The following is a 71223-nucleotide window of genomic DNA, read 5'->3' as shown; positions in this document are numbered from 1 at the left end:
GTTGGGTTTAGGGTTAGGGTAGGTTTAGTGTTAAGATTAGGGTTTAGGGTTAAGGTTGGGGTTAGAGTTAAGGTTAGGGTTAAGGGTTAGGGGTAAGGGTTCGGGTTTAGGGTTAGGGTTAAGGTTTGGGTTAGGGTTAGGGTTTAGGCTTAGAGTTTAAGGTTAGGGGTTAGGGTTCGGGGTTAGGGTTAAGGTTAAGGTTAGGGTTAACGTTAGGGTTAGGGTTTAGGGTTAGGGGTTAGGGTTAAGGGTTAGGGTTAGGGTTTAGGGTTAAGGTTGTCTCAAGGATCCCACTAAGCATCTACCAGACCAGAAGTGATGACGAGGTCTGTGTCTTGGCTGTTGATACTGATGATGATGATGATGATGATGTAATGATGATGATGATGATGTAATGATGGTGGTGATGATGATGATGATGATGATGTCTGCTAGGATGTGGTGCGTATCTCAAGCTTGGAATCATGTCTTTATTTTCATTGATTTTAAAATAAATAACGCTTGTTTATTTATGAGTTTATTTGGAGAAAAACAACTTGATTGTTCCCCTGCCTACCGACTCACTTCTTTAAACCTTTCATCTGAAGTCTGATATTAAAACGTTGATCTGAAGTCTGATATTAAAACGTTGATCTGAAGTCTGATATTAAAACGGGGGGAGGGAGAGAGAGAGCGAGAGAGAGGGGAGCCTTGGGATAGAGAGAGAGAAAGGGGAGAGAGGAGAGAGGAGCAGGGGGAGAGAGAGAGGGGGGGGAGAGAGAGAGAGAGTGTGGTCCTCTGTGGCTCAGTTGGTAGAGCATGACGCTAACAACGCTTAGGTTGTGGGTTTGATTCCTGCTGGGACCATCTATACTGAAAAATGTATGCACTCACTGCAATGTAAGTTGCTTTGGATAAAAGTGTCAGCTAAAAGGCATGTATTATGAGAGAGGGGAGAGAGAGGGGGGAGTAATTAGTTGAGCAGGTGACGATTGCTGAGTCCAGATAAAGCAAGAGACCTCTGACATCACTTCATATGACATCACTTCCTGTTTGTCTGTGTTTGTCCTGGGGAATGTAACCCTGCTAACCCTAACCCTTGTCCTGGGGAATGTAACCCTTATCACAGCCTTCTGTTGAGATCAAGAAATGTAATTAACTGCATCTTTTTTCTGATCATATTGCTGTTAGGATTGCTGTAGTGGGGTCACCCTCTGGTGATGCTCAATTAGCTTTTTCAGTACCAGCAGCACTGCTAGCATGAGGAGACCCACCAGCACACATAACACAGCTAACAGGGCTATGACTGCTGAAGAGTCCTGCCGGGTCAGGGGTCTGGGAGTCGGCCCAGGCAAGGAGCCAGTCCTGCTTGTAGGAAGCAGGGAACCTGTTGCCTCTACAGATGTTGAGTTTCCAGGAGGGTAACGACCTGTAGAGTTGTCCAAGCACCTTGGCCCCTCAATGGGTAAAGAAGTGGTGAGTGTTTCTGGGGTTGCGGTGACAGGTAGGGTTGAATTTATAGACAAGCACTCTTCATAGCTTAGAACCTCTAAAGTGTGGTGGTCAGACAGGGTGCGAGACCCAGCGAGGTCTTGATGAGGATACGGCGGTTGAGGTTGCTTCTGATTGGTGAATGTTCCCATGGACATTTGCTTTGATGAACTGGACAGACCTCCAAAAACCCTGATTTTAATAGAAGAGTGTTGAAAACCCGGCGTTGTGGATTCCACTATATTCTTCATTGTGGAGGTGTCTGACTCCGTCCCTGGCCTGGTGGTGTCCGACTCCGTCCCTGGCCTGGTGGTGTCCGACTCCGTCCCTGGCCTGGTGGTGTCCGACTCCGTCCCTGGCCTGGTGGTGAAGCCAATGCGAGGAGCTTTATTGTTTGGCCTCAGGGCCCGGGGACAGATAGCCATAACTGACAGGTGAAGGAGCAGACGGTGAGCAAGATGTATTGGTTCAGCACACACCAGGTCTGTAGCCATCTTCAGCCTTCCACTCAGTAGCCAGCGGTACAAGTACAGGATGTCACACTCACACACCCACAGGTTGTTTGCCAGCTCCACAGAGTGGAGGCGTGCCAGGCTATCAAAGGCGCTCTCTGGCACTGAGCGCAGGCAGTTGCTGTTAATCTTCAGAACCTGCAGATTGACCAGTGCAGCCAGCGAGGGGAGGTCCAGAGCAGAGATACAGTTAGCAGACAGGTCTAGGTGGGTCATGGAGGGTGGCAGGTTCAGTGGAAGGCTCGTTAGCCGATTCCCCTTCAGAGTGAGAACCTGCAGCCTGCCCAGACCCAGCAGCGCTCCTGGCTGGATGGCTCTGATGCGGTTGTCCTCCAGGTCTAGGCGAGTAAGGTTCCCCAGCTGCCACAGGGCTCCAGAGGTGATGTAGGTGATACGGTTCTCCTGCAGCTGCAGGGCCTCCAGGCTGGGAGGCAGGCCTCTGGGGAAGTGAGCCAGCTGGTTGTGGCTGAGGCTGAGCTCCTGCAGGCCAGAGAACGGCCGGAGAAGGTGGTCTACATTGCAGAGCAGGTTCCGGGCCACAGAGAGAGCAGAGGTGCTGAGAGGGACGGAGCGGGGCAGGGACCTCAGGCCCAGGGACTCACAGAGGACCAGCAGCCCTGGGCGAGGACAGCAGCAGCCAGGGGGACAGGGAGATGTCACACAGCAGGCCAAGGGAGACACACACACAACCAGTAAGAGACCATAAAGGCACCCAGGCATGGCTCACTGTGGGGGGTTGGGGAGGGGAGAGAGGACGAGGCAATATGAGACACAGAGACTTGCACCAGCTGTATCCCACACGCTAATGTTAGTTCAAGAGGAAAGCTACAGCATGCACTGCGTTTTGTAACATTTTGTAGACTACTGTTTGTGTGTGTGTGTGTGTGTGTGTGTGTGTGTGTGTGACAGTTATTTACAGGTTCATGTGTAGAGGACTTTGCTTATTAAAGGAAGTAGGAGGAGTTAAAGACTATGCAGTTTCCTAGTCATTCTAATCAGATGAATGCGTTTGAAGGTTGGATGATTAAATGAGACCTACAGTATTTGATATACATAAGGCCAAGTCATTTAAGAAATAAGTTGAAATTAAAGGCACAACCCATATGAGATATTACAATTGCCAAAAATACTTCTGGAAATAAATCTGGAACTATTTGGCGTACATTTGATACACAACCTGTGACAAGTACTTACCATAGTCCCGAGGTCCTGTTTTATCCCCTCCTCCCAAGAGTCTGTCAGCCCAATGCAATTTGGTCTTTACATCCACCTTGTCTGTAACTCTCCCCAGAATCCTCCGTCTTTTGGAATTCCAAGCAGCTGCCCGTCAAACTTTAATGACACCCTTTAGGTGCTCTATTACCTGTTTTGTATCCTCTTCATCATCCAAATTAATTGAGTGTTCCAATCATTTGTTAACGGCAGAGAGCATAACCAGACGCACAGCCTTTGCAATAGAAAAACAGTAATTAAGGAATTTCATGAGCAGATGTCCCTCAACTGCTGTAGTCCCCTCTGAGGTTATCGAGAATAATGCGACACCCTTTGGTTGACTCTGAGAGGCAAGAGTAGATGATGCCAGCGATATCCAGAGTTAGATCAATGGGTGGTCCTGTCGTGTGTACCTCCCTCTCTCCAGGTGGGAGAGTGAGAGTGGAGGGGTAGTAGAGTGGAGGGGTAGTATATTCCAGAATTATTTAGCACCTCAATGACAAAGGAGCTGGGAACCCGACCTCGGCGGAGGCTCTGTCAGGGCTCACGTTTCAGGTGCAACAAGGCAGCACCTGCTTTAGGGCTTGTCTTCCCTCATCTTTGATGTTTGCTCTTTGGTAAATTGACGCTGTCAATAACTGGCCCTCTGCCAGGATCAGACTTTCATTTTCATTTTGAAAACAAATTTGTATCTGAGTCATTAATTCATTCCCTCGCCATGAAAAATATAAATGGGATCTTATATGGTTAGTATACAATTATAAACAATGAAGATGATGATACATTATAACTGCTATATATCTCTATCTGATATATACTATATAATATATACATACATATATATATATATATATATATATATATATATATATATATATATATATATATATATATATATATATATATATATATATATATATACATATATATATATATATATATATATATATACTATTTAATATATTCACAAGTAATACACATCCTTTTTAGCTTACAATACTCAAAACGGTCAAAGGGGGGCAGCAGTTGTAAGACGTCCTTTAGGCAATGTCTGACATTTGAACAGAGGGGAACCTTTTGCTCTGTACACCATTTATCTTCATGTGAGAAAAGAAAACCACAATGTTGAACTGTGCATATGGGAACAAATCAGTGTGGGCTTCAAATATAATCATGCCGGTTTAGAACAAAGCATTTCATGTAGTTGGCTTGATGGCTGATGAAATATTGAGTGAGTCTTGTAAGGTAGCCAGGGGCCAAGATAAAGGCACTCTCTCACCATACCCAGGCTCTGGCTGTCTTTGTGTTTGGGCATGACATTACATGGTAGTGCCAACCTCCTTTCCTTTGCCTATTACAAACATGGGCAGGTGACTGACTTCCAAATTTCCTCTGTTAGTGTGTGTGTGGTTCCCCACTGAAATGTAATACGACATATATGACCCTAAAAATACAACTGTGGACGCATCTGTCAATGCAGACATTGTAGCACAGCAGAGTTCATGTCACTGTAATTTTCATTTAGCTTGTTAGAAATTTGAGAACAGACATTACAAACCAGACATTTGCAGCTTTTCTTCAAACATAGTGTAGCCTACTCATGTTATTTCAAAGTAGAAATAGCTAAAAATTATGGCCTACAATGTTATACTTCATATACATTAATGTAGTGTACATGAAATGTTACTAAGGCTGGGGGGACAATCTCATTCAATTGAAATGTCAAGAAAAACAGATCCATCAACAAACCCCTTTTATTGAACTTGAACAAAAAGAAAACAAGATATATCATGTAAACAAAACTTCCACAAAGTTCAGCACCATAGAGTCACTGTAAAATGATTCTCAATGGGATTTAGGGAAAGTAAAGAAAGTTTAGAGTAAAGACTTCAGAGTAAAGTGAGTACCAGTATTCCAACACGGGTATGCTGTTGCCTTTGTATCTACAGACATGTACCCTCAATCACACACATTGTTAGAAAATAGATTACAAAAGAGGTAACATTAAAATCATCAAAAAGCATCTCTACTGTCTATTCCTGATAAAGCATTAGAAAATTCTGTTCAGTACTGATCGATGAAACTCCCAGTGTGACATATATTAAAATGCTATTCCAAATGAAGAGAATAAAACCATCAAACCATTATTAAAGTTAACCATGAGGAAAATGCTTTGTTTTTTCCACATCTTAACATTAATATAACAACATGCAAACACACGATAATAACCTGACTGTTTTTGACTTGTCTTCATATAACTCCCTGACAACTGTCAATAATTGTTGATAATATTATAATATCAATAATATCAAATATCTCATATTTCACAATTAACATATTATTACATTTGTTTAGAACAAAGTATAGGACAAATCAAAGATCAAATATTTCAAAAATTAGGGGCAGTGAGGGATGAAACTCTTTTTGTTCTCAAGGCCTTATTGTAAGCTGAGGCCTCTTATTGAGAACCAATGGTAAGCTGAAGGCCTCTTATTGAGAACCAATGGTAAGCTGAAGGCCTCTTATTGAGAACCAATGGTAAGCTGAAGGCCTCTTATTGAGAACCAATGGTAAGCTGAAGGCCTCTTATTGAGAACCAATGGTAAGCTGAAGGCCTCTTATTGAGAACCAATGGTAAGCTGAAGGCCCCCACAGAGTCCTATTCCACTGACAGCAGTGAACATACTCAGGAGGAGTTTCCTTTGAGAAAGAAATAGAGCCTGTCTCCTTTTTTGCTAGTTTACATGGTTGGAGCCCCAACCTGTATCTATTGGTGTGCCTTCCTCAGGTGACAGGTGCAGACCATGGACTGGTTGGAGTTGGAGCTTTGCTGCACCTCCTCTTTCTGCCTTGGTTCTTTTTGCTGGGGCTCTTCTCTCCTCGTCACCTCCTCCTCTGCCTCCCTCACCTTTTGGACCTCCTGATGTTTTGGCTTGAGATCCTTGCCCTCCTTTTCCCCCACCAGAGCTTTGGAGGGAGTGCGCAGATTCTTGGGGGTCTCGGCCTGGAGCCTCTTGACATGATCAACCACACAGGGCCGATCCTGGAGGTCACTGGAGGGTTTGACTCCACTGGACTTGTTGTCTGTGTACTTCCTGGGTGGGTTAGCAGGGGCTTTGTAGGCCTCCAGCTTGCGCTTATGGCTCATAGCAGAGGCACAGCAGATGATGAAGACCATGACGATGAGGAGGGAGGTGACCACGATTATGATCAGCAAGTTCTCCTGCAGGAAGTCCACCACCCGGCTGAGGACAAAGTCCTTGAGACGGATCATGGTAGTGGTGATGGTGTTAGTGAGGCTGGGGACCCGGGTGGTGGACGTGACCTGGACAGGGGCCCTAGTGGAGAAGACAGCAGGGAACAGGAGTTCCAGCTCACCCTCACCACTACCATCCATCGACATGTTAAAGACAAGGGGTGAGGCGAAGCACCCACGGCCCCAGAGTACCACCAGGGACACACATGCCAGGTGAACAGCCAAGGGGAGCCTCATCGTTCCTGCAGAGTCCTGTAATGACAAGATACTTTTAATACATCTCTCAAAACAACTTTTATTCAAAATTGCTAATTAAGAATAGTGTATTAAAAAGATGACAGTTGTATAAAAACACAAAAACATTTATCAGTGGTATGATAGTAAGAATTGATACGTGGTTTTGCTGTAGTTGCTGTTGTTTATCTAGAGCCATTAGAACACATTGACAATCCCAGGTGTTGCTAAAGCTCCAAATAAATTCATGTCCACACTACAGAGCAGTAAATCCACAATATTTCTCCCATTGCACATCTTGTATTAAATCTATTTTAACAGTTGCTAGTCACTACTTATTTGGGGTGGAGGCAGGCAGTTTGGTAGAGTTTTTAATTTGTATAGTGGAGGGAGGCCACCCATTACCACACCAAAGAGAGGAGGAAGCTATATATGCCCAAGGGAGCGGAGAGCAGGGAGGCGTGGGAGACTTGTGGCTGTGGCCTCTATATTTACACTGGGCGGCAGCAGGCTAACAACAGGCTGCCCTCCTCTGATGGGTTATTTCTGCACAGACTCTAGGGAAGCCTGCACTCAAGGTCCTGGTTCACTTTTGCTCTTCAAAGTATAAAGTATCATCCAGTACAGTTACAGCTCAAACGTACACATTTCTACACAAATACCTCACACCTGTCTTTCTCTCACTCTTCATCCATCTCTGTCTCATGAAATAGAAAATAAAACTCTTAAAAAGAGTGGAGTCAAGATCTTGCTTTTGCAGAGTGTAGAATTGCACCTAACAGTGCTGAGCTCAGTATGTAACCCTTTACCATCATTCCTTCTGTAATTATACAGTGTTTACTGCTTACTGCTGGTTGAGGACGGCTTCTAATCAGCCTGTTGTTAGAATCAACCTCTGCTTCCTGCTCTCTCAGCTTTACAGTAAATCTTGTGACCATGTCTGCTTGTGTGGTCATGCATGTACTGTATGTAATATAAACTATAGTCATGCTGAAATACATGGTTAAGCTTGATCTCCACCCTGAATATGCACTCATGGTGGCTACAAACGCATGTGCCCTCTGACTCCACCATGGTATTAACTAGCCATAATTACATCTTCAGGAATAGTCTCCTTGTTGGTAATTTCTATAGTCTCCATGCTATCCCTAAACCTAACCCGAAAGACCCTCTTGGGGGATCATCCATGTCCTTCATCTTTCTTCACAAACATCTCAAGTGGCCACTGCACGACTACCACTGGGATATTTTTCCTTAATGTAACTTTTTACACATCATCATGTTCTCTTAATACGTTCTATAATTCCATTTTCAGTGTGGTTTTATCTCTTTTCCTTTGACATAAAAAAAAACTAAGAAGTAGATTTTTTTTATCTTCATCCTGTTGTCTACTGTCATCACTTCTTCAAAGGAAGAGAAAACACGGAATATTTAGATAAAATGCGTCTAAAAAGGAAATATCTCCTCATCAGGACTATATGTCTCAATCTGAAGTTCACAATTTTTTTTTATCTGTGCTGACAACATTGGCAATCAATCTCCCACCCAGAAAATGTATATTGAACATACTCTCATTTAGAAATATATCAATACAGTGATATATTTCTATTCACCAGTCCATTTTACTGGACATTCACATTTCCACTCTGGATTACATTTTACGAAAATTGAAAACCTTTGTACTTACAGTGTGAGTCTGGCTCGAGTGTCTCCTCTGAAGTAAATAGGTCAGGAATTCTTAAGCACAGAACGAGAGAGAGAGAGATGAGGCAGAGGGTTGAGCAGAGGAACAAGCTGTGGTAGAAAGAGAGAGGGAGCAACCAAGCTGCTGCCCTCTCATGTGAGTGATGCTCAAAGTTCTTACTCCAGTTAGAAAAAAGCCTGCTGATGTCATCCCTCTCCACTCCCATCTCCACCTACCTCCCATCCTCCTTTCAGCAGAGGAGCCATAATGGATGCTCACACAGTATTCAGTACACAGTATTCTCAGTAGACTTTGATATAGGCCACTGTAGGCTAAGGGGCAGTTACCGTAGCTATATACAGCTGCTCTGAACATTTACTTTACCTGCTTCTAATCCTAGTGGTATAATCCTAGTGCATGGCATTTACGTATAGGGGAGATGGGGCTGTAATGACTGTAATGAGTTCAGTGTTACAAATTGAGATGGGAGATCAAAGTATTCACAATCATCAGTTTGAGGCAAAGAAGATAAAGTTTCAATCCCTTTAAGGTGTCCTATAAGATACAGCAGACATGGCCTCCTCTCTGTACATCACCCTACGGTGAAGGTTAGTGGGTATTTCTGTTCTCCATCTACAGGGCGAGTCCCCTGGATTCTCTTTCTCCCACTCTTTCTCTCTAATTTAGTTCTCCAGATTACAGCCTGTCTCCATATGGCTTACAAGACCAAACTAACAGGGAGAGGATCCGCATTTCATCATATCCCACATGTACAAACTGAACATAGAAACTTTACGGTCTGATACAAACATGTGTCTCAGAACTCACTGGTTGCAGGGCTTCTGTTCTGCCTATGGCTGTTTGGAGAAACTACTCATGCCTCAACTTTCCCATGATATCATTTGATATGATAGGTTGACAACTTAGCTGCTCTGATTGGTCATCTTAAGAACAAGCTGTGTATCACAGAGCAAATGATAAGAGACAGGAGACAATATTTCATAATCATTATATAGTGCTTGGGGATTTTTATTTAAGATGGAGAAAAAGAGAGAGAGGGAATTCATTCAGTGTGAATATGCGTGTCTGTTGTTGCAGTCACATATGGTCATATAGTTGAGTGTTGTGATCAAACTTTAGACAGAGTGACTGCCCCACCTATTTACCTTACAGAGTCTTTTTGTGTTCTTTAAAGTGAAGCGTTACCAGTCTCTATCAAGGTCTGGAATTAAGCTGCTGAGGGTGAGGGTGTCCCCCTCACTGTCTTCTGCACTGAGCAGGACAGCTGCATTACTCCTGGGTTGTCTGCTGGACGTCCTCTGGTCTCTGCCTTCACTGGTACTGGTGTTCAGGCCTGAGATGCTCACCATCTCTGTGCCCTGCAGCCTTTGAGCCCTATGTCTGTGTCTGTACCTGCTGCCCCTCAGCTTGATGTAGAGGACGACAGTATTGGCAATGAACACAATCACCATGGCAGCTAGCACAGCGATGACGATCAGGCACTGACCCACTAGGCCCGTCTTCACAGGCATCAAAGTTGGGCATGTCTCCTGGTTTGGGATATTGGCACTTCTCTCCGGCATAGGGGTTGATTTTGTTGTTCCATCTGGAATTGGTCCTCCTGATGTCCTGGCCCCTGTGGAGGGGTTTGGGGCGGTGGTGGTGGGGGATGAAGAGGGGAGGGGGAATGGGGAGGTGGGTGGATGCAGAGCTGAAGCTGTGGGTGTCTGTGTATGTCTCACAGTGGTGTGGGAGAGCTCAAGCTTAATGATGCGTCTTAAGGTGTTTGCATCAGCAGCTTCTGACACAGCACCCATGGATGTCTGATGGAGAAGATTTGAGCCGTCAGTAACAGCCTCTGGGCCATTAGAGATCATTCCTCTGGATTTCCCCAAAGCAAGCGCTGTGTAGAGAGACGTTTCAGAACTCACAGGTTGCTTTTTGAATCTAAAGGTCTCAACTGTCATTAGTTCCTGAGTGGGCGCAGCCACCGTGATGGAGACTTCTGCAGAGTCGTTTTCTAGCAGATTTAGTTCTTTGGGTGCATGGCTTAGTAGAGGTCCTGAGACAACCATGTTTGACAGAGTCAGCAGTAAGACAAGAGGCAGTTTCCTGAGCCTAGAAGTAAACATAATGGCAAACCTGAAAAGGCAAAAGAAGCTTAATAAGCTTTTGATGTGGGAAGATCATTGTGACTGAGGACATATCACACGTTCTAAGACTTAGATGCACAGTATGACTGTTCCCACTGCTGATACTGAATATGCTTCCTGTTCACACACCCTCGGCTCTGTATGAGGATACTGTAAGTATATGTGCTTGTGCTATGGGATCCTTAAGCTATGTTGTGCATTTTTCTAATGGTTTTGATGGGAAGGGAAGTGTAAGGATGGAATACATTTACTGTAATATTGTAGATTGAAGAAGAGAATAAATGACCGACACACCATACCAACAGTCAGGTACATAATACACACATACACAATATGTATTGCCTTGCTTATTCAAAACAGCAATAAAATGTTTCCCCACTAACATGACATTGATGTTATTGCGATGAACAGCGTTTAGAGAGATGAGTAGCTGATTGACACAGATGATAGTCACAACCACATGTGAATCTCCCTTATCAAAGATGATGCATCCTTCCTAACATTTTCTGTCAGAAATGCTTTATCAAATTACATGTTTTTACAAATCAATAAACATCGATCTTTGCAGTTCAGCCTAACTCCAACGCTGTGCCACTTACCCACCATGCAGGAGTTCTGCTTTCAGGGCAACGCTGGTTGGATGGCTCAACAAGCCGGTTTATCATTGAGCAAGAAGTGAGACATGGCCTGGTGTGTGAGGAACACAGGAAGCATGCTACTTTTCACAGAAGTGAAGCTGACAAAAAAAAATACTGACGCAAGTCTCAAACTGACTGAGGGACAGAGAATAGTGTCTTCCGTGGGTTTCAGACTGCTGCCTGTACATTATGACGGAGCTACTGAGAAAGAAAGAGAAGAGATGCAGCTTCCACTGCTAAATCAGCAAACAGAACACACAAACATTTTTCATTTCTTTATTCATTTAACTGATAATAATGACTTTGATACTTGAAGCAGGAAGAATGAACAAAAATGCTGAACAGACCTCCACAAGAGGCTGAATCCTAGTTTGTTTTCTTCTGGATGTCATTTCTTTCTTTTTGCAATGATAATACCTGTGATAGAATGGAGGTTCTGTTCTGTCATGACACATTATGGCAAGGACAGGGAACAAAGACAATAGGATACATTTAAAACCCACCATACCCAACACCCTCCTCAGCCAAATAAACAAAACAACAAAAACAAAAAACAGGATGAAAAATAAAATAAAAAACAAAACAAAAAAAACAAACAAAAATAAATCATATGGTCAAGTTATTTACAAAGCTTTCAATTTCGAGGCCTTTATTTCAAACATCACATACATCGATCTCTCATCTCCTGCACATTTCACCAACCTACAGTGTCCCTTTGAATTGCTATTCACTAATATTCCACACATTATAGCTCTTGTTGCCTTGAGAGGTCAGAGGAGGCCAAGCAGTAGCACTCTGATGTACACAGACAGGGCAGTATATGACACTATTGTCCCAAGACCATCTCCCTTGTCAGATCCTGATCACATCTCTATAACACACCAAAACACTTTTACCCCCAAAACTAGTGATTGAATGTTAGGTCAAGAGAGGTCAAGACAGATCCATTGATGACAAGGTACATTTTGTAAGTACTTTCTTTTTCCAACACCCCACAGTCAAGTTCAACTCGGAAAGCCCATCCAATCTCTCATCCAATCTCTCTCCTGCTAAATAACTCACACCATTCTCAATCACACTTTAATCATCTTTAAACACTTATGTGCACACCTCTATGGCACCTCTATGGCACTTCCTGGTCTCTTCAGTGGTAACTAACAATAAAGGCTAACAACAGACTGACCAATACCCCAACCAACCCACCCTTCAACTGACCAATACCCCAACCAACCCACCCTTCAACTGACCAATACCCCAACCAACCCACCCTTCAACTGAACAATACCCCAACCCACCCTTCCTCTGGAAAACAGGCATCATAAAAACAGCATGACAACAAAAATATCATAGCAGTTGGCAACTCCATCAAAACCACCAAATATTTGGACAATCCAAACCTTCTTGTTCCTCTAATCCTTAGCTACACTGTTATGAAAATATGACTCAGGGTATTTATGAGATAACCATTTAAAATTCTGACAGAAGTACATTTGAGGGATATAAGCTGAGGAAGGAAGCACAGATGGAAACATCCAGAACATAAATAACCATCCAGTTCAGTTCTGTTCCGGGCCTTGATCTCCATCACAGCCTGCTGTCAACTCATTTTATAGCCAACATCCTTCTCACCTTTCCTGCCTGTGAAAACAAAACAACGAAAAAATACTACAGATGCATCTTCTACGACTCCAACAAGGCCAAAGACATACGAGGCACATATTCACACCTCCTCTAAGCCTTCCTCAATGATACATGCATCTAGGAGCAACTTGTGGGCTGTTACCAGGGTTACCAGGGTCAGCAGTGTCAGTTTGATGTTGTTTTCCACACCTCTGTCACTCCCCTCCAGGTTGACTGGATGGATCAGTGCCAGTGAGGTGGTGAACAGACTGACCAGAGACCAAGTCTACCACACTGACCCTGAATAAAGCGTAGTTCAACACTCAGATCTGCGACAGCACAAACTCCCCCGGGCCACAACACGGCAGACACACTGCTAAGCCTGTGGAAATGTTGACTAGCAACATAACCTACAGTTCTATTGGTTCTTCAATGCATACCACACAGGCAAACACATATAGTATCTATGTCAGCACTGAACACTATGGACCACAGTGCAGAGCTTACATAGTATCTGTGTCACATGGTGGAGAGGGACACACGGACAATGTTGTAGCCATGGCTATGTCTTTCTTGCACAGATTATGTTTTTTTATAAGACCTGAAATCTCACCGTCACTTAAATGATTCAAAAGGATTTTTGGAATGGGGCATGTGCACTGTAAACAATTTCATACAAGGAACCAGTTTAGGAAGAAATCTAAGGCTAGGAGAAGTACAATCATGTGCAGCATGACATCAAAGCTGTCATTTTCAACTGTAAAGCTAAGGGGAATCCACAATATTCTTTCTTTTCCTGTGACATTTGAATGGAATTTCTGGAAGTTGTTTGAGTGGTGTACTCCAAGAAGTAAAAGATGCATACATAAGTTCTGGCTGTATTAGTACTGTATTAAACAATATGAAAAGACTGTATTGTTTGCTGATTCCTTATCAAACAAGCATGAGTGTTAAAAAGACTGGGATAGAAAACCATATAGAATGTTCACCAAATGTAGAGTGGCAACTGACTGAGTTAAATTCATATCGCATGCACTAAATGTTTTCACGGTCAGGAGAAGTTAGCAAGTGTAGACACAGAGTGAGTGGTCCCCTTCTAATGTGGTCCACTAATGGAGGAAAGAGGTCAGCGCTCAGCGGTCAAAGGCCGCTTGCAAGGCAACCTATCAGAAAACTTACAGCAAGAATGATGTCATCACCTTTATACCTCTGAGCTTTTAGATATCAAACACCACAGCAGTCCAAAATAACTATGGCTGCCATGATGGGTTAACTAACCCTAACCCTAACCCATGATGGGTTAACTAACCCTAACCCTAACCCATGATGGGTTAACTAACCCTAACCCTAACCCATGATGGGTTAACTAACCCTAACCCTAACCCATGATGCCTCCTAATCACTGAGTGTTTGATAGCAGAATGAGCTTGTTCTCCTTGATTGATGTATTTTACAGTAATTGATCGTTGAAATCTTTCCCCCTTGCATTACCAGCCTATTGCATTGTCCCTTATAGTTTGCATTTTGAATTTTCCCAGGAAAAAGAAAGAAAAAAAAAGAAAAAAAAAAAATACTGTCAAGGAGGTGTGTAAACAAAACTCCTTTACAATTTGGCAACATAAGAAGTTGGGTTAGGGGGAGATGAAATACTGATACCTACATATAAAACATTTGGGTATACCACCTAAATAGGAACTGTTGACATTAGAATTTTCTTGGTCACAATTTTAAAAGAAAAAGGAATATGTAAGACGTTTTCATACAACAAACAGACAAAACTGCCACTTATTAAAAGGAATGGATTTTTTCTTTCTCAATAAAAAGCTAGAATATTTACTGCAAGAGTTTGCCATATTTCTCTTATTCCATCTGTGTTAACTGAGGGTTAGGGGCAGGCGAAGAAAAAAGTTCATCTCGGAATGTTGCTTGGGATTGTTACTAGGGAGGCTTTAGGCGGAACACTGTCATCAAGATTGGCAGTGACTGGTCCCACCCACCTCCCATCCAATGGATCGTCCTGAATTGTGGCAGGGTGGGGTGGGGGCGGGGGGGGTCTTAGATGGCGATCTTGGACATTTGCTCCTCAAGTTTGGTGATTCGCTTCTCCTGACTGCTGACCAGGTCCTTGAGGGATTTGATTTCTTTCAAGATCTCATCCAGCTTGGCTTCGCTTTTCTGAGGGAGACAAAAGGCAGAGGCAAGCCATACAGTAAGACACCATTTCTGGAGATACTGGTGTCAATTCTAGCACACTATAAACATTTGCATTAAATACAGCACTGCTTCAATCTCTTTCTCTTGCCCTGCAGGCTGTGGCCCTGTGCCATGAGGTATCTGGGCCTGCCCTGGCCTCTGTGGTACCCTGGGGGTTAAAATGGCGCGCCTGCAGGCTGCATGGGAGAAGCCCAGCCAGCCATGATTACAGGCTAGGGCTGCAGATGGAATCGGAGGCCTGGGCTGGGTCCCAAGCGGGCGGCTGTGTTGTGGGCGAGGTGGGTTAGGACGCCCAGCGGCAGGGCGCCCAGAGCAGAGGCAGACCCTCAGTTTGTGGGCCAGAGGGGGGTGAGAGGGGGGGGGCAACATCTAGAAACCATCTTAAGTTAGTAAGCCGTTCCCCTTCTAAAACACACCCAGCCAGCATAACAAACCATCCATATTCCAAGGACTCAACTGCAATGTTCTGAAGCTACAGGCCATTAATGACTGAGTTTTAGTGGTGTAAGGGGTGGCCGTGGTGATGATCACTGGCCCTGGGAAAGCACTGTAATCACATCCATGTCGCAACATAGTGTTTGTTTTGTGAACCAGTATGGTTTCAACAGACTAGTAGGACATTACTTATACACACATTATACATCAGAGTATGTAGGTGTCTCATGAATGGTGCTGGAGTGTGAAAGAAGTAAAGACAGAATGTGTACGTGCTCCGATATAATACAAGACAGTACTACTCACTATGGAGGGAGTGGGCGAGACAGACTTGTTGGCTGGGCCCGTGTTCTCCGTGTTCTTGCTCAGTTTGTTGTCCAGAATGTTCTTCTTGACCACCTTGAGGTCACGATTCTTTCCAGGAACATAGCCGTTTTTGAGGGAGATGAGGATGGGTTCGCCGTTCTTCCCTTCAAACCAGTCCTCCGCCTCAATGGCGCAGTCTGGTCCAGATGTGTCTGGGTACAGGTCGTCCTGGAACAGGTCAGACTGGAAGGAGGAGGGCACAGAGTGGGCTGTTAGCGAACACTAAAGGCAACACGTACACAACTTACCCCTGCAAGGCAGAGATGATGTTCATAGAAAAGATATCATGCTGAAGCTTCAAGGTATTTACAGTAGCAAGTGTTATTGAACAAATAGTTTGCCCGTCTCTCTATCAGAATGAAGAGACTCACCTTTCTGGGCACAGTCATGATGATAGGCTCACACTTCCTTTCATGCAGTTTATAAAATCTGTCAACATACAAGCAACATATCATTCACATTAGAAAAAAATTTAAGAAGTCCTTTTCACAACTGCAGCTAAGCACAGTGCAAGTCAACAGCCTGCTGCATGACATGTTTTGGTTTGGCTGGGCCTACAGTAAACTTAGCCCTGAAGTCCCATCCACCTCACTTGTGGTTCAATGCTGCCCCCTGGTGGACATGGTTAACCAATATCTTCACATCAGTAGTCCCTGATTCCTCTGAGAGCCTCCATATAAAACACTGTTCTTTACTCATGGTCCTCCTAACTACTCTGCTCAGCACCTCCTAACTACTCTGCTCAGCACCTACTTGGTTTTGTCCAGAGACTGATGAAAGCCTCAGATTGTACAGATCGGTTTCTCTACCAGTGAGAATCTGACTCATCAGATCTGAAAGCTCAACCCTCAATCAAAACACAAAACACATTGTGTTTCCAGTGCTACGTACCTGGCGATCTCACACTTGTTGACATCCAGGCCCCTCTTGGGCATGTAGCCCATGCCCCGCTGAGGCTCCTTGGTGGTGAACGTGTTGAGGTAGTGGACGAACGGTGCCTCGTCTGTGATCTCAAAGTATCGGATGCTGCTGTCTCCCTACAGAGAGAGAGAGAGAGAGAGAGAGACAGACAGAGAGGGCCCCAAACGTTTGTCAGAATTCAAAGAGACATTTTTTATATCTACGGCTTGTTGATAAAGATACATTGCACCATTGTGAAGAGTAATCTTCAGAGAAAAATCTGAAGTCACAAGCATGGCTGATCAAATGAAAGCATTGGTAATGTGCACCAGCAGTCCACTCACCTTCCCACACAGGTAAACCACACTGGTGTCTGGGTCGTAGAAGGGCAGGAGGACTCCGTTGCTGGTGTCCATCTCGTGCACAGAGATCGCCTCATCCATGCTTTGCTGAAAATGACATCAACATACAGTTAGGTCCATATATATTTGGACTCTGACACAATTTTTGTTATTTTAGCTGTTTACCAAAACATATTCAAGTAACAGTTATATATATTATATATATATATATATATATATATATATATATATATATAACTGTTTATATATATACTGTCAGCTTTAATTTGAGGGTATTCACATCCAAGTTGGAGGAAGGGTTTAGGAATTACAGCTCTTTTATATGTAGGGTTAGGAGTTCTCAATGCAAGTGAAACAGGCCATCCTTAGGCTGAAAAAACAAAGAAATCCATCAGAGAGATAGCGGCAACATTAGGAGTGGCCAAATCAACAGTTTGATACATTCTGAGAAAAAAAGAACGCACTGGTGAGCTGGGCAACACAAAAAGGCCAGTGGTGGATGATCGCAGGATCCTTCACATGGTAAAGAAAAACCCCTTCACAACATCCAGCCAAGTGAAGAACACTCTGATCCATGTCTACCATACAGAGAAGAAGTCTGCTCAGATTCAGCCAAATTCTGCAAAGTAGATTGGACGGCGCTTCACAGTACAGATGGACAATGACCCAAAACATACTGCGAAAGCAATCCAGGAGTTTTTTAAGGCAAAGAAGTGGAATATTCTGCAATGGCTGAGTCAATCACCTGATCTCAACCCGATTGAGCATTTCACCTGCTGAAGACAAAACTAAAAGGCAGAAAGACCCACGAATAAACAACAACTGAAGACAGCTGCAGTAAAGGCCTGGCAAAGCATCACAAAGGAGGAAACCCAGCATGTAAGTCGGTCATCTATTCAGGGCAACACTGTGGGAAGTATGGAGTGACTATGGGGTATGGTATACATGGACAGAGCCACCCACCGGGTTCCAGAGGGCCAGCTGTCTCTCACTCATGCGACTGAAACCTGTTGTGAAGACGTTCCCATCGGCCATGAAGATGGCCCTCATGGGCCGCGCCCCCTCGTGGGCCTTCTCCTTCTCCTGTGACAGAGAGTTAAAAGGTCAACAACACAATATATCCTAAACCCTCATCTACCAATCCATCCTTATCTTCACATCAGTAGTCCCTGTTTCCTCTGAGTGTCTCCTCTCTCTGTTCTTTACTCATGGTCATAAGTAACTTAACGGTTTTGGAATTAAATGTGCCCTGTGAGTGGTGCTCACCCCCACTATCTCATCCTTGCGGGGGTCGATGACACGGATGGTCTTGTCTTTGCAGGCGGTGCAGATGAGGCTGCCGTTGCGGTTCCAGCAGGCGCTGAAGATGACGTCAGGGTGCATGTCCTCCAGCTGGATCATGGCCTCGCCACTGCCCACGTTCCAGATGATGATCAGGTTGTCACAGCCTGAGAGGAGAGGGGGGGGGGCTGTCAACATGAACCAGAATATACTAGAGAGAGAGAGAGAGATAGAGAGAGAGATAGAGATAGAGATAGAGATAGAGAGAAATGTCATGGCATATTGGCATAAGGAGAGCAGGGAGGACACTACTCACCCGCGCTGAGGAGGACATTGCGCGCCGTGGGGTGCCATGTGATGATGCCCACCCGTTTGGAGTGGCCCTCCAGGACCACGACAGGCTCCGCCAGGGCGGTGACCAACCCATTCTCAGGAATCTGCCACACCTGCAGAGAGAGGACATGGCTGGGGTCACTATAGGACCATACTGAGGTCAAGAGTGAAGCAGCTCTGCCGTACATCAACCTTCTCTACAGGGCGTAGGAGGCGGCTAAAATCCTTTGGTTTTATTATTTGTGACTTGCTCCATAATTTTCAGTCGCTTGTACCCCTAAACAAATTTGTATCTCAATTTCTAATAATAAGTGACAAAGAGATGGTTACAGTCTGAGTATTACTGAGCACTGATTTGGAGAAATCCATTTTAATTTTTTAGGTAAACAATATTGCATCCCATTGGTGGCACCCGATACTCACACCTCAGCTCAAATGAAGACAGGTATTTTTTGTCTGACATTAAGCAAATCACATAGTGTGTTCACAGTTCAGCTAATAAGTTTGTCAGCTTGTCAGCTCTACGTAACTACGAGTTGCTTTATCTACGTAATTTGTAATTTTCCTAAATTGTAAGTTAAGACTTGTCTGTATCATTTTCTCAAAAGTCACTAGAAATTCGCATTTAAAAGCAGTTTTTCCCAAAATGACCAGTGACTTAATAAAAGTGCTGCAGCAAAATAATGCTACTTGTATTGAGGGGGACAATTATGCCTGCTTCTTACATTAGGGGGACCCCTATGCCCCTTGTGCCCCATGTCCACCCTGTCATCTACACACTTGCTTATCTAATGTTCCAAAAGCCCCTTCAGATCAGTGAGCCAGACCACTCAGTAGATCACATTTACAACAAAGAGGCTCAAGGGGGCAGCAGAGACCTAAAGTTGATAAACCAGATAAACCAATCAGCATTCAGGGTTTGATGCCATATACTGGCTCTTAGTGACCCATACACGCTAGCTATTCTGAACACTGGGTTAGGGTTAGGGTTAGGGTTAGGGTTAGGGTTAGGGTTAGTAACCCTAACCCTAACCCATTGGACAATCAGAACAATGACCTGTTTCTTCCCTGTGAGCTCAGTAAAGCCTGCATGACAGTTTGGAGGTCTATGGTTAAGATATCACACCACTACTACTGGACCAGTTATACTGTAAGAACTCCAACTCTGGAACAGGCCACTATGGATATAGTCTCTCAAGAGCAAAAACACAGTTCATCAGGACACTTAATCTAAGGCAAACACTACTTCAGAGAACCTATTCAGGGCGTATTTTCACTGGAAATATCAAATCTTGTGGAAAGAGAGGAACCTTTGACGATTCAATTTCTGTAAATACACTTGGAACACTGTATCTATTCTACTTTTTTAATCTTCAGAGAGCTGGATGGGGCAGTGAACGCCTACAGGTGGGGAAGTGATAGAGCCATACCTACGGGTGCAGCACACTCAGATCACTGCCTCTCACAGGCCAAATAAGGACATATGGAGAAGAGTATAGCGCCAGCCTCTAACAAGTCAGTGACCTCAGCCCTATAAAACAGCTAAATCATTCCCCAGAACTGATTCCTACGACACGTCTCTGAGTCTAATCTAATCCAGAGGGTGAGCCCTGCGCCCATCCCAGCGCTATCACAGACTGGCCTTTCTCAAAGAAAGCATGTCATCTCCTGTCAGTAAGCTAAAGCATTAGTAGGAGGGTGTGTGTGTGTGTCTTCTATATAGATCTACAAACAAGGCCTGAATAAACACTGGAGAGAGTGAGAGTGTGTGTGTGCGTGTGCGTGTGCGTGTGTGTGTGTGTGTGTGTGTGTGTTTAGAAGGAAAGTGACGAGTGTAACCTTACCATAACTGTGCAGTCCTCTGAGCCGCTGGCGATGACATGGTCATTGTGTGGGCACCAGTCTATGTCCAGCACCGGACCTGTGTGGCCACACACTGTGGGGTAGGCTTTGTCAATGCGGCCCGTCTGTGGAGACACACACAAACACACAGTAATGAGATTAGTCACAGCCTCGTCCTGCTCAGCCACCGAGGTGTCTGACCCACCGCGAGCTGAAGGAACCACCTGACCTGGGATGACCTGGGAAATGAGTCACATGACAACACAACCCAAGGTGACTAGACCAACCAGAGTAATGTCCAAAACAAACCAGGAATAGAACACACACACACACACACAATGAAGAATAACATTTATACCCTCGCCTTAGTTTCCCGTCATTCAATCCTTGAGTACAAAACATAGTCACACCACTGTGGGTTAGGGTTAGAAAACAGAGTTACACCACTGTGGGTTAGGGTTAGAAAACAGAGTTACACCACTGTGGCGTGGGCTGATAAGAGTGTGGGGATATAGGAGGAATTTTCAACCTCCACAAAAGAGGAGGAGAATGAGACATCTGGAGAAGAAGGAGAGAGTACATCTAATGTGAGGTAGGAAGACCACCGCTCAATCATACAGCAAACACAAAACTGACACATTTAAAACTAAATCAGTATTAAATCCAAATCAGTATTTTCAGATTATATAGTCCATTAAATCATTAGCCTAAGAGCACAGAGGGGAGCGTAGTCACACTCCCAGGCGCTGAGACGGAGATTCACCAGTCAAGCTTGATCATATTGCTATTAATACACCATTTTTATACTAGAGCTAAGCCCTGTTGAATATGTAAATGAAGGAGTGTTTCTAGTCATGACATCATCATAGACGCATGCCAACAGATGCTTAGTTTTCTACAACATCCCTTTACTCTAAATGAAACCCTGAGCTAACCTAAAAACTGAGCCCTTTATATAACTTCCTTATACAACCCATGGGCCAGATGACCAGAAATAACTTCCCCAGTCTCCCTCCACACACAAGGCACGCAAACATGTCATGTGAACGTCAACATACGCACGCACACACGCACACGTCATACAAACGTGAACACGAACACGAACACGAACACGAACACACACACACACACACACACACACACACACACACACACACACACACACACACACACACACACACACACACACACACACACACACACACACAAAGGAGACACACACACAAAGGAGACACACACACAAAGGAGACACACAAAGGGAAGGCCAGCTGACTTCCTTATTCCAGGCTGGTCTGGGGGGCTTTTTGACCTCTGACCCTGAGTGAGTGGAGAATCACATGCTCTCTAGTGTGGTGTGTGGGTAATGTGAGGTGGGGGACACACCCTCTTTATCCCTGCTGTCAATTCTAAGGACCACTGCAGGGCCAGGCTGACCGATGATGTCACTGAGACAGATCCCTGTTCCAGCCCTATTTAAAGCATAATGGCTTCCCTCATGAAAATCACTCACTGCCCACAGCCATTCTAGCATTAGCCTGGCACAGTGACAACAATGCTGTCAGAGGGGCTAAATATAAGAGCTACATATTAAATCATGGGCGAGTGGAGTGGTTGTTGTTGTTGTTTTGGTCTCTGTAGGATATAGCGACCTGTAGCGATTACAACAGTTGTGCTGGACTTCACATGTAAGACTGATCACTCCAGTAATAAGTAAAGGAGAGCTTCCACAGACAAATTCAAGAATAAAGAAACACCTGAAGATAAAGCAGAACAGTACATGAAAACAGGCATAGGAGTTAAAATGACCCTGAGTGTGTCTGTGTATAAACGGCAGACAGTGGACTGGGCACTGGGACTCAGACAGCCAGGATATGAGTCAGTATGTTGTCTGAGGTCTCCATCTTTCATCATCACTTCCTTGCCTGTGTGCCCACTGGAGAAAACAAAGACTGGCCACTGCAGCTCTGCTTACAATGTCACAATACACGCCATATTTCTGTTGTTTATATTACTAAGCAACATGACTCAGATTTTGCAAGGAGTAGATTCCCTGAGACAGTTGGTTAGAGTAAGAGGTCTGTATTCCTCCATAAACAACCCAGATATCATTTGAGGCTCAAACATAAGGAAACCAGAGATGGTTGCAGGGACAGTCAACCAGTCCATGTAGTCATTGGTTTACAACCCACAACCCAGCAGCTGACAAAATCACCTGACTGACACAGACTTGGGCTATGACACATACTCAGACTCCAAGCTCTGTGATCAAAGTCCAGTGTATGTGAGTGCACCATACATGTGTGTACGTGAGCGTGCGTAAAACTAAATCACAAGACTTAGTTCAAGCCTCACCCTGTTCAGAGAACACACCCGGAAACATCAGGCTTAATCAGAATCTGCCCTGGGCCTGTGAGTCAGGGATAGGCTCCTCTGCATACTGTGGCTACTGGCTAGAATATGATCAGAGGAAGAACAGGGACAGAGAGAGAATTCAGTAATGGAATGAGAGAGAGCTTGGTGTAGCTCCAAGCACACTGGCCCATATTGCAGCAATGGTCTGAGAGTGATTCACAATCTCCCTCAGTCAGGAGGGGGTGTTCCATTAGCATGAGGAGCAGGATGTGGAACGGAAAGGCCAGAATTCAGTGTGGACATAGAGGGATGTAGATCAGCAAAGGACCAGGTGTGACAGGAACAGAAGCAACATAAAGAGATCATACAGAAAACAAGGAAAAAGCTGATGCCTTGTTACATAATATCTGTGATCTTAGCTTTTAACAGTGGACTACACCCTCTAGCCTTGTGCTTGCTACCAGTTCCTCTGCTCAGCACTGTATGACAACATACAGTTAATGTTGTTTATCAGCAAGGGTGGTTGGTTATGTATTCAATGTGCGTTCTATAAAGAAAATCAGTTAGCAGAGCTTAGCAGAGGTTTTCCCTGATTTCATGCTGGTTGTAACATTTCAAGCTGCAGGTTCGCGGTCGGCTTCATGGTTTATTTCCAGAGACAATAAGGGTGTGGAGGGACAGCAGATACCTGGGTGTGTGTATCTGTGCTCAGTGTGTTCTCAAACAAACTGATGTGTGTGTATCTGTGCTCAGTGTGTTCTCCAACAAACACTGATGTGTGTGTATCTGTGCTCAGTGTGTTCTCAAACAAACACTGCAGTACTAACCCAATAAGTAAGCTTTTACACACTCAGAGAGACACAGAGAGCAGTGTTGCTTCCTGTCTCTGTGGGATTTCCCGTTGCCATCAGTGCTCTCCTCTGTGCTGCCTGGTTCACAGAGCCCAGACAGATTAGGACCATGTGCACCGTCAAGACCTGGACCCAGGCAGGACCTCAGGACTCTACTGGAAAGACTCACATTCCTCACCACACTTCACATAGAAACACACTCACAGATCCCAGATTTCACACATGTTCAGAACTGTTTTGTCAACACTTTTATGTTGCCATTTACCAAAAACCCCATAATGCCCCACATGCTTGTGTTGTGGAGAGGAGGCGGGAGGCAGCAGCAGCGAGGGTGGTGGGCCAGGTCCCCCGTGCTGAGCTGCAGCCCAGGACAGCCATGCCTGGGGCTTCTAGGCCTGTTCGCACAGAGTTCACAGGGCTGCCGGCCAATCCACCCCAGAGGCCAGACGTTCCACACATTCCACACCTCGGCCCCGGGCAGCCCTGGTACGGCTGTGACTAATGAGAGTGAGGGTCTGCTGCCGGGTGTCAAAGCCAACCCTCTTTGAGGTGTTAATGGTGTTTGTGTCTGCTATACACAATTAGGAATTCCAGGGTCCGAAAGAAGTACACCAGAGGATCTTGCTTCTGCCTGAGTAAATATTATTTGATAGCGTGATTATCTACATAAGACAGGAATGCTTAGGGCATAGTGACGTAACTGTGATGGTTAGCTCTGCCAATAAACAGAGATCAGAAAAAAAACATCTCAAGGCATGCTGCTGTTGATCATAATGCAGTACATATTGCACATGTATGAACCCTACACTTTTGAACTAAGACTGTCCAATACACAATCAGGCTTGAAGCTGCACTGCTATAAATGGATCTGGTGTCTTGGTTAAGAGAACATCCTCTGGGGTGGCTGTGTCTCAACCTCTCTATAATAAGCACACTAAGCAACTTTATCAGAGAGACAAACACAGGTGGAGAGAGAGCAGGGTGGACTGACTGGCTTGTGGCAACCTGCCTCTGACATCTGCTGATCCCCCAAAGATGGTGAGAGCCTCAGGGAAGTATCAAAGCTAAGGTCTTTGTTCTTCTTATACTGTCATAATATTTACCTGCATATCATTTAGTAACTAAAGGAACAATGTGGGTACTGGGAGAGAAGACCAGGTGAGACCAGGTGAGACCAGGTGAGACCAGGTGAGACCAGGTGAGACCAGGTGAGACCAGGTGAGACCAGGTGAGACCAGGTGAGGGGATGACAGATAAAAGTGAATAACTTGTGATCCTGAATAGTCGTCTAGTTGGAGACCAGAGCATTGGAGCATGCGGGACAACAGAGTAACTTGGCACAGTCCTTTACAGGCCTGTAGAGTAACATCACAGAACACGTTCAGAACACAGGAACACAAAGAGTTCAAAAGCAGCAGAGCAAGAAATGGCAGACCAGTGATCATCTCCACGGCAACCAACCCAAGGGGAGCATGGTTGGACAGACAGGAGACGGGGTAGGAGTGATCATCTCCACGGCAACCAACCCAAGGGGAGCATGGTTGGACAGACAGGAGACGGGGTAGGAGTGAACATCATGTCGACTAGGAGGTGGGAGTTGAGACATTTGACAGCAAAACACTGACATGAGAAGCTAAATGAACAGCAGGCTAAATGTGAAACTGTCTTTAGGATAATCTATGAAGTCTTCAGTGCACTACTGTACAAATAACCAGGATATCCATAATGACGTTGAATACATACAGTACAGTAGTCTATTCCACTAAGAAGAATGTCGAAGCGAAATGTACAGACCTGTTGCATAGCAACAAGCGAAGATGCACAAAATCAGAATGAATCACAAAGCAAGAGACAAGTGAGCCCTCAAAGCCAAATGTGTCACTGATTTTACACATAAAATACACGCTTCTTTTGCTGCATTGAAACATGAGATACTCGCACATATACGAGTAGCGAGGGGGTCTTCAATGCGCTGCATGGAAATGTCGACTTTTCCACTTCTTCACCCTTTGAGTGTCCAGCTGAGGCAGCAGCCGAGAAAGACCTCAGGCTTCAGGATCTAGAGAACGAGACGGGAAGTACGTAGGCACCGATATTTGAACAGATCACATGTACAGTCAGAGCCCCACCATGGAGGGGCATGACTGCAGGTCCGTCTGAGGAGCATGGCAGTTTAACAAAGCCCACCAGGGATTCTCTGGTGAGAAGCCACACCTACTTTGTCAAACATAATTTGAGTTTTCCACTTCACCCTATGAAATTCACTGACAGGCACAATTACTTGCCATTAAAAAAATATGTTTTCAAAGTCAGCAACAAATAATGAAAAACAGCATCAAGCTAATTTAGTCAGAAAATCAATAGTCTATCAATAGTAGCCATACCTCCAAATCACAGTGTTTTCACGCCTCCTTTGGAGGTCTGGAATAGAATAAGAATTTTAGATTAGCCTATCTGGCTTGGATTAATCTGGACGGAGCGATGGGAGAATATGCCCGAAATTTCATTGGATGTTACATTCCAAGAACACTCCCCCATGAGAGTGGCTGCTTGTTGCTATGTGCGTCGTCTTTTCCGACCGGGTAGGACTACTTCAGAGAGCTGTTCCCTATGCTAGCTTGCAACATTTAAGAAAATAGACGAAAACCTGAAGGAAAAACTGGAACAGGAATTCTATTTTGTTTGGAGCTCCGCCCAAGCAAGGTATGTGATGGGTTTGACGTGTTGCGAGGAATCACTCATTTCGAATGGGTTTCAACCCCTTTGTAGCTACTTTCCGAACAAGGAAAATCAAAGTCCCAAATAAAAGGGAAGGAACTGAACGCTGCATTAAGGGACTAGAAAGATAACACGTCTCATCCAGGCCCCTCACCCCCTCAGCCAATCACTGTGTACCGGCACTGCTAGCAGCCAATGGCGAGGCAGGGAGGAAATGGTCCTGGAAAGCTGTCAGGCGGGGAGCAGTGAATGACCATATATGGTAAAATCTGCAGTCAGCAGGACTCAGCGGCAGCAGTGGTAACGGCAGTAGCAGAGGCAGCGTCGGGCTACTGGAATACAGATTGAGAGTGTGGGGGAAGACCCCTTCTAATACTCTAATACTTCTCCTGTGTGTGTGGTTTTTTTCTTCTTTTCTATTACCGAAGGTTGAGCACTGGATGAATGGAGGATTGAATTGGGTCCAAACAAAGCATGGACAAATCTGATCTTCCTCTCTGCAAGGATTGTTTGAGGCACTGGCCTAGAACACGCCTTCCTTATTACTGTAGGTGCTCTTGCTGTACTTTTATTCCTAAAGAGCACCACAGGACAGGAGAGAGATCAAGAATCTGAATACAGTAACTCATACACTCAGCCCTTCAAACACTAGCCAATACATGCACATCATATGGAAAATAAAGATACAGAGGTGACTGAACAGGCCAGATGTCAGCAATTTCACACTTGACTGAATTAATGAGGGATTTTAAGGGAAAATAAATGTGTGGTTCATTGAGACGTTTTCCCGTCTCCTCTCTGGATCAGACTGAGAGGAATCAACAGGAATGTCTCACTGCAGTTTCTACAGCATTCAGGCTCCCACTGCTTCCTTCATATGGAAATGAGGGAATAAATTATGGAGTGTCCAGCAAAGACAGAGAAAGGAGGAGATTGGAAGCATGAGGGTTGGAGATGACATGTGTTTAGTAAGACACCTGACGTCCTCTACACACATCCCCCTCTGTCCTGACAGGACGGAGCAACAATACGCCGTTGGCCGCTGTGCTGAGTCATCCTGGCCCGCCACAGAAACCACCTCCTCCCACACACACACACACACACACACACACACGCCGGCCAGGGCCTGCAAGCTGACCAATGCCACAGGCCCCAACCCAGGTCACATGCCAAGACCTAACCTCTGTCCATACCAGACTCTCCCAGTCCACAAGCTCAAACAAAGCCTCACATGTCCCAGCAGTGCCAACAATCAAGATAAGATTGTTAAGACACAATCTCAAGATAACCCGACAGACAGACAGACAGACAGACAAGGATTCAAAGCCTGACCCAAAACTGAACCCTTCTTTTCTGGAGGGTTAGTTCTAAACTGTTTACCTCTGAATGATTCCACCCAAACAATGGATAACAATATCAGAGCACAGCACAATATGAATGAGAGCCATATTTTGGGGGGTTGGGCCCAAGGATCAGCACCCTCCAGGCCTTCACCTCCCCCAGTGCTGTGGGGACAAAGGGCCAGGATGGGAGTGAGCGTGGGACAAAGGCCCAGAGCAGCTGGCTGCCCACTGGGGTGGGACCAGCACAGCCTAGGCAGATGGCTGGATGCACCCTCACATGGCGTGCGTGCGTGCGTGTGTGTGTGTGTGTGTGTTACCCAGCAGGAAAGTAGGCAAGGGAGATATCCAGCCACAGATTAATCCAAGTGCCTTACTACGAGCCTGATGGGAATACACTTCTAAATCTGGTGGTTTGGGAGTCACAGAGAGCCCAGCACACTGCTGGTGTTGTTTTATGACACGTACAACACACTCAGCAGCCTGTGCAAACGGAATCATTTGGACTCACTAACATACAATCAAACTAATCTGTAATCAAGAAGCCTTCTCAAAATCCTTAGTACACTGCAAAGCCATTTTTTTTTAAAAGACTGCAGTTGCATAGAGCAACCCTGAAACACTGATAGAGCACCTGAAACACTGATAGTGCACCTGAAACACTGATAGTGCACCTGAAACACTGATAGTGCACCTGAAACACTGATAGTGCACCTGAAACACTGATAGTCAGTCTTGCATTTCTGTTTGCAGAGTAATAACATGCCTATAGTGATGTGTGCTCTCAGTTTACACAGAGGAGACAAACAGGTGGACCTGCCTTTTCTCTCAGAGATTACAGAGTGGTTTCATTTAGACATTACATGACAAACAAAAGCAAAAAGCCAAATCTTTCACAACACGAATGGCCATTTCCAACGATACTAACTTTTACTTGGCGTTATTTGAATACATAGCCTACTGAGAGGCAGAGAAATCACACACCATTTCTAGGCGATTAGTCCATGCTACCAACAAGTGTGTAGGCAGATCTGAAAACAAGGGAGCTTTTTTATACCAGGCTTGCGGAAATTGCCCTTTGCTCTGCACATAAAGACATCACTCTCCGTCCACTTTTAATACAGCAGTGAAGGCAGACTTTGTTCTGTGAACACACCCTTACTGTACCACGCCAAGCAGAGAGCAGATCACTCACAAGAGTCTGAAGCTGCTATACTGTAGCTCACACCACCACCGAGGTCTGGCGGGGGGGCAGGCTGTGCTGAAGGAAGAGCAGAGAGGGGTAAGCTGTGTGATGACATACCAGAGGATCTGGTCCCCAGTGCCTGAGACAGACTCGGATGACACATACCGGCCTGCTCTAATTACAGGCCCAGGTTGGACCTGTCAACACCACAGTACCACTCACGTTACCAGGCCCTGACTGACCCTGGGCCTCGGCTGCCTATAGGAGCCAAACAGCAACACCAACACTGACTGACCACCATAGCTATGAGTTTCAATGAGACCTTCCCTGCGCTTTAATTAAACTAATTATGAGAGGGAGTTGGTGTGTGTGTGTGTGTGGGGGGGGGGGGGGGGGGGGGCAGTATGCATCCAACTAGCTTGTTTATAGCCAAACACTCTCAAAGCTGAGGGCAAAATAAAGTGGTCTGAGGACTTTAGGCCCATATATGGAGGTGAGCAGCACTGAGCCGCTTCCCCTGAGGGCTGAGGTTTGGTTTGTATACATGCACTCTGAGGAGTGAGGCAGACTGAGGGTGAGGGGACGGGTTAGAACCACACCCCCTGAGTGTTCACCATCCTCCTTGTAGTGAAATCTGAAATGCAAATAGATGTTTATTTTATGCTAAACATTTTCACTGAAAATGCCTGCTGCTACATTACATTTGACCTTTAAGTCATTTAACAGACGCTTTTAACCAATGCGACTTACAATAAGTACATTTGTCTAAGTGAATCAAATAGACAACAGTCATTGTAAGTAAAAACCTAAAAATGACAGATTTGAAACAAGCCATCTGAACCTCCCCACTGCAACCTGACCAGAGGATTTGCATTGATGCTGTTCCTCAGACGTCATCACTGTCTCAATCTGCTCATATCAAATATCTAACGCAGGTTTGGCTTTTTTCCTAAAAAAACATCATAATATGATCACAATCACACACGTCACCCCGCTGAGGATGTTCTCCAGAGCCAGGAGACAGAGAACAGAAGGGCAGTGCTACAGTGTTCAATGCCACTGTCTCACCTGGAGGGAAGACAAATGACATTATGGAGAATGAACTATAAATCTTGTAGGACAGCGAGGGAAATTTCAGGTCCTATCATTAAAGGGGCGATCTGGGGTAAAACAATTTTAAAATGTATTATATCTAGCCATTTATTCTTGAAGAACATAACTTATAAATGTTATAAAAACAGCTTAGTTGTTTAAATAAAAAAAATAAAAAAAGAATCTTGTCAGTCCTTGCATCCATCACTCTGTCTATGGAGTTGAGCTCCGTCCCTCAGCTGGGGACCAAAACAAAGCTCCGTCCCTCAGCTGTGGACCAAAACAAAGCTCCGCCCCTCAGCTCCGCCCCTCAGCTGTGGACCAAAACAAAGCTCCGCCCCTCAGCTGTGGACCAAAACAAAGCTCCGCCCCTCAGCTGTGGACCAAAACAAAGCTCCGCCCCTCAGCTGTGGACCAAAACAAAGCTCCGCCCCTCAGCTGTGGACCAAAACAAAGCTCCGCCCCTCAGCTGTGGACCAAAACAAAGCTCCGCCCCTCAGCTGTGGACCAAAACAAAGCTCCGCCCCTCAGCTGTGGACCAAAACAAAGCTCCGTCCCTCAGCTGTGGACCAAAACAAGGGGCGGGTGACCTCATTGTTGTTGTTTGAATCCCAGATTGCCCCTTTAAAATGAACTGTCCCTGAGTACACAGGGCTTCTGTTCAGTAGAGAGACAGAGAAAAGGTGAAGCAGCCTTTGATAGCACTTATAATGACCAGTACTCAGAACTGAGAGATGTGAAAAGGCAGACTACAGTTCACAGGACTCTGAGTGGACTCCATTAAAAGCTCACCACCACCACGGCTCCCCAGCTCTCAGACAGACACCCCAGCCCCTCCATACCTCCATACCTCCCCTAACAGCACGTACTGTAGCAAGCTGCTGTGTCTCCCACATCTGGGCCAGTCAGTCTGCCGTCTCCACTGACCACCAGTGTGTGCTGTGCTGCTGAGCTAACCAGGCTGTCAAAATCCATCTCAATCTCATCCGCTCAGCCAGGCCACCATAGACCACAGTCACACAACTAGAAATCCCCCTCTCCTCAACCACACTTTGAAAAATGGCCCTATGATCTTATGACAGGGAATGTGCTTACTGCTAGTGAATGCAGCCTCTCAAACACACAAAACAGTTTGCATTCAACACAAACTGTGGGTTGGGATTTGTATGTGGCCAATGTGTGATGAGTGGGTCTATCTGAGCAGTAAATTGTGCAGTGTGTCTGATGTGCCTGGTGGTTCCCTGCAGACAGGGTGTGCTGGAACACACTAGGGGAGGAGGAGGGCCTGGCCCAGGCTAAAGCCACGCAGACAAACTGCCACTCTGTCACGTCCCCAGGGGGATGGAGGAGTAGTTCCCCTTGAGGGCCTACTGTAAGTCCCTGTGAAGAGGGCCTACTGTAAGTCCCTGTGAAGAGGGCCTACTGTAAGTCCCTGTGAAGAGGGCCTACTGTAAGTCCCTGTGAAGAGGGCCTACTGTAAGTCCCTGTGAAGAGGGCCTTCTGTAAGTGGGCCAAAACTACACTGATAGACCTATACTAAGAGTGGGTCTAAGTAGACAAAACTAAGCTAAAAGTGATACGGCAGCAAGTAGACCCTCCTCAGAGTGAGAGGGAAAGGGTCAGCATGAAGGATTTCTAACTCCAGTCACAGATCTGACAGATCCACACAGCTGCACCAACAGCACCACAGATGAACCACTCACCTTGTGAAGAGGAAGAACCAGGAAGGCTCCGCCCCCGCTGGCCTCAATGATTATGGCGACGAATTTGGGGTTGACGGCGCAGAAAGAGCTGTCCCATGTGACCCGCGACACCCGGATGTCATCATAGCACTGGTCATTCTTCACCGCCTGGCCAAAGACGTGACGGAACTTACTCGCTCTCACAACTCGCCTGAACATATCTGGACATGGAGGAAGAGAGAAGAAGTGATGAAGAACACAACTCTGAGGGAAAGAAACAGACAGATCATCGACAAACAAAACCAAGGATTTAAGGAGCCGATCGTATCTTATCGCCAATTATTTCATTTGGTTGCCAAATAAGCCAAATATTTATACTCCTAACCAGAAAGAGAGCTGCTTGGTTGAGACGTGGAGAGCCTGCATCTCACAGATGTAGCCTACGTGTTTACAGCCTGTGAGATACGGGTGTCTTGAGCGTCCTGTCCCCATACTGCAGTGTGCTGTGCAGGACAGATTGAGTGCATGTGTGAACCGTACACATTCCCTTCCCAGATGTGTGAGGCTCTGAGTGCACTACAGCCAGGACCATGTGGCAAACAAACCCTCCCTCCTCCCTCTGACACACCGCTGACATTCAGCAGACATGTGCAGACATAAGCTAGGCTAATGTGGGTGCCAATTAGCAAGAGTTGAGCAATGAGCATAGATGTTTCATCACGTTGAGCTAGAATTACAAAAGCTACATTGAGGTGAGGGTTACTTGATGTGCTTCATACACAATGAGGAACCAGAAAGATTTCCAGAGTGGATAAAGGGACACATCAGGACTTAGAACAGGCAAGGGGAACAAGACAGAAAAGCTAACCCTAAATATAAAAAAATATAACAGCATTATATGGCACACAATTGTGACTTAAGGGGGGTGAGATACCATCCTCAAACAAACCCACCTGGACACATTAATATTTCCTTGATCTAAATCCTGAGTCATAACATTCCAAACATGGCTCAACACCTCTCCTCATATTGAATTTGTTTCTGTTTTATCTTGCATCGTGCCAAGTGCCAGAAATACAAGAACCATCTTTCATCCATGAAATACAATGAAAGTGCGATTTCCCAACACAAATAAGACATTAGTCCAATCTAAATAAGAACAGGGACTTTGTAGCTGGTTCAGCTAAAATTCTCACCCAGTAATAAAATCCGTTGGCAGATGGAGGAGCTTTAGAAAAACACCTTTTCAACAGCTACAACTCACCACCAATAACATGTCGTCTCCAAAGAGAAAGGGAGGATAACCAATCACCAAAAAAAACTAGGCAACTGTCCAACTTTTAACATTCCCCTTATTTTAGTCACATCACCTGTCCCTTTACAACTGAACGCAGATTTGGCAGATCTCTCCTCCAAAGATTTACTTCCACAGATCAAATACAGTGTAGAGGTAAGTTAAGGTAAAGCAGGAGAAACTGGGCCTTTCAGGAAAAATCCACAAATCACTACTCAGGGACATATCAGCGTTCATGGCAGCTACTAGGAGGTACAGTCTACTGACCTCCTTTCACTACTGTACCTGAGAGCTAGGAGGCTCAATCTTAAATATTTCATACGAACATGGATGCTTTTAGTACACCACTTTAGTTTTCACAAAGCCTGTTTACACAATGAAAGAGTGTGTGTGTGTGTGTGTGTGTAAGAGAGAGAGCGTGTACGCACAATCGCACACAGGAAGCATCAGATGACAGGCAGGAAGTACTTCCTGTGGAAGTGTGTGGCACTGTGTCAGACAGCCTGTCTCATGATAAGCCTTCTGTAACACAAGCCCACATCCTGATGTAGCCTAGCCTTATCCTCCAAACACCCTGCATCCACACCATGCTACAGCAGGGCCACAGCCCATGGCTGCCCCCAGACTGGAAGCTTTTGGCAGAGGGAGGTCGATGCGTATCCATTCACCAATGGGTGTTTCAACAGCACACGTCCTTATTTGTTCCTCCCCAAGTTGGCAGGGGGGTCAAGCGGCATTGCCACTGCTGGTGACTGACATCTCACCTCTTCACCTATGACCTTCACACTCAAATGTGCTTGTTTTCTTAACCAGCACAAACGGGAAAACGTTCTTCCTCACTATGAGGGCGGTCCTGGAAACGATCTCAACAAGGGTGACTTTGTTAAAAGGTCTAGGAGTCCTTGAGATCTTATGCTGTAGGTCTATGCCTGCCTACCTTCCTTCCTCTCACTATGGATCTACCACAGTGCTTCTATGAGATCTTATGCTGTAGGTCTATGCCTGCCTACCTTCCTTCCTCTCACTATGGATCTACCACAGTGCTTCTCTGTTGCTAACAGTGCCCTAAATCAACCACATCAGGGAGGCCGAACGGCAAAGAGTCCAAACTAACCCAGACCTCGTCATCACCTCTGTTCTCGCGTCTCAGTCTCAGCAGATGATGGTGAGTAGAGAGTGTGAGTCCTGAGTGACTTACAGTTCAGTAAGTACCACATGCATGCAATAGTGCACTAATGAGGGTTCTCTTGTCTGACCAACATGTTCATACAGCGTTTCACACAAAGCTCCCTGTGAGAAACTATGAGGAATGTCATCACAGCTGTAGAACAATATGGCCACAAGTTCGTTCTTAAATACTTCAGCCAGGCCTCCCAGGATTTCCATCCTCCTCTGTGAATGTTTTACACAATACACTTGTGTTGTGCTGGTATATAAACTGATGGAGAGAGAGAGAGAGAGAGAACCCAGGTCACGTGAACAATCTAGCAATTGTCCTGCCAAAAGCATAAACCTACTGCAGTGAGTGAAACGGGACAGATTAGGACTTCTGCCAGCTGGGAACTGCAAGGTTTTGCCACAGCATTTAAACCTAGAGGTGATAAATAATGTATTTTGTAACATTTGATGTTCTGGATGGCCAGTGCACCTGACCCCCCTTGATGCTGTCTGAAGGTTGTTTCTATCAGTGGCCTAAGCCCCGAGTCTAGTCCTCACCACAGTCTAGTCCCTAACCCTAACCCTAACCTCACCACAGTCTAGTCCTCACCACAGTCTAGTCCCTAACCCTAACCTCACCACAGTCTAGTCCCTAACCCTAACCTAACCCTAACCTCACCACAGCAGTGCATCAGAATGCCAAGGCTGAAAGAACACAGAGAGGAACAGCGGGCACACTGTTGCCTATCGCAGAACAACAACAACAATTTTCACCCTGAACCTGCAGCCTGAACCTGCAGCCTGAACCTGCAGCCTGAACCTGCAGATTCCATATTGACAGCTTGTGATCCAAGGCAGATCATGTGCTACAATTATAGAAACATATCTTAAAAAAGGTGTGATGAACAGCAGGCAGATAAGGGGTGCAACGTGCAAAGGATTTCAATTTGCACTTTTTCAAATGCAGAAATGTAGGGTATCAAGATGCAGTGGCTGTGTGGAAAAAGCTTTAGTCATGGAGCAGACATGGTGTCCATGTTAAATTGGAAGGAACTGATGTGTGCATTTAGTGTGTGACAGGCTAATTGAGGGCCACTCCAAGTGTTCAATTAAAGCCGGTCCCCACTGGGAGTCTGATGGCTCCATATGTTCTCTTGGCTGGAGTGAGCCAACTCTACAGAACCTGAGGGGGAGGGGGGGGAGGACTCATTGACTGGTCGGTGTAGCCAGTGTACAGCACAGTGCTCTAGCTTCAGACTTTAGGCACAGCCGAGTGTAAGAATTTGATTAGTCCCCAGAGGACGTGAGGGACCTGGGCTAATTAGCGCAGTAAGCTAATCAGTCTCTTGTTGGAATGCCTAGCTGCATACAGTCTGTGCAAGATTTGATACTTGTTCCATTCTGGTTGATGGTGATGAAAGGCTGCCGTGTCCATCTGGTAAAAGGAAGAATGGATGGCCTCTACTTTAGTTCTGGATAAAAGGGTTAGGGTTAGATGAACAGGAGGATATGATGCATCTCTATAGTGACAACACCTCCATCAGCAGACCTCCAGCAGACCTCGCCATCCGCTCATCACGGCCTCTGGCCTACCCAGTGAACCCTGGGCAACCCTCAGACAAACGTCCTGCTGCTCCGGTTGGGTCTCCACGCCAGTCTGCCAGACCGCAACGTGTGACGATGACCACTCTTCCTGGTGGGAACACTGCATGCTGGGACATTCTGCTCAGTGTCATGGCCCCTGCATTGGTGGTCATCACAGGGTCACGACTGCACTTGGCAGACATGCTGCGAGCAAGGTGAGGCTGAAACATCTTTTACTGAGGCAGCGGGAGAGAGAGATAGACAGGCAGAGACAGAGGGAGAGAGAGACAGACAGGCAGAGACAGAGGGAGAGAGAGACAGACAGGCAGAGACAGAGGGAGAGAGAGACAGACAGGCAGAGACAGAGGGAGAGTAGGTGGAAGAGCTCTCTCTCCTCAGTGAGGACTCGCCTCACTTGGTCTGTGTGGGCAAATGCATCAGTGGTCGGTCGGCTGTAATCCATGAGTCACCCTGCATGAAGTTGAGACTTGGGCCAGACGCAGAGAGGTCTCCAGGCCATGTTTACAAACACAGAGACGCTGCTTAGCAACATCAGTAAAATAGCAGAGGAGGAATGCAAAAAAATCGAATGCATTTATGAGAAAAGGTGCGGCCATAGAAATACAGCACAACGAATTATGCATCATAAAAGTTTATAATACCAGACAGCAAGCAGCTGTCAGACTAGTTTGGATGAACAGATATCAGACCCCATTGTGTGGGGCCATGAATTATATACAGAATTATATACAGATATGAAGTTTCTATAAATAATTAGACAAGGCTTTCCAAAATGTTACCCATTTCTTACAGAGGGTTAAACTTCAGAACACAGCCTATGCTGAGATTGTGATCAGGTAAAACAGACCAGGGTAAGATGCAGAAAGCTAATACTGTATGCTACTTTCTGTTAGATGACAAACATGGCAAGTGGTGTCCTAAATAGCAGTGAACACATTGGTTTTATGGTCATTAGTGGTTGAAAAAGTCACTACACCGTCTTCCACAGTATTGACTATATTTGTTGTGTAACAGAGCTAGGTCAGCGTGTCTACTGTGCTGTAGCCTGACAAGTCTCTTCAGGAGGATATCACATAGCCCTACTTCCTGTTTCCTGCCGTTTCCTCACCGCTGGTGCATAGATTCACCAACCAGTTCCCAGACTCAACAGCTGCCTTTGAACATCCCACAGGACCATCATCTGAATAAACCAACCCACAAAGGACCAACTTTCCAATGTAATACAACATCAAAATGGATCTCCAGTGCTTCTAAATGGGTCTCCAGTGCTTCTCCATCGTCTGAGCTGACCAAGGATGTGGCTGCACCCGTCTCAGTGTCTGGTCTTACTCTAGCACTGAGGCGGGGGGGAGTCCAGCCATACATCAGACTCCTCCGGGCATGCGGTACCCTTCAATACCCTCCTCTGGGCATGCGGTACCCTTCAATACCCTCCTCTGGGCATGCGGTACCCTTCAATACCCTCCTCCGGGCATGCGGTACCCTTCAATACCCTCCTCTGGGCATGCGGTACCCTTCAATACCCTCCTCTGGGCATGCGGTACCCTTCAATACCCTCCTCCGGGCATGCGGTACCCTTCAATACCCTCTTCTGGGTTACGCGGTTCACTGGCCCACCCCTAATCCAAGCAGACAGGCCTCTAAGACAGACCCAATCAGATGACAGGGGAGGGGCCAAGGGAGGGGTCCACCTGCCTGTCTCGACACAACCCTGAGCAAAGCTGATGATGATGTGGTGAGACAGAAAGAGGACCACGAGGATCACCCCATGGTTTTGGCTGGCACTGATAGGCCAAGGCTCTCACCCTCAGGAAATGACTAACAGGAAACAAGACCAGTGTGACTTGGTTATAGCATCCTTCTCTGCATACCAGAGCTCCCTAGACACATACATCAGACGTCTGACGGTTTTGAGAGACATTTGATTTAGATTGCTGTAACTAAATGTTACAGGTCTTTCTGTGTGGTAAAACATTAAGGGCTTAGTGCAGAATACATCCGATCAAGGCCAACTCCAGCTACTTCCTGAAGTCCTCCTGATAGCCTCTAAGCTGGCCATGTACTGCGATCCTGCCCTGTGTCAGTACCACACCAAGCCTTTCTCACTGCAGCACAACCAGAGAGGACACCCTGAGAGACGCACTGTCAAGTAATGTGTGCTAAGGGGAGAATTCAACCCACTGCCCCTTGCCTTTGAGAATAGGAGGTAGAGCCCTCCTCTCTCTGCACTAACAGACAGTCAAGGCAGTGCTGGGGACTGCTGCCTTCTATTAAACCAAGGCACATTGTTCTGCTCTGACATAAGGCTGGGAAGCAGTTACAGAAAAGAGAAAGGGGAAGAGAGTGAAAAAGAGTAGAGCAAGAAGCCCGTAGTCGCCCGGAGAGCCAGGATGCCTTCTTTTATTTCCCTTTCAGCTCAGACAGAATCTAACACCATACATGGTTATGTTCATGCATCCCAATTACTACAACAGCAAGAGCCACCCCATTCTGTCCACAGCTATCAGTGCTCAAACTGGTTTGTCAATGAGAAGACTGCAACACTGGATAACTGCCCCACCCAGACAATGAGCCCCAATGTTGACAGTGAAACAACATAATAGATACAAGGAAGTACACACACACACACACACACACACACACACACACACACACAGTATCAAACTAGAGGAAAGGTTAGTTTACTGATCAATCTAGATCCTACATTCAGGAGAATTTTACACAGAGTGGGCCTAACTCCACACAATGGGCCTAACCCCATATCCCAATGATCCGCACACCCACAGATCAGGTCAGTATGTGTGTCCATGTGTCCCACTGTGTTTCTCTATCTCTGTGAAAGACGATGATAAGGTCTAGCCCTAGATGGAGTGGGCCAGCAGCCGGTCGATCAGAGCCAAGGTGAACAATGTCACTGCAAATTGAAAAGGCAACCGGACAGATGCTGATGTTATCAACCACTCAGTTTCATACCTCATTGCAGGGAACCCAGTGAAATGTGACTAGCAAATCCCAACAACAAATAAGTCTGGCTCTGTGGGGGTGGGAGAGGGGAGGGGGTTAAGTCAGTGAAAAGAGATAACAGAATAAAAATGAATGGACTCTCTAAAGATGGCAAACTAAACCAAATTCAGATTTAGTGTACATCTCTAAGCATGGCTTGTATTTTTCCACTGATAATGAACATTGCAATCCTCAAACATCAAATGTCAGTGATTGCTGCTATTGCTGACAGATAATAGGCCTTGCTTGACAGGATGAGGTTCACTAGGTAGTGAGACTCTACGGCCCGCCCTCTGCCCTAAGGCAACTTGAGGCTATGACCCTTGCTACCAGACAACTCAAGGAATATCACATGCCTGAAAAAGAGACTTTCCTTTCAAATGTTTTTAGCTATTTATTTATACCAAGTCCACACATATTTGCCATCAGTTAGTTGACGGTGTGGACAGTGCACATAAAATATCAACCTCTCTAATCAGTTCATTGTCAAATGTCTGAGATAAAGTCAGCCTCCCGTTCACCACATCCCAACACAAACAACCTCTCTGGAGGTCCCTCTGTTCCCACAGAGTCTGCCATCCATGTTGTCCCAAGGTTTTTTTTTGTACTGTCGCCTCAATGCTCTCCATGCACTGGCAGCCTTTGCCTTTTGTCACCAAGAACGCATAGAGAGACGCCACCTAAATCCCCTTCCTGTAACCAAGGCCACAGTGCACCATTGTAATCAAATTCCAGCTGCATTCCACCGCTTTTCTCAACAATGAGATAAGGTGCTGTTTTTTCACCCCTCTCTGCCCCTGGGTGACCATGTGCTCCGTGCCCCGCTCGTTGTAAAACACCATGAGGGCACAATGTCCACAGTAGTGTTCCATGGAATTTTGTTGTATTCTTTTACAAAATAGGGAGGACAGAAGAGAGACTATGGGCTCAAGGGCGAACACCACGTGCTTTAAATCCATGTCTGTGAGATTGGTGTGATATGGAGTTGACAGAGACTATACTGTATTCACGAGCATAAACACCACAAAGTGACTGAAATGACAGGTTTCAATGCCTTTTGGACGTTAACCATATTCACTCAGCTTGTAATGGAAACATTGATAATAGTAGTACATGCATACAATAGTGGTACCTGAATGGAAAACGAGCTGATAAACAGAAATATAGTGCTGGTTAATATTTGGAGATAACTGAAGTTGAAGTTCCATGTAGAAACAGACTTTATTCTGGTGTAGTGGGTTAACACTGGGTTAGGGTAACCCTAACCCTTTATTCTGGTGTAGTGGGTGAACACTGGGTTAGGGTTAGGGTAACCCTAACCCTTTATTCTGGTGTAGTGGGTTAACACTGGGTTAGGGTTAGGGTAACCTTAACCCTTTATTCTGGTGTAGTGGGTTAACACTGGGTTAGGGTTAGGGTAACCTTAACCCTTTATTCTGGTGTAGTGGGTGAACACTGCGCTGACAGCTACAGTCACCATCATCCAGCAAACTGCCAAATGAAGCGCTGGTTGTCAACTGACAATGAGTACCAGAGCTGCCAGCGTGGACGGAGAAACAATCACAATATTTCACCTTCAGGACTGTTACTTTTGGGATGTGACCTCCACCTCCAAGGTTAGAGAAGGGGAAAGGATGACCAGCGCTGATGACTTGGTCCCTAAAACACAAGCCACTGCTGATACAGGGCAGCATTTCAGGTTCCGACCTGATGATAAAGGAGAGCCTGCAGATTTGGACGAGGTTATTTGCATGAAAAGATGACGGCCAAAGAAGGGAAGACTAATGAACACCCATTAACAGCTGCATGGATGGGATGTGTGTCTGTATGGAGACAGACTGCTATTCACTGCTATTCACTGCTATTCAGACAGCTATTCACTGCTATTCCAGAGACCACCGACAGACCAGAGACCACCGACAGACCGCCCTCGCCGTGCCGTCCCCACCGCCTTCTCACAGCTGGTCTCACAACGGTAACTAAATCAATATTTGATTACACTATTTTATTTATTTTATTATTTTAGACAAATGATAGCCTATAGGACATGAGACAAGTTATATTATTATGAATGCAGCGTGTGACACTTCTTAGTAAGCTATCATATGATGCTATCCAACTGTTTAGTTTAGTTTGTCAAGCTGTGATTGGGATGTAAAGTTTAAATGATTATTTTAAAATAATATCATTTTAATACATTTACTGAAATTTCTAAAAACCTGTTTTCGTTTGTAATTCTTGGCTACTGTGTGTGGATTGATGGCAAATTCTTTTAATTGAATCAATTTTAAATTGAGTCTATAAGACAACAAAATATGGAAAAAGTGAAGGGGTCTGAATACTTTCCGAAGGCACTGTATCTGAAGTAAAGACGTTATATACCACCCAACCCTAATATTCACCTAAACCCTCCAATATATCACCAGACATTTCAAAACCAACCACAACCCCCCCCCCCCCCTCCTCCAGCCATGGCCCGTTTCACCACTTCAGCCGTGGGTGGCAAAGAATGAGGGGGAGAAATCACACTGGTTTGTAGCCTAACTGGTTTGTAGCCTAACTGGTTTGTAGCCTAACTGGTGGAACTTCTGAGTTTTGCATTATAAAGCTCAGAGCAAGTTTGTCAGCAAACAGAGCAGCACACAGAGCAGCACACAGAGCAGCTGGCCAACAAGACCATTCTACTGGCTTCCCAGAGAGAAGAATTACAGGGGTGGAGCCTGTTGGCGGTGGTTAGAGGTGGACACCTTGTCATATTGGGCCATGTTAACAGCACTGTGGGTGGTGACTTATCAAACAAAGACAGCTGAGACACTACCTCAATCCTATTTCCAGCATGTAATATTCCTAGGCTCTGTCGTTAATCACTGTGGATGGGATTAATATTTAATCATAACATTGATTTGGCATATGATTGTGATTTAGAGAGTGTGTGTGTGTCCTTATTCCTTCACCTCCTCAAGGCAAACATATAGACTGGACAGAACATTATGTAATCAATTACTGATGATACTCGAAATCTTTTTAGAAAATGAATTCAAAGTTGCAACATTTCACTTGTCTGAAGAAGCACAGTTTTCAAGACGACACTTAAAGGCTTCATCTTGGAGACGTTGACTAAGATAACATCTACACCTTGCTCAGACAGGACCGGACACAAACTTAAGAATGTGAAACGTTAAAGGAGGTATGCAATCTGGTTTACCATCAGACAAACTATCTGGAAATGTGCTTGTTCTTGTTCTGTTCCACTGGAATTTCTACAATACAGTCCCCCGAACATGGAACCACTCTCATACAAACCCTGTGGCACTGTCTTGCAGACCCCCACTGTTTCTGCTGCTCCTCTGTGGCCTAACCAACGCTTCCTCACATCTCAACATTAATTTCCCTCTGCATTTTGACCCACTTCCTCTCCAGCCAAGCCATAGGCAGGGCACGCGATTATGATGTGAGGAGAAAGTGTTTCAACATGAGGGCCCAGCCTGCCAGGAGAGGTTGATGTGTCCTGACACCCAGCCAAAACATGGCCATGGTGGGGTTAACATTTGCCCGTTAGGTCTAACAGCCTTGACCTGACCTGCTTCCACAAAGACACAGTTCCAATGGAAGGGATCTCTCAGAACGCTCAAGTTGGTTATGGAAACACCAACAACAGTTCTGGAGGGGAATAACATGCAAGCAGGGAATTAACTTAAGGATTCTGGGCACTGGCCAGCTGGGCTGGTAGACTGCAATGTCTACTAGCCTGGGTGACATTCTACAAGCCCACTGTCCAAAAAAAGTAATTATTATTTTTAATACGGAGATAAATAATATTTAGATGAATATCTGATCTGCTACACAGTTTTTATTTCCCGTTAATGTACAGCTACATAACTGTGACTGTTCCGTTATGACTACTTTTCTTCTGGACTATAAATCCCGTCCCTGGCCTGAAGTCCGTCAGTCTCACCAGGCAGCTCGGAAACAAGACTAGCCTCAGGTTAGCGGGCTAGATTCATTTCCATCCCAAGTCCTTTTGGCAAACTATAATTAACCATGATTATGACAACGCATACATTGTTCAAATCATACTCTATAGTCAGAGCTCCAAAACGTGTTGAACACATCCAGAGCAGTCCCAGACAGGAGGTAGGAGAGTGTTGGTGTTATTCTGGCTGTGTGATGGTCAGGACAGGTCATGGTGGAATGAATGTTTCACGTCTTTAGTAATGTTTTTATACACTTCATTTGATCCAACTGATATTCCAAATATTGCTTGCATCAGTCAGAACGGTGCGTTATCCCCCTCCTCTGACATGCAGACAATTCAGCTGAAGACGCGGCAACGTTGAACGCTTCTAGTTTTTTTTCCAGTCGTGACCGGTAACCGACCGACCGACCGACCGACCGACCCACCAGACATCCCCGGCCCGAGCCTCGGCAGGACGAGCTCGGTCAGCAGGAGGAAATCTCGGTGGAGATGTTCCAGTATGAACACAACCATGCATTCCCTCCAAAACACTTAGCCTGTTTCACAGACAAGGCTTAAGCCTAGTCATGGACTAAATCACACTTTCAATGGAAGATTGCCAGTGAGGATGTTTTTTAGTCCAGGACTAGGGTTGAGCCTAGGTGACGACCAGGTGGGATCACATCGTTACCGACACGCAAACACGGATCAATCTCTGGTCTTTCAGAAGCTCAAATTTCAGGATTGGTTGATTCTCCGTGATTGTGATTCTTGATTCTAACAGTTTGGGTTGTCAAGGAATTCTCATTTCTTAGACATTTTAATTACAATGTCTAAGTTGTATTCTCTGCTCTGGGGAACATGAGTACGGTCCACTGAAAGCAAAGACACAGGCAGGGACGGGAGGGTCGCAGCAGCAGCAGCAGCATTTCTATAAGCAGAATACAGTCAAATCAACCTGACTACCGCGGTTAGCAACCTAGCCAGCTACCTCACCATCATCATGTTCCAACCATGTTCAGACCGCGGGGACCTGCTGCCGCAGCTCGGTTCACCAGATACGACCGGTGTCGTAGTCAGCTTCGGCTAGCTACCCCACCCAACACACCACACCACATTACAGGTGGAAGGGGCTCACATGGTTCCTGGTTACAGGAGCTGCTAATGGCTAGCACAATGATCATACAGACAGGACAGAGCTGGACGCCAGCTGGCTCCCCTCGACGGTACCGTTGAAACAAGCGAGGCTATCGGTATCCGCGTGGAGCGCACCGTGAACACGCTACGGCAGCTAGCTCTCCTCACCCTCCTGGTCAAGTCAAGTGTCGGTTCGGCAGCGGCTCCGGTAGCTCCGGCAGCCCCTAACCAGAGCACACAGGGCGGCTACATACAACACCACAACTCGCTAAATGTTGCTAAACTAGTGTGTTTACAGAAAGAGGAAATGATCAAGTCTTACCTTCCAGATCAAAGTAAAGATATCCCTGACTACTGAATGATCTAAAATAGGATTGCCCGACGTTTATCCAACTGATCCACCCTGCCGAAGCCCTGACAACTCGCTAGTGCTCCTTCCACTGTCACTGCTGCTGCACCGGATGCTCCGCCCCCCGTCCCCCCGCCTCCGCGGGCTGGCGAGCGGCGGCCGAGGCCACCAATCACCGGGAGCTCGGCCGGACCCGGACCCAGACCCAGACCCAGACCCAGACCCAGACCCAGACCCAGACCCAGACCCAGACCCAGACCCAGACCCAGACCCAGACCCAGACCCAGACCCAGACCGCTACAGCCCAGGCCTCCATCTGACTCATGTCCATATACTACGACAATGTGGTACATACACTAGTGTACACTGTGTTTATTAAATACAAAGGCGTATGTAAGTATATAGTTCTTGAATATAACATTATGCAGAGGTCACGGCTATGCTGACCTGATACATTGGCATAATAGTCTGTCTTTTTTTAAAAACCGTACGTGGAAGGCTGAAAATATCACTTCTAAAAGGCCATGTGGAAAAACAGATGTAGTCCAACAACATAATATAGACTGCCTGTTTATAGTATCATCATAGTCATCCAAATTCAATAACTGAGCAAGTGAACACTGTACTGTTTGTGAATTGCTGTAACTGCTGGACTGCTGTTTCCAAATGTTTTTGCAAGGTGTCTTGGCCACCAAAACATGAATTGAGAACAAAAATGTACCTAAGGCATGATACTTTCTCTGGTTACCACAAGATGGCATCATTTTACAAATCGAACACAGTGGAGTAAGCCACACATTCTACCTCTATATCCCATCAGACCACTAAATATCTTCCGTGGTCTAGATAAGGCCCACAAAATTAAGGTCGATCTAAGGGGATTTAATAAATCATTTAACTAACTTTACACAATCCTATGGGTCAGATTCAGAAATTCTAGTACCAAATACCTTGTGTCTCTGGATTATTTTCAGAGATGATGATTTATGCACATGGTGCCTGGCTGTTAACCCCAATGCATCAACCACTTAAAGTATGTCACAAAAAACACATATCATAGGCAGCTTGTAATGCTCTTACCTTTTCTCACAGATGGTTTCCTCTCAAGGGCCTTGTCTGGTGATTTTTTTGGGGAATCAAAAGCCGCCTTCATTTGTGCCACTTTCAGAGACTGGCCTTGCTCTGTAACCCCATCAGGCTTTGCTTCCAATGGCTTTGTCCAATCCGGTTGCTTCAGTTTTTCATGAAGTTGAATTGTCTCCTTTATGAGCTCAGAGACGGGCCTAGATCTGGGAGGACCTTTTTCTCTCTCTGAGAAAGTTTCTTCCCCATCCTGGCCAGACTTTTGATCAGGTTGGCTGGCAGTAGTGTTGTCTGTGACATGCTGTGACACAGGCCCAGTGTTCAAAGACACATCTTGAGACGGATGATTCTCATGTTTCTTTTGATGATCCATACACTGCTGGCTTTCCTCTGGCTTTTCCCTCCCAGTTCCTACCGAGACCTGGCCAGCCTCCACCACAATTTTAATGTCAGTTCCTTGAAGATGGTCCTTCATTTTCACAGACTCACCATCTGAGATACCTAGGCTGTCTTTGCAATTTGATGTAGGAATTCCAGTCATGCTGATAACATTCGGTGCCTCTCCTATCTGTAAAAGGAGGGGCTCTGGGGTTTGATCATCTTCTCTGTTGCATGATTGAGGCTCAGCATCCATGATGACCTCAGACACAGAGGAAAATGCAGGTTTTTCTTTGATGACATCACTCCCAGTGTAGGGTCTGATCACATTAGTCGTGCTTGGCTGTGGGGTCTCTTGTGAAAGGAGCTCAGCTGGGGTTGTATTGTCATATGTCATCCTCTTCCCTCCCTTTTGGGATGGGACACCTGTTGTTGTGGAGTCCTGCTCTGGACAGTTACAGGCAGCCCCCTCTGTGAGTGATGTCCCCACTTCTCTCTCAGTGACAGTTTCAATCTCTAGTGGACAGACAATATCTATAGATTTAGCTGGTTTCTTATTCTTCACATTCACTTTCTGGCTTTGTGGATGATCATTCTCATGGCAGAACTTAGTGTTAGGGTCTGTTCTATTGGATTTCTCTGTTGCACATACAGAGGTTGGGGTAATGCTTTCCTCCTCAATATCATACTGTAATCCAGGTGTATTCAGCTCTGATGGAGATGCCTTTGTAGCAGGCAGTATTGCTGGTGGCACAGCCCCTGCCTCCATGCCCTGCAGAGGAGGTTTTGTCCCAGTGTGCTTGTCACGAGCACCTGTCTGGTCTGATGAGACAGAACCCATCTGGTTATCTGTTGAGAGACCAGATTCCTCCTTTTTTATTCTTCCCAGTAACTTCTGCAAAATAGAACCAAGCTCCACGGGAACGCCCTCCATTACTGATGAACATGATGCTTTCTTTTTCTCATTCTGTGGGTCTGTTTTCATTCCAATATTTTCAGAAGCCATTTGTTGCCCAGAATTGATTGGTTCCTTCAATACTTGATTCTCCTTCTCAAGGTACCCCCTGCTGTTTGGCAAGATGGCAACAGCAGGATGTGGCTTTCTTGACTGATCATCTGTTGAAGTAGGTTTGTTGGAGTTTTCATTTTCAAAGGGCTTCACCTCAACTGTATGATTGTTGTCCTGATCATTTGCATGGGTGTTTGCTTGGGTTAGCTTATCCCCTGATAGAATGACAGAGGTCTTTGCATCTGGGCATGAAACCTGCTCTGCTCTCACTGTTGGGGGGTCATAGAGCAAGGCACCACATTTTGCTGACTGCTGACTCTCTTCCTCTTGGGTAATTTTCAATGGTGGCTTGAGTTTAGTCTCACTCAAACAGCCCACCGCTTCATCATAGCACTCATCTGTTTCTGAGATCTCATTAATAGACAATAACTTCTCGCTTCCTCTCATCTGGGTAAGATCATCAGTAGTTTCAGTCCTACCCTGGCTTCCCTTAATCCCAGAACCCCCCTCCTTGTATTTCTCACCCACTGAGTCAATGCCTTCACTTTCCCCAACAGTTGGACTGTACTTTTCTCCAGTAACTCCTTCCATAGCAGAGGAGAGATTTTCTTCCTGGTCATTCAGGCATGGAACTGTTCTCTCAACTTGATGATCCATCTTGTTGTTAAAAGCAGTGGTACTCTCCTTATTCTTCTTCTCTGTCACGATTTGGGTGGATTTGGGGTTTGTTCTGGCCTTCTCCTCACTCTGTGCGTTACTCTCTAGGCTCTGGCTGTTGTCCGGCTCCTGTGGAGCCAGTGGAACAGTCCTGCGTCCCTCCTCTCCTCCTCCCTCCTCTCCTCCTCCCTCCTCTCCGGCCCCTCCCTCTCTTACCTCCCCTTTGATGGAAGGACTCACCCCTTTCTGAGCTCTTACGTGTTCCTCTTCAGAAGGTGTTGTTGACTCCATGTCTGGGCCCTCATCCAAACTCTCAGCGGCCGTTTTCCCTGGATCCTCCCTGGCGTTACCGGCCTCCTCACAGGGGCTTCCTCTCTCCGTGGTACCACCCGTATCCCCGCCTTCTTCCCTGAGGTCAGGGTAAGATCCCCTCTCCTTCGCTCGTCCACTGCTGCCCTGCTCACCCCCCTGCTCCTTGTCTTGATTCTGCCCCATGCTAGTCTGTGGAGAGAGACATGCTGTTACCCTCACACTGAAAGATCAGCCCTCCTTAATGATGCCATGGCTTTGGCATGCCAGTCCCGCAGTGTTTATCTTTATTAACTGGAGACCCTGTGCCCCGCTCTCCACAGTCTCCCTCACTCTATTTCCTTCTTTCACAGCAGAGTATATGATTAAATACATGTCTCACTAAGAACAAAGTTAGAGGTGGAAAAATGAGCTGGAAACGTGAGAGATAGAACGGGAAAATAAGCAGTGTAATAAGATATCAGCCACAGAGAGGATTAACAGAGTTACTGTGATATAGCACAAATATGATAGGGTCTAGGGTCTATTACTGCTAAATACAGAGACCATTACTAACACTAAAAGAGAGCAGACAGTCATACTGAATGGGAAATTATCATGGACTTGGTTTTTGCTGTGTGTCTTATGACCACTACAACTGTAGACCCCATTGATTGTTCATGCCCTTGCAATGTCAACCCTAATGGGTCAGCGTCTTTAAGAAATAAATTGGAGTCACAAGATTTCGCTGGATCCCTGACTTCCTCATTCTTCCTCTGGGGATGATCATGTCAGCACTTCAAACCTAAGCCATGAAAAAAATCTGATTTATGCAAAAGGGGAAGTATGGCAGGTATGGAGTCAGTGAATGAAACAATGTTAATAACAAGGAGACAGAACCTACACCCTGACCCCATGGTCCGTGACTGACCCCATGGTCGTGACTGACCCCATGGTCGTGACTGACGGCTCTGTGATGCTGAGAGTGAAGGTTGAAGGCCGTTCATCTCCCAACAGCCACATTGATGACAAGCCCTCTCTTACCCTCTCTCACCCTCTCTTACCCTCTCTTACTCTCTTACCCTCTCTTACCCTCTCTTACTCTCTCTTACTCTCTTACCCTCTCTTACTCTCTTACCCTCTCTTACCCTCTCTTACCTTCTCTTACTCTCTCTTACCCTCTCTTACCCTCTCTTACCCTCTCTCACTCTTTAGGATCTTAGGAGGTTTTATGAAGCTCTTTTCCAGATATTGGACTGAGAAAAATAAATCATAAACCATTTTATTCTGTAGCAGTTTGTAAAAATAATGTTTTGTTATAGTAATAATCTGTTGACCTAGTCTAAAAGTAAATAGGTAACACTTACATTTCCCTTGTACCTGTGTACTCATGGTGTAATTACAGTAGTAACAATACTGTTACATTGTAATGAGGTAATAACATGCTACTGAGCGGTTGGGTTAGGGTTAAGTGGTTGGGTTAGGGTTAAGTGGTTGGGTTAGGGTTAGGGTTAAGTGGTTGGGTTAGGGTTAAGCGGTTGGGTTAGGGTTAAGTGGTTGGGTTAGGGTTAGGGTTAAGCGGTTGGGTTAGGGTTAAGTGGTTGGGTTAGGGTTAAGCGGTTGGGTTAGGGTTAAGCGGTTGGGTTAGGGTTAAGCGGTTGGGTTAGGGTTAAGCGGTTGGGTTAGGGTTAAGTGGTTGGGTTAGGGTTAGGGTTAAGCGGTTGGGTTAGGGTTAAGTGGTTGGGTTAGGGTTAAGTGGTTGGGTTAGGGTTAAGTGGTTGGGTTAGGGTTAGGGTTAAGTGGTTGGGTTAGGGTTAGGGTTAAGTGGTTGGGTTAGGGTTAGGGTTAAGCGGTTGGGTTAGGGTTAAGTGGTTGGGTTAGGGTTAGGGTTAAGCGGTTGGGTTAGGGTTAAGTGGTTGGGTTAGGGTTAAGCGGTTGGGTTAGGGTTAAGCGGTTGGGTTAGGGTTAAGCGGTTGGGTTAGGGTTAAGCGGTTGGGTTAGGGTTAAGTGGTTGGGTTAGGGTTAGGGTTAAGCGGTTGGGTTAGGGTTAAGTGGTTGGGTTAGGGTTAAGTGGTTGGGTTAGGGTTAAGTGGTTGGGTTAGGGTTAGGGTTAAGTGGTTGGGTTAGGGTTAGGGTTAAGCGGTTGGGTTAGGGTTAAGTGGTTGGGTTAGGGTTAGGGTTAAGCGGTTGGGTTAGGGTTAAGTGGTTGGGTTAGGGTTAGGGTTAAGCGGTTGGGTTAGGGTTAAGCGGTTGGGTTAGGGTTAGGGTTAAGTGGTTGGGTTAGGGTTAGGGTTAAGCGGTTGGGTTAGGGTTAAGTGGTTGGGTTAGGGTTAGGGTTAAGTGGTTGGGTTAGGGTTAGGGTTAAGCGGTTGGGTTAGGGTTAAGTGGTTGGGTTAGGGTTAAGTGGTTGGGTTAGGGTTAAGTGGTTGGGTTAGGGTTAAGTGGTTGGGTTAGGGTTAGGGTTAAGTGGTTGGGTTAGGGTTAGGGTTAAGCGGTTGGGTTAGGGTTAAGTGGTTGGGTTAGGGTTAGGGTTAAGCGGTTGGGTTAGGGTTAAGTGGTTGGGTTAGGGTTAGGGTTAAGCGGTTGGGTTAGGGTTAAGCGGTTGGGTTAGGGTTAGGGTTAAGTGGTTGGGTTAGGGTTAGGGTTAAGCGGTTGGGTTAGGGTTAAGCGGTTGGGTTAGGGTTAAGCGGTTGGGTTAGGGTTAAGTGGTTGGGTTAGGGTTAGGGTTAAGCGGTTGGGTTAGGGTTAAGTGGTTGGGTTAGGGTTAAGTGGTTGGGTTAGGGTTAAGTGGTTGGGTTAGGGTTAGGGTTAAGTGGTTGGGTTAGGGTTAGGGTTAAGTGGTTGGGTTAGGGTTAGGGTTAAGCGGTTGGGTTAGGGTTAAGTGGTTGGGTTAGGGTTAGGGTTAAGCGGTTGGGTTAGGGTTAAGTGGTTGGGTTAGGGTTAAGCGGTTGGGTTAGGGTTAAGCGGTTGGGTTAGGGTTAAGCGGTTGGGTTAGGGTTAAGCGGTTGGGTTAGGGTTAAGTGGTTGGGTTAGGGTTAGGGTTAAGCGGTTGGGTTAGGGTTAAGTGGTTGGGTTAGGGTTAAGTGGTTGGGTTAGGGTTAAGTGGTTGGGTTAGGGTTAGGGTTAAGTGGTTGGGTTAGGGTTAGGGTTAAGCGGTTGGGTTAGGGTTAAGTGGTTGGGTTAGGGTTAGGGTTAAGCGGTTGGGTTAGGGTTAAGTGGTTGGGTTAGGGTTAGGGTTAAGCGGTTGGGTTAGGGTTAAGCGGTTGGGTTAGGGTTAGGGTTAAGTGGTTGGGTTAGGGTTAGGGTTAAGCGGTTGGGTTAGGGTTAAGTGGTTGGGTTAGGGTTAGGGTTAAGTGGTTGGGTTAGGGTTAGGGTTAAGCGGTTGGGTTAGGGTTAAGTGGTTGGGTTAGGGTTAAGTGGTTGGGTTAGGGTTAAGTGGTTGGGTTAGGGTTAAGTGGTTGGGTTAGGGTTAGGGTTAAGTGGTTGGGTTAGGGTTAGGGTTAAGCGGTTGGGTTAGGGTTAAGTGGTTGGGTTAGGGTTAGGGTTAAGCGGTTGGGTTAGGGTTAAGTGGTTGGGTTAGGGTTAGGGTTAAGCGGTTGGGTTAGGGTTAAGCGGTTGGGTTAGGGTTAGGGTTAAGTGGTTGGGTTAGGGTTAGGGTTAAGCGGTTGGGTTAGGGTTAAGTGGTTGGGTTAGGGTTAGGGTTAAGTGGTTGGGTTAGGGTTAGGGTTAAGCGGTTGGGTTAGGGTTAAGCGGTTGGGTTAGGGTTAGGGTTAAGTGGTTGGGTTAGGGTTAGGGTTAAGCGGTTGGGTTAGGGTTAAGCGGTTGGGTTAGGGTTAAGTGGTTGGGTTAGGGTTAGGGTTAAGTGGTTGGGTTAGGGTTAGGGTTAAGCGGTTGGGTTAGGGTTAAGCGGTTGGGTTAGGGTTAGGGTTAAGTGGTTGGGTTAGGGTTAGGGTTAAGCGGTTGGGTTAGGGTTAAGCGGTTGGGTTAGGGTTAGGGTTAAGCGGTTGGGTTAGGGTTAGGGTTAAGCGGTTGGGTTAGGGTTAAGCGGTTGGGTTAGGGTTAGGGTTAAGCGGTTGGGTTAGGGTTAAGCGGTTGGGTTAGGGTTAGGGTTAAGCGGTTGGGTTAGGGTTAAGCGGTTGGGTTAGGGTTAGGGTTAAGTGGTTGGGTTAGGGTTAGGGTTAAGTGGTTGGGTTAGGGTTAAGCGGTTGGGTTAGGGTTAGGGTTAAGTGGTTGGGTTAGGGTTAGGGTTAAGTGGTTGGGTTAGGGTTAGGGTTAAGTGGTTGGGTTAGGGTTAAGTGGTTGGGTTAGGGTTAGGGTTAAGTGGTTGGGTTAGGGTTAAGCGGTTGGGTTAGGGTTAGGGTTAAGTGGTTGGGTTAGGGTTAGGGTTAAGCGGTTGGGTTAGGGTTAAGCGGTTGGGTTAGGGTTAAGCGGTTGGGTTAGGGTTAGGGTTAAGTGGTTGGGTTAGGGTTAGGGTTAAGCGGTTGGGTTAGGGTTAGGGTTAAGTGGTTGGGTTAGGGTTAGGGTTAAGCGGTTGGGTTAGGGTTAAGCGGTTGGGTTAGGGTTAGGGTTAAGTGGTTGGGTTAGGGTTAGGGTTAAGCGGTTGGGTTAGGGTTAAGCGGTTGGGTTAGGGTTAGGGTTAAGTGGTTGGGTTAGGGTTAGGGTTAAGCGGTTGGGTTAGGGTTAAGCGGTTGGGTTAGGGTTAGGGTTAAGCGGTTGGGTTAGGGTTAGGGTTAAGCGGTTGGCATCATTACACAAGTTCAATAAGTAACAGTCCTGCTCAAGTCAATGAAATTACAAACCAATTATTAATGTAGGCTGTAACAGCATGTTAATAGCCTACAGTACATATGGTGTAACTGGAGTAATAACAATGTTACTACACAGGCATAGGGGCAACTTTTAAAGTGTAACCAATACATGCCAATAAGGAAATATTAGGAGATAATTTCCCTTAAATTACAGTATGTCCAATACTATATAAATATCCAATATTTTCCACTGTTAAGAAATGATCATGTCACCCTTTACAGTATTTTAATGCATCTCTGCATATACCCAATTTGTTAATGGTTCAGCTAATATCTTAAAGTATGTATGAAATCTAAACCTAAATCTAACAAAAATGCTTTTGTCGTAGTTATCCAGATATTTCAGAAGCTGGTATATAGATTATGTCAGTAAACTGGTACAGTATCTGTTTTTGGTTGATTGTGTTGACCACCACATTTTAAGTTATCTAGGCTTTCACTTGCTTATGATGATGTCATTTTGTTTGTCCACCGTGTAACTGAGCTCACTGTCACTCTTTGAACTGCAGTAATAAGCAGAGAACGATGAAGCACCTAACCCTAAACCTACCCTAACCCTAAACCTACCCTAACCCTGACCCTACCCTAACCCTAAACCTACCCTAACCCTAACCCTAACCCTACCCTAACCCTAACCCTAAACCTACCCTAACCCTACCCTAACCCTAACCCTACCCTAACCCTAACCCTACCCTAACCCTAAACCTACCCTAAACCTACCCTAACCCTACCCTAACCCTACCCTAACCCTAACCCTACCCTAACCCTACCCTAACCCTACCCTAACCCTAACCCTACCCTAACCCTAACCCTACCCTAACCCTAACCCTACCCTAACCCTACCCTAACCCTACCCTAACCCTAACCCTAACCCTAACGAACAAAGCACTGGAGCAAGAGTCTGTTTCCTGTCAATGCCCTTCCTCTCCCTCTCTGTTACAGCAGTGGCTCATTCCTTATCATATGACAGCGCTGAACATTCACCAGAGACAAGGTTGGGCACGTTACCTAACACAGTCCCAGAGCTGTGTAGACCATGTTGAAACCCAAGTGTGTGTGTGTGTGTGTGTGTGTGATTTGTTTTGATTTAATGTACAATATATACAGTCCAGTTTAGTATTGTAGCTTAAATTGAGCTGATTCTCATACTTTGATGAGTACATTCGATCTTTTGAGACCTATGCTATTCGATCTTTTGAATTCTAGGCTATGCTCTAGAATTGAGTGTTTCTTCAGCATCCTTAAATCAAGCATTTACAGACATGACCCCTTGTGTGGATAACTGTCCCTATCCCTAACCCTAACCCTAACCCTATCCTCACACACAAATCATGTGAACACTGATTACATCCAAGGCTCTGTTCACTAGACTATCATTCTCAACCCCTTAAGGATCCTGCAGGCCCGTCAGCACCACAGTTGACGTGAGGAGAATCCCCTGCTCATGCGGCTTCCCATCCCAGGCCACAACCACCCCATTGTCCTCCACCCTCCTCACATACTGCCTAAGGCAAATCACTTGATGGCCTTGTGCTCCACTGCTGTAATACACCGAAGGGGAAGACAGACCAAAAAGCCAAGAAACGCTGGAAAAAAAAGTTCTTCTAGTTTCAGCATCCTGTATCAAACGGCTCACCCATAACCAATGCTATGTTCTGCTGATGTGAAAGGCAGAGGAGGCTAGGCCTGGCCTCTGTAAGCTACTGTAGTGGTGTGGTGGATGTGGTATTGATCTGTCTTGTGTGTATTTGTGGATGTAAGAGCGGAACTCACCGGTTAGCTGTCACTGAGCCGCTTGCTCTCCCAGGACTGACACAGCTTCTTTGTTGGCTGTTTGGTTGGTTGGTTATGTTGAATCCTCCCTCAAATGCACCAGCAATGAGAGGCTTATATTCTAGCCATGTGATGTCACACCACATTTGACTAATACAATAAGTGACTCCTCCGCTTGTAGGTTGATCAATTAAGGCCGAGATCCCAGCTTTTCATTCTCATACTGTGGTGAGATACCCACTGCACATTGACGAGACCTCTTTTAATCAATGAATCTTCATAGCTAAATTGATAAATTGATTAGTGATTATTTATCCCTAATGTATCCCCTTTATGATTAATCTCTTGAGAATCCTCTGATTGAACAGGTTAATTACTGGATACAGTAGGTCTGACAGCCTGATTCTGGCCTGGTTAATCTCGGAACTCAGAATCTAGTTTCACCAGGTAGGTCCTTTGAGATCGAATCAAGAGTTAATGGATCAGTTGAAATGAAACCAGTACACACAATACTCCACAAGGACCTGATTTGGAACATATTTAGATATAGTAGAAAATATTAAGTTATCGTAACTGTTTTTGACATTGAATTGGGCACAGACAAAGAGTGGTGGTTTCTTGTCAGTCTCCAAGGAAACACAGTGAGAGGTTTGGCTCTGCAGACTATGAGGAGGGAGGGATGCAGGTCCTGCTGACACCATGAGCTCGAGAACTCCTTAACCTCTCCAGTGTTATGATGAGGAAGGTCCTCTTCCTTGCCCAATTCTGTGTAAAAGAAAAGGCTCACAATGCGAGTGTGTTCCTGTCAGAGAGTTAATGTTCATCTCGTCTGTAGGTTGAGGCTGGAGTAATGGCAAACCAAGGCCCCTGACTAACCAGGAGGGAGGTGAAAGAAACGAACAATGGCTGAGAAATGTCTCTGTTTTTCCACCAGTCTCCATAGAAACATCCAAAACAGGATACTTACTCAGATAATAAAACAAAGGGGGAGGTATGGCAGCCAAGAATTCACCAGCAACATGCTGTAGAGAGGGAGAGAGGGGGAGGAGGGGGAGAGAGGGGGGAGGAAGGGGGAGAGAGGGGGTGGAGGGGGAGAGAGGGGGGGAGAAGGGGGGAGAAGGGGCAGGCCGACATCCAGCTAGCATTGAGTCTGAGAGGGCTGCTGTGCAGACAGCCACAGTCCCCCCAAAACCCACCGTTGGCGACCGCTGCCTGTTTGTGTTTGAACAGCATGATATGATGCTCCAGGGAGGTTGAGTCATCACAATATAACGCCAAGGCCTCATCCTCCCAACAGCCTCATCCTCATCCTCCCAACAGCCTCATCCTCCCCCTCCCAACAGCCTCATCCTCCCCCATTCTAAAATCAGAGGTCATGGCAGTTGGCCGGCTGCATCGTTGATCCTGTTAAAAGCTAAATAAGTCAGACTGCCTGTCTGGGGACCTAAGATGACCCTGTCTCTGTCTGGGGACCTAAGATGACCCTGTCTCTCATTTTACTGCCTCGTCTCTCCCATCATTGGGAACCTCTTACTCAGTAAAACTCAAACTGCAATTTTGTCGTTGAGCTCAGGTCAAAATTGTTCAAAGGACAACATGCAGTTACCTGACAGTCCAAGGTGATGACGTCATCACATCCCATAATACAATAAAAGTCTAATGTTTTCACCCAGTATTCTATGTAGAATCTAAAGGTTGTGATTCCTATTCACCTCCCCTGTTGTGGCCTATCTTTACACAGCTTAAGAAATAGCAAGTCAGAACTTAACAAAGGCTTTCAGTGTTGCAATGTCAGAAGGACTCCGCCCCCTACATACGCCTCTACACACATGCCATTTTATTAAGAACGGTCCATCATTAATCACACATACAGGCCAGGAGGAACCAGTGCCTGCAGCTACAGTGCTTCATTGATGTCATGCAAACTGGGAGCGCCAGCCAAACGTTACATAATCTGGCTGTTAGAACGCCACACTCCTGCCAAGGTATTCAGATGGGGGCATTATGATGTCATTCCGTTTCAGGATGCAGGCCACCACAGCCAACCGTGCAGTCTTGACCTAGGCACTTTAGTGATATTTAGCTGTTAAAAGTATTTAAATATGTATCATACAATCAGAGCACCGTCTTCTCAGTGTCACAGATTATTCTCACAGAGTATTCATTACCCTATCTCCCTTTGTGACTCCATGTTCAGTGTCAATAGAAATGAAATATTATGGCAAGGCACTGATTATGAAACCACATGCCTCTTCTCTGCAGTGTAACTGTGTGTGCCTGTAACCAGAGGATCAAATGAGATGATGTAGCTCTAATTTGTCTAAAAAGCCACCACTAATAGTTTGGACTTACAGTATGACATGAAATTCAAAAGCCACATGTTTTTGCCTTATAAAAATGAGTGGAACCCATAATTGCATGAAAAAAACGTTTATTTCCATAATAAACACATACAGTACATTATTTAACAAACGTAAAAAAGTGCAATATGCATTCAAACTACAGCAAATGTACAGTACAAAACGTTACTGCATAATTAAATATAAAAAAATAAAATGGTAACAAAAACAGTGGAGCCACCTATCGCTGTGATCTTCGTCACAAATTTGACTTAATGCTTCTGAGAAGCTTCAGAAATCCATTGGTGATATGAGCTCATCCTGATATGACCACTTCATATCTCTTTCTTTTCTCCCAAAGGTGCAACAGAGAACACAGACTGACACTAATGTTTGACATTATCATGATTCTCATAGTGTCCTAAACAGCTTCAACGGTGTCTAACTAGTTAATACACCCACAACTTTGGTCTTCTCCCACAATTCAAAGAGCACGGATAAGTTTGGAATCAAACATCCCACCTTGGCGACCCTGATGGACGTGGATGTGATGATCTACAGAAGAGATGACTCTTCTCTCTCTTTACATGGAACAATGTTCAGAAAGGCTAAAACAGGAACACTCGGCTTCACCTTCCTGTTTTATCCGTTTATCTACCATTAGACAAAACAAATATAACAATAAAAAAAATACGGACCACTACTGAAAAGGAGCGCCATCCCATGATTGACCTTTACCCTTTCATTCAAATACTCTGCAAAGCTGGCAGTGCCACACCACCACCACCACACAGCTCCACGCCTCTGGTCTCATGGGTAAGGCACTAATGTGTCCATGAATGAAATGGAGGTGGTCTTATGGTTCACATACCGACTCATTCAGCACTATGACCCTCTGCACTGTGAGCAGCAGCATCAGACACACAGTGGCGCAGACCAGGAGGGGGTAGAAACACACCACAGAGGTTGGCATTCATTTTGACAGGCTCCAATTAGATTGGCACGCACATTTGACAAAGTGTGGGTATACCAGCCAGCACACATCATACAGCAGCCTGGCTGTCTGGTGACGCGACCCTTGACCCTGGGAAGCACCTTCATCACTCTGTTCACTACATCTTCTACAGCAAGCATGAAGCACAACTGAAGCCTCACCTTGTAATGGAAGCAGTAAGGATGTCAACTCAGGAGCTCTCTCTTCATGTATTGGTGACTGTTTGGGCCAAATGACAGCTGATGGCACATTTTAAACAAAAGTAAAACTTGTAGCATCTCTGACACATCATTTCAATCAAATAGCATATATACAAAAAATAAAAAAAATCTCTCGCTCTCTCACACACACACACACACACACACACACACACACACACTAAAACAAAAGGACACTGCTTGCAGTAACAGTGTGTGTCCACGCAAGAAGTGGAGTGAATTGGAAGAACAACGTCTGTGCTCTCCATCACCGGACACACACACACACACACACACACACACACACAGTAATATACAGCAGTATCTTCTGTCACGTCATCTACTGTACAAACACATTTACATACAGGAAATACTTCATGTGCTCGTATACATGTGGAAGAAATGCATGTGCAATATGAACCTATTCATGTGTTTAAAGTCAATGTTCACTTCTCTCAAATAGTTCACAGTAACCATGGAACCACTCATGCACACGCACAACAAAACATTGGCTAAAAAAGGCGATTCTTTACATTAACAGGCTGTGGAATTAACCAGCTGACTAGCAACATCATTTAGAACATATGGGATGGAAGAGGTACGACAGAACAGCTGGAATGGTGTGACCCCTCAGGGAGTCACACAGGGAAGATTAGACGGGAACGCTCTCTGTGACCAAAAGGAGACACTGTATGATCCCAACCCCAATGCATATGCTCACAAATTTGATTCTGCAGAGTAACTCAGTTCAAAGAAAGTCTTAGATGCAATAAAGGGGCATGACAGGGGCAGTGTGGATCAAAAAGAGTCCTGTGAATAGAGCAGAGTCCTGTGAACCCTTCTCTCAGCTTAAACAACCAGCCAAGTGCAGTCTAAATAAGGTTAGCCAGCAGTTACCCACAGAGTCAAAGCAAAATCACGAGAAAGGGCTTTAACCCTGCTGTCTGTAAACACAGCTACATCTACAGTACAGTCTAATGGCTAAGTCGGTGTTAGGAGAGGGGGCAGAACTGGACAAGAGCATCCTACCCTTGTACATCAGCTGGCCAGGATAGGAGACCAGCAGGAGGGTTGGTAATGGGATTGGCTCTCACTGACACATTTGGCTGTACCGTCTGTTGTACCCGTTGTACTGTTGTCAATCTCAGTGGAGTTTTGGCTGTGTCCATGCATGGGCTCTGATGTTTGAATTAACCCCCATTTGAGTTCAGACTATGAACCAAAATACTATGGACAACCCTGTACGCAACATACAGTATGAACCTTAAACCTGATAGTATTTCTACACTAACTAAATAAAATGCACCACAGCACTGCAGTGTCCCAGAGGTAGAATGGTCCCATAGAACATGGACTGATATCCGGAAGTGCTGACACAGGGAGAGGTTGAAAGCTTTGATATACATAGAAGCATGGAAGCAGCACTAATGGATTATGCATTGTGACAATAAGGCTCATCCAAAATGTTCCTTAGGTTGCAGAACCGGCTCAGAAGCAGGGGATTGCTGGACTCTATGCAATGTAGATAACTGATAGTCAGTAACACTGACGTGAGGTCAGAAAGGAAGAATGTTATCGTGCGTGCAATATCACATAAATCTGACCTAAAACACGGTACATGGTACATGTAACATGGTACAGCCATTTTTCTCCAAGCATTTTTGCAGTCTGCAAACTAATGGTGCTGTGTGTGATGACAAGTTTTCCAAAGGGTCAATGCGTAAAAAGATGTCCAACACCCACAGGAGTGAATGATGGTCTGTGTACTGTAGGTCTCTACGGTCAAACAACAAGTTCATTAATGCAAAACAATCAGAATGATTATTGCTTACTGTACAGGTTTAAGGCTACCAAACTATAGCTGTCCCACTTATGATCGTTTCTGGAACCCAAACATTTCAAGATCTTGCAGACTTTCCTCTACAGACAAATAGAATATGTAACAGGATTTTCCACCTGTTGTGTCACACAAGAGAGAAAGATCCTCTCAGGGAGCGATGTTGTACACTTCCAGACAAGGCAGTCTACGTGCTGCATCATTGCTTGGTCAGATGGGTGAATGGTGGTAAACTACACCAACAACCCTCTTCCCCCTCTCTGTTTTCAGCATGTGGTGGAAATGTCCACCTACACAGCATTTCTCCCGACCAATATACTGTAGCAGAACGAATGTCATTGGAGAATAAAGACAGCACTAAAAACATCACAATTCCTACCAGAAAAAAATGGGAAAGTAAACTGAATTGTCATGTCTTTCAGATAAAAACAGTCCTGTTATTTTCATTATTTTAATTCAGATATAGAGGTGCTCTTGAGAGGCTGAGAATATGATGGTGATGAATGCGGTGACTGTTCCGTTGATCTCTGGACAGCTAGACCGGGTAGAGGAACAGGAATGAATACAGTTTCTGCTGGAGACCAGTTCTTCTGTATGAGGTTAATCTTTTCACACACATTCATAGAGCTCCATGCAAGAACAGCCTTTAACCAAGATACCGTCTGTAGGTAATATTTGGGTTTTTCCTTAAATATGACATGGATTTATATTAAATATATATTCATATTATACAAATGTCTATTTATATATGTATAACTCTATATACATATTTGTTTTTTAAGACTCTCCCCTCTCCACAATCTGTCTGACCCTCTCCGTCTCCGTCTCCGAGTGAGAGATGGAGGGATGGTTGGAGGAGGGCACCTCCATTCTTCCTGTCAGCTCCTGGGCCCTGGCAGAGCTGTCTCTGGGGTGGCCTGGTCACTGCGGGCTCTGGCCTGGGCACTGGCAGAGGTGGTGTGGCGCTCCCACTCTAGGCCTGGGTCTGGCTCTGGTGAGAGGGAGAGGAGCAGGAGGGTGCCTGCATCTGAGGAGCATACAGAGCATAGGTCCTCAGACGAGAAGTTGAGGCTGCCCAGCTTGGCCAGTGAGTTGGAGCGCTTGAGACGCGAGGGTACAGTGAGGCCGGCCAGCCTCATGCGTGCCTCGATCTCCTGGGCTCTCTGGCGCACCAGGCCGGGTTTCCCTCTCACACTGCGCAGGCTGTCACTGCTGGAGCTGCGCGTCAATGTGGAGCCGTGAGGGGAGGAGATGGGCGTCAGCCCGCCAGACCCTACGGCACCCAGCAGGGCCTCGTTAGTCAGTGGCACCACCAGAGGCTCCAGGCGGACTGGGCATGGAGTGGGGGATTTGGGGAAGTCTCCTGGGAAGGCTGAAAACTCCACATCCTCCTCTCCACGACTGGGGCCCTCTCTGGCCACTAGGGGGGGGTCCAGGGGCTCCAGGGGATGGAGCCCCTCCTGGGACAGGCCTGACAGCCGCTCCAGCCTCTCTGCCCTGCGGCGGACCAGCCCAGACCTCTGCAGCTGCACCAGGGCCTCCTGCTGCTGCTGGGACAGGTAGCAGGCCACTGCTGGTCTCTCCTCCTCTAGACCCACCTTCAGCAGCTCAGGGGCAGGGTCGGGCTCAGAGGCCTCGAAACACTTCACCTCCTCAGTCTCAGCCCCAACCCCCGGTACATCACCCCTGTCCTCAGACTCAACAGGGCAGGGTGAGTCTTGTGGCTGCCCCTCCAAGTGCTGGCGATGGTGGGCTTCAGGTAGAGCTGTAGAGGGCGGGGCAGGGCAGTTGGCACAGTCACACAGAGGGCCACAGGGGCGCAGCAGCGTGGGGGAACAGGGGCTGTCAGAGGAGGTGGAGGAGAGAGGGAGCGTGGCACTGGGGACCTCCACTGGGACATTGGGTACCCTGGAGGGGGTCGTGGGGCTAAGGCAGAGCTCCGTGTCCAGGACCATTGAATCCACTCTCCGGCTAGGCTTGCCATCAAAATGAGAGAGGACAGAAGGCTTGACTGGGTGGAGAGGCTTTGAAGGAGTAGCATCCTAAACAGAGGGGAAAACAAGACGTCACGGGGCAAGAACAAGGAGAGAACAAGGAGAGAACAAGGAGATACTCACTAAGCATGGGTCCTCCTAAGCTCCATGAGCTTTAACTGACAAGGTCTCTACTTTAGTAGTTCAGTCATCCTTTTTCCATCTCAATCTCATTACATCTTAATCTGTAGGTCCTATTGGCAGCCAAATTACAGAAAGAACTAGAATGTGGAACCAGTATACTTACACTGAAGTGCAGGGTGTTCCGGTGGTTGTTATTGTTGGAGTTGTCATTGCTGAGGCGGTTCAGGGTGGCCAGGTCCAGCCCATTGCCCTCCTTCTCCCCGTCCTCTTCAACGTCCTGAACCATCTCCTCCTCTGCTTCACCATCACCTCCTCTTCCTTCAGTGTGCATCAGTGCCTCCATCTCTGCCTCCTCTTTCTGCGCCTCCTCCTCATCCTCCTCCTCCACAGTGCTGAACTCCAGTCTCAGACGCAGCTCCTCCAGGGGCTCTGGTCCCCGTGAGCAGGTCTGGGCAGCAGTGCCCTCCCCGGGAGACACAAAGTGGGGCAGTGGCAGGCCCTCACGCCCCTCGAAGGCCTCGTCATCCAGCAGGGCGTCCCGCTCCACGTCCTCTATCTCTATGAAGACCCGCTCCATGTCCAGGAGGGGAGGGGCACGCACTGGCGTAGACGGGTCGCTGTCTAGGGCAGAGTCAGACAGCCGGCGGAAGTAGTAGTTGTTGTAGGCAGGGTCTACCTCCAGTCTCCTGCAGGGGGAGAGGCGTGCTGCACCCTTGTCCTCCAGCGCCCCCTCACAGCAGGGGGAAACCCCCGGCTCAGGGGTCAGGTGACCCGCCTCCCCCCCCTCACAGCACTCGCCCGTGGCCTGCTGTCCTTCAGCGAGCTCACAGTACGGGTCGGGACGCCACAGCTTATTATGACGCTGCTTACTGGAAATGTAAAAAAATCGAGGTTAAGAGGAGCATTGGAGACACACATCCAACAGAAGTTAATGTGTAGGTTCTAACAGTAATATACCTGGCGTCAAGGATGCCCTCGTACTCTGCCAGCTGTCTCATGAAGCCTGCGTTGGGCCGTGTGATGCCCCTCTTCTGTTTGACAAAGTTGAAGGCCTTCTCCAGCGACCAGCCGTACTCCTTCATGGCGTAGGCAATGACCGTGGAGGCAGAGCGGCTCACACCCATCTTACAGTGGACCAGACACTTGGAGTGGTTCTTCCTGTAGGCGTTGATACATGAATGCATAGCGGTGAGGAACAATCCGACTCTCACACAGACCACCGTTCTCTCTGACGGAGGTGAGGACATAATGACAGTCTCCGGGTTGCTAGTGGTAACTTCAGCTCCTAAATGTACCCCTAGTCTACAAAAACTTGGTCACAGACCGCCTTGTGTCACCAGTAATAACACCCTTGTCAAGTTTTTTGTGAGTTCTGGGAGCGTACATTTACCCTCAGTGACAGCAGGAGGTCACATTTACCCTCAGTGACAGCAGGAGGTCACATTTACCCTCAGTGACAGCAGGAGGTTACATTTACCCTCAGTGACAGCAGGAGGTTACATTTACCCTCAGTGACAGCAGGAGGTTACATTTACTACCAAAGTGTTAACTGCTTGTCATCACTCCCTCCATCTCTGCTTCCTCATCTCTTTCCTGTTTCAAGGCCAATATGACTTACTTTGCTTTCATGATGAAGTTGTAGGTCTCGTTCCAATGGGCCAGCAGGTCGGTAGCCTCCTCATCGTAGACCCGTATGTTGTGATAGGAGAATGTGCCTGGGAAGAAGTTGTCAATCTCCCTGGTGACGTTAAGGATGTAGCCCACTCTGGTGAACACAGCAGAGTTGTTAGTGTCCGGCCCTCCTCCAATATCCCATCCCACTCTGACTCATTCATTAGAGGAGATGGCCGTTTCATAAATTAATTTGCCTCATTTAGTTTCTCATGACAACTTTTGTTCCTCAGTTCCAGAGTTTGACAGTGCTAGAGACTTGAATGCCTAAAGGAAAGAAACTAAAGAAATCAAAAAGGCTCCACTGACCCTGTGTCCTGAAGCTCTTCCAGATTGGATGCGTTCCATTCAGATCCCTGCAACAAAAGTGGAATAATGTCAAAATGACCACAGAAAAACTAAAACAATTCCTCCACATACTGTATGGCTGTCCAAATATTCATCTTCTAGGACACTTTTTTTGCTAGCAGTACCAACAAAACAGCAAGCCCTCCATTGGTGCAAACAATACCATAAACCTCTTTGTGTTATAGTCTTGCTCGGGAGGCACCTGGCTGCTCTAGTTCAAAGTAACTAACCAGGTAGAGGTGGTCAAATATCAGGCTGGCCTTGTCCATCTGACCCATGATCAGCAGCATCTCGTTGTCGATGAACTCTTTGTACTCGTTCAGGTTGCGGTTCATATGCTGCTCCAGCTCGTTACGGATCTGAGGGGACAATCAGTCCTTAGGGTTAGGGTCCTTACATCTCTAACTCAGTCCTTAGGGTTAGGGTCCTTACATCTCTAACTCAGTCCTTAGGGTTAGGGTCCTTACATCTCTAACTCAGTCCTTACATCTCAAGGGTTAGGGTCCTTACATCTCAAGGGTTAGGGTCCTTACATCTCAAGGGTTAGGGTCCTTACATCTCTAACTCAGTCCTTACATCTCAAGGGTTAGGGTTAGGGTTAGGGTCCTTACATCTCTAACTCAGTCCTTACATCTCAAGGGTTAGGGTTAGGGTTAGGGTTAGGGTCCTTACATCTCTAACCCAGTCCTTACATCTCAAGCATTTAGATTCTGATTGTGTACAATATGTATTTAGCTTCTCTTTCCGCTATGCTCACCTCTTTGGAGGTGACATTCTCCAGATCCTGGAACATCATGATGTTTCTGAGTTTGGCTTTGATAAGGCACTCTGTCCGCTCTCTCTCTGTGGGCCTGCCAAAGACAAAGACTTGATCATCATCCTGTCCTTTGGGTCAATATAGAACAGCACATCTCCAGACATCACACTGATTAAGGATGAATTGTACAGTATTACTGTGACATCATAACATATTCTGTGGGAGTGAAATATGTACTTCTGCCGACTCACTTGTCCACAAACATGGCCGGGGAGTCGGGCCTGGTGGTCTCCAGGTCCTGCATGGCGTTCCACTCATTGATGCAGCTCTGCTCCGAGGCGATGCAGCTCTCGTAGTAGCCCGTCCAGGTGAGGGCCATGCCCCCGGGGAAGTAGTTGTGCCTGCGAGACACCTCAGACACCTTATGCAAGATCTGCAGAGCTGACCTAAACAGGGTTTAGAGAGAGGCACTGGTCAGTGTGAACTAGAATCAACTTATCATCAATCTATCATTCAATCTTTTTTAAAGCTGAATTTTGTGTACTATTAGGCTCTTAAGGGTAGTAAGTCAATTGACGTAGCAATCAGGTCAAATACCATGTAACTGAATATGTGCACCTGCATCTCCACACCAGTAGATGGCAGAGTAAATCAGTATTGCAAGTATGAATTGATTAAACCGTATGTTCAGCTCCAGTTGTTATGTTGACCACCTAGGTTTCTATGTACTCACCACATTGCTTGTACAGACACAGGTTTGAATACATGATTCCGGCCTGCAGTGTTCACACTGAAACCCCTGAGGGAGACAGAAATCAGGTGATTACTCTCTCTTAGTATAATCTGATTCATATCACTAACCACAGAGACATGAATAACCACACCAAAACATCAATGACTGCCAAAAATAAAGAACTGACATGACAAACATCTAGAGGTAGACGGACAAATAAACTATTTCAGCAGGAATTGACTTTAGGGTCAGTCAAATGGCTGGTCATAACTTGTCATATGATTTATAACATATAACTTATAACAGCATTTGTGTTGTTGGAGTGCTGCTTCTCTCCTGGATAGCCAGCAGGGGGCGGTCTGACAAGGGGGACTCACCCGTCTCCATCCAGATGGATCTTGGTGTCACTCCACAGAGGCAGCACCATGCCGATGGAACAGCTCTTACTGTGGAGGAAACAAAAAGCAGAGTTACCCAGCAGATCTGAACACACAGCATCTGGATCCTTCTCCAAAGGGACTCCAACAGGGGCCAAACTCTGAGTCTCCCATTTGTAAGTAAAAGGTGTTGGACCATCTGGCATAAAGGACACACTAATAATAATTATCTATACTCACTAATAAGTGAAGAGACACACAGTCAGGGGCTGGCCTGTGCATACCTGTCCTTGTTGGTGAAGTCCATCCCCAGCAGGATGTTCTCCTCTGTGTCCTGCCTTCCACTAGTGTACACCACCACCATGTACCGCACTCGGTCCGACCACGCGCTCTCCAACCGCACCGCCTGTGTTCAGGACAAACCAGAATCATCAACTTCTCCAAGCGCACCCCTGCAGGCACATGCAATGCAAACAGGCACACCAGTACACACCAATTGACGTCAGAAGCATAACACCACAAAAAGGTGATCGCACACTGTCCAAACATACACACTGCAATTCCTATCTTCTCATGCCATTTCTCCCAGTCAAAACAAAATACATGGGAGGTATCATTCCACTTGAGTGTGAGAACATAGTGGTAGGTAATATAAAGTAAAAAAACTCTCCATTTCACAGACACCATGGAAACACTTGGTAATGCTCTCCTGTGTGTGTTCAAACATGTTCTCATGAGCTCATAATTACAGTGAGCGAACGAGAGTCTTAAGTACACAATAAAAAGCATTCAGGCAGGTTGCCTATGACATGGTGCCAGGTGGTTAGTCACTGGTCAGGGCAGTGAGGTGTGTGTGTGTGTGTGTGTGTGTGTGTGTGTATTGTCTCCTACCAGTTTGATTCTGTCCTCTGAGCGAAGAATGTTTATCATCACCTGCAGGTGCTGAGGTAAGTCACCTGTTACGAGAGAAGAACGTAAAATAAACAAAGAGATGCATAGCAACACCTGGTTGGACAGTGTCATCAGAGAACTGTTGTTTTATGCGCTTATAATTACATCTTAGTCATACAAAAGAAATGTTGACATGAAACTAAACTAAAGTGAAGAAGACAGATACTGTGGGCAGTGTTGAGTGAGGATCTGAATGACAACTTAATGTAATCCACTGTACTTGAAGGCACTAAGGGATGGTGTCAGGTAAGGATAAAGGGTTGGCCTACTTCAGAGCCGGGTAATGAAGAAACAGTGCTCCCTAGTGTTGAGTTTGAGAGGATTGGATGTGTTACGGGAAATTTGTGAAAAACCTAACCCTAAATGTATACATATACCAGTTAATCTATACATTTCCAACTCAGTGGTTGACGCCATGGACCAATGGAAGTCAAGACAGTCAAAACTCACGCAGGATACGCTGTGTCACAAAATGCGCACTCATCATTGACATGTCAATCAAATGCATCACATAGATTCTGATGGTCTGTATGTAAACCTGTGTGTCTCATTCAGCAGCTTTCATTCATTAGCAAGTTAGCTATCAATGATCCAACCGGGATATGTACGCATTAACCGCCGAGTTGAGAAACGTAGAGATTTGATTTATTTAACCGTTATTTTTTTATCAGGGTTAGGGTTAGGGTTAGAGTCCTATTGAGACCAAGGTCTCTTTGACCAGGGAGCCCTGCATACACACAGTTTACAACCATACATCATCCAAAATTACAACTTTATAAAACACAATCAAGAAAAACAAACACCTTTTCCAACAAAGAGGTCCTGAATCAAAATGTTAAATTGCCCGAGTGGCAGCAGAACAACCAACTTTTTGTAAATTGTTCGAGCTTTGAGGTTTACCAAAACTAAAAACTAAAAGTGGATTTACCCAATTCAGTGGAGATCCGATGAACCTCAGGAGTTAACCAACTCTGAGAACGAGTAGTAGGGCTTTATACACAAAAGGGAAGTAATGAAGAGATATATGGGACTTTAACCTCAGCCCAACAAACGCTCTGCTGGACAGCGAATGCTCTGCTGGACAGCGAATGCTCTGCTGGACAGCGAATGCTCTGCTGGACAGTGAATGCTCTGCTGGACAGCGAATGCAGACTGTAGCTCAGAAAGACACGTCAATTGTGGGGGCAATAGCATATAGAACAGTGTCATCGACATATAGATGCAGGTTACAATTATTTACAGATAATCCAATATTGTTAAAGTAAATAGTAAAAATATGCAGACCAAGAATCAATCCTTGTGGGACACCCTTTTGTGGGACCTGATTTAACACCGTCAGTTAAGACGCTATGTGTTCTGTCCATTTTCAAACCGTCTACATGAAGCCTGATCCAGGCCTATTTCAGACAACCTCTGAATGAGCAGGTAATGGTCGACGGTATCAAATGCCTTAGAGAGGTCTATAAATAAGGCAGCACAATGTTTTCTCTGATCTAGACAATTTAACACATCTACGAGTCTGCAACCAGGGGGGCCGAAAGCTGCAATAGGCCTGGATCAAGCAGATCAGCCCCAATTGATTTTTTACATCAATTTTATGCAGGGCATCTAGTACATCACAAGTAGAAAATTGTTGAAATTAAAACAAAGATTCGCTAGTAGTTGACTGATCTCCCATCAAGCCAACTGGGGGCTGGAGATGGGAGCGTAGTCGACCATCTGACCGGGGTCAGCCACACCATTTCTCTCAAATAAAAAGCCTGCCGAGATAAAATGCTAATTAATCATTACTTATCTACATTTTCTCTGTAATGAGGCCAGAGTCTGATAAAACTTCTTTAGGTAGGGAGGAAGAGGAATTTCCACGCTTCAGGGCGTTAATTGTTTTCCAAAAATGTGTAGGATCACCAGCAGAAACCAAGATCGCACTTAGGAAGTAGCTTGATTTAGCTTTCTTAATTGATGAGGTGCATCTACTTCTCAGTTGTCTGAAAACCTGCCAATCAGCTGCTGAGTCTGTTTTTCTAGCTTTGGCCCAGGCTTGGTTTCTCAACAAAAGGAGATCTGAAAGTTCTGTGGAAAACCAAGGACTAGTTCTATTCTTAATTCTAAGGCGTTTAAAAGAGGGCATGTTTGTCTGCCAGAGATATAAATATAGATGAGAAATGTTCTAGAGCCAAATCGGGGTCAGGTATGCAGCTTATAAGGGAAAGATTAGATCAATGAAGATCAAAAATCCTGCCTGTTAAAAATGTATTAAAATGTATTTTTGTAAGGAAGTGTGGAGCACATTTTTTTATTCTGTCATCTCCAATACTCTAATATTGGACAGTGATTGCTGATGTCATTAGAAAAAACTCCACTGGATATATATTTATAAGGCCTATTTGTTAGGATGATGTCTAGCAGGGTGAACTTTAACTTATAGATTAACTGTGATCGTTGTAAGCCATCGCATGTGTGTTTATCTGAGGTTTGAGACATTCAGTCTAGGTTAACATCACCCATTATTAATACTTCAGAATGTACATAGGGGGATAGAAGTGCAGCGAAGTTATCAGTGGCACTATGATGAGCACATGGTGGGCAATAAACTCCCATCACAGACAGCTTAGTTATTTCCAAAACACACACTTAGGACTAAACATTCATATTGATTTGGGACAGTGGACGACAGCAGAACAGATGCAGTAAAACAGTTTTTGACAAATAGCCTCCTCCTCCTCTTCCTTCCCTGTCTGTCCTAAATATGGTATAGCCATTTAAGGATACATCATTGTCACGCACTGACAAATTTAGCCATATATCAGAGATCATACAAATGTCTGGGTTTGCCTGCTGAGCCCATGTGTTGATGAAAGCCATTTTATTTATTAGTTTTTTGGCATTTAAAATGTAGTAGTCCAAGCCCATTAGTCCAAACCCAAATCGTCTGGTGTTTCTAGGGTGGGTAACTCCACTCCAATTTGCTAGCCTGTACTGAAACAGGTTTTATTGGCAGTCTATGAGGGATATGGATTAGAGTTACCTTAACATGGCTAGGACTAGCATCCCTTCACCACTTCAGCACCTTCTCCATATTGTCAGATAGGATCTCTGCTCCTCTTCTGTTTGGGTGCATTCTGTCACACTTAAAAAAAGCTGGTCTCTCACAAAACAGGTCAAAATTGTCCACAAACTGAATATTCTCTGTGTTACAGAATGCTTTAAGCCACCAATGTAGCTGCCGTAGCCTGCTGAACCTCATGTCACCTGTGTGAAGCGGTGGACCAGAGATCACCGGCTGTACTCCTGATTTCTTAAGGGCCGTGGAGACCTGTATAAAGTCTGTTTTTAAACATTTCCAGTAAAAGATACATCCATTGTTGCTTTGCCACTGAGCAAAGTGTTGGATCAACAATGTTTTGCATTGGGCCAAGAACTGTTTCCTGTTCGTTATCTACAAATTCATCACCCACAACTAAGCTCCAGGTAACCAGGAAGCCAAACCAAAACATTTCTTCTTTGTAACATTGGTATCTTCTGTGTTTATCATGCCAGGCGTGACATAGTTAAGTGGGGGGTGAGGAGGGGTTGAATGACAACCTCAATCACTGCAATGAGAAGTAAAGAGAGGCAGCCAAGTATATGTCAATGTCTCTCGACTGGAAAATAAAATATATCCTCCTGGGCGGCTTTAATTACAGCTTCCAGCGTGATTCAAAAAATGCGGGGCTCGCTTTGGGCATGTTCCTCCTTCACCACATGGCATTGACGCCTCGCAGAAACAGGTTTGTGTTCATACACCTCCTCATTTACATTAATTCGTAGGTTACTCTGCATCTGGATCATAACAGCCAGAGGCGACAAGTGATCTCCAAAATCAGCCCAGCTCAGACGCTCGCTGTCAAAGACATAAATCTACAGAGAGGCCACTGCTTGTCAACACATCTGGTTTGGTTTGGCTAGTTTGAGTTGACACGCATGCATCTTTCTCTTTGTGCCTGACATTTTGCTAAAGTTCCTCAGAAACCTGCTTTTACATCAGTGTTGACTGTATGGTTCGACATGTCCCCCTGATCCTCACAAACTTTTACAGGCACCATTGAGAGAATCCTGTCAGGCTGCATCACCGCCTGGTTCTGCTCACGACCGTAAGGATCTACAGAGGGCGGTGGAACGGCCCAGTCCATCACAGGCTGTGATCTCCCTGCCGTCCACGCCGTGTACTCTGAGAGATGTAAAAGGAAGGCCGGGAAGATCATCAGGACAACAGCCGTCCCAGTCACACCCTGTTCTCTCTGCTACCTTCGGGCAGACGCTACTGAAGCATCCAACAGGCTTCGGAACAGCTTCTCCCCTCAGGCCATGAGACTGTTGAAGGCCAACAAAATAAACTTGTGCTGGTGGTAGTGGGGAGGTGTGGCACTCTCTGACCAATCAGGTCATTTTTTGACAACATCTGTCTATTTCGGGGATCTGTTTTTAGCTTGTGAGGGAAATTATACAGAAATCCTGTAGCATCTCTTTAATTAAGCAATAACACACAAGAGTATTATTATTTCTTTTTTCATAAGAAATCAATGGCAAAAAGATGCTCTTTATGCTGATTAGGCAAAAATCCATATCTCAATATTGACCTGAAATCATCTTCATTGATAAATTGAGCAACATTTATTTATCTTTTATATGC

General features: G+C 45.8%; 3 protein-coding genes across 3 annotated transcripts in view; all 3 read right to left on the bottom strand.

Moving 5' to 3' along the window:
- Positions 1–5961: 5961 nt before the first annotated feature.
- Positions 5962–6687, bottom strand: tmem119a (transmembrane protein 119a; the record flags this gene model as incomplete). Its single annotated transcript, XM_083674037.1, has 1 exon — positions 5962–6687. The coding sequence occupies one exon, from the start codon at positions 6685–6687 to the stop codon at positions 5962–5964; it is 726 nt and encodes a 241-aa protein (XP_083530163.1).
- A 7827-nt stretch (positions 6688–14514) lies between these two features.
- On the bottom strand, positions 14515–44325 carry coro1ca (coronin, actin binding protein, 1Ca). The gene is made up of 11 exons (XM_083673630.1): positions 44208–44325; positions 31755–31954; positions 20515–20637; positions 18654–18783; positions 18323–18504; positions 18020–18139; positions 17039–17143; positions 16686–16831; positions 16166–16223; positions 15735–15977; positions 14515–14954 (listed from the first exon to the last, which is right to left on the bottom strand). The coding sequence occupies exons 2-11, from the start codon at positions 31950–31952 to the stop codon at positions 14835–14837; spliced, it is 1425 nt and encodes a 474-aa protein (XP_083529756.1). The 5' UTR covers positions 31953–31954; positions 44208–44325; the 3' UTR covers positions 14515–14834.
- A 12413-nt stretch (positions 44326–56738) lies between these two features.
- The window catches only part of ssh1a (slingshot protein phosphatase 1a), a 29262-nt gene continuing 14777 nt past the window's right edge, over positions 56739–71223 (bottom strand). The window contains exons 4-15 of the mRNA XM_083673912.1: positions 66492–66556; positions 65885–66006; positions 65601–65669; positions 65224–65289; positions 64742–64936; positions 64491–64584; positions 63964–64092; positions 63695–63741; positions 63333–63479; positions 62672–62872; positions 61878–62583; positions 56739–61639 (exon numbers count right to left, since the gene is read on the bottom strand). Of these exons, the coding sequence (XP_083530038.1) occupies positions 60476–61639; positions 61878–62583; positions 62672–62872; positions 63333–63479; positions 63695–63741; positions 63964–64092; positions 64491–64584; positions 64742–64936; positions 65224–65289; positions 65601–65669; positions 65885–66006; positions 66492–66556 (3005 nt within the window). The 3' untranslated portion in view covers positions 56739–60475. The remainder of the gene's footprint in view (positions 61640–61877; positions 62584–62671; positions 62873–63332; positions 63480–63694; positions 63742–63963; positions 64093–64490; positions 64585–64741; positions 64937–65223; positions 65290–65600; positions 65670–65884; positions 66007–66491; positions 66557–71223) is intronic.

Source organism: Argentina silus, assembly GCF_951799395.1.
Source record: "Argentina silus genome assembly, chromosome: 7".
Lineage (NCBI taxonomy): Eukaryota > Metazoa > Chordata > Actinopteri > Argentiniformes > Argentinidae > Argentina > Argentina silus.
This window is presented reverse-complemented; position numbering and strand designations above follow the sequence as displayed.

Bases quoted from the DNA above. Each gene is read 5' to 3' on its own strand.
- coro1ca (XM_083673630.1), bottom strand. From the start codon at position 31,952: ATGTTCAGGCGAGTTGTGAGAGCGAGTAAGTTCCGTCACGTCTTTGGC. The intron at 16,832-17,038 runs GTGAGTGGACTG...CTCTCTCTGTAG, and splicing joins TGGTTTACCTGTGTGGGAAG to GGAGACAGCAGCATCCGATA. The intron at 15,978-16,165 runs GTGAGTCTCTTC...TCCTCCTTCCAG, and splicing joins TCATGACTGTGCCCAGAAAG to TCTGACCTGTTCCAGGACGA.